At 37.9% G+C, this 72089-nt stretch overlaps 1 protein-coding gene across 1 annotated transcript; it reads left to right on the top strand.

Annotated features, from left to right (window-relative positions):
- Positions 1-39639: 39639 nt before the first annotated feature.
- LOC145819128 (uncharacterized) lies at positions 39640-51293 on the top strand. Its single transcript, XM_082913085.1, has 7 exons — positions 39640-39754; positions 39944-40249; positions 40553-40698; positions 41377-41487; positions 44497-44591; positions 45235-45986; positions 50974-51293. The coding sequence occupies exons 1-7, from the start codon at positions 39640-39642 to the stop codon at positions 51291-51293; spliced, it is 1845 nt and encodes a 614-aa protein (XP_082769211.1).
- Positions 51294-72089: the final 20796 nt, after the last annotated feature.

Raw genomic sequence — 72089 nt, 5'->3', positions numbered from 1 at the left:
CAGCAAACAATCCAGGAATAGTAGATGGCAAACACAGTGACTTAAATAACCAATGCAAATGCAAGGATCATATATATGTAGATAACAAATCACATCATGAATTTCAAGTCAAGTTCTCTAAATCCCCAGTGGAGTCGCCAGAAACTGTGGCTTGCTTTTTGTGCTCCTTTCGAATACAACTAGCCCCACAGTTCGAATTCTTGTGGTTCTGAATATGATTTCACAAGTGCAATGTGAAATAGATAAACACTAATGAGTCCAAATCTGGCAAATCCTTTGGAAAATTGATTTTGAATCAAAATGCCAAAAATAGACTACATTACCAAATATAGAGCCGACACTTAAATATTTTTTATTTTTGAAAAATTTAGGAAACCCGGGACTCGTGCCAAAGGCCACTTATCCGTTATCACCAAGAGTGTCTTCGCTCGGAAACTTAGGTACGAGAGGGGAAGGTCATGAATTGAGCACCCTACTCGCCCGATCAAAGATCAGCCTCTACTAATCATGATGTGATTCTTATTTACAATATATGTTCTTGTTCCAATTATTAGGTTGACTTTACTATGTGACGCACACAAGTATAGACTAATTTGCAAAAGTTGGAACACTTTGATTTTAAGCTTGTTTGAAAATGTTTTGAATGTGTTACTTGAAAAAGTGAACTCATATGTACTTTGATCAAACTATTCCAGTTTAAGCAATTAGCCTCCATCTACAGACATTCAAACAGTTTATCATTTAAGCAATTAGCCTCATGGTAGTCATGCTTGTCATGGCAACAATCACACGCATGCGATATGCCAAAGCGAAAAACACTCACCTAGTACTCAACTTAGGCAAGCCAACAAAACGTGCATGCTCTTAATGATGCAACATGACTAATGCAACACATGCAAGACTCAATTAATAGGTTCGGTTTATTTAACATGTCAAGTGAATCAATTTGATAGCATGCGTTTTTAAGCACGTATTCAAGAATGTGATAAATGACATGGTGGTTAGAATTATGGACCGAACCGTATGCATGCAATACAAATGGATGCTTGTTACATGAACATGCTAAAAGAAACATGATGATGTTCTACATTATCCATCATAAGCGGGTAAATAAAAGGGAGAAAGACGTGAGGTTGGAAGACATACACATTATTGCAATTTTGCCCTCGCGTTAGAGGGTCCGAATGAATAGCCTAGCTAATTACCAGGAATTAACTAACTATTTTAAAACCAAATGAGCTAAATTAACTATACTAGCTAATTATTTATAAATTGGAACTAACTAATTAATTACAACATAAAATTACTTTAGCTAAGTTATTACATGTTCAAAACTGATTAAAACAATTGAACTCAAGCGGGGGTAGTGAACCATGCATGCCGATGCGAACATCCTCCCAGAAACACCACTGTTTTGCTGCCAAGATTGTTCTGTCTGCAGGAAAAGCTCTATTTTGCCTCTACTTTTGCTCTGCCTTGCAAGAAAACAACACTACCTACTGAGACAAAAGTGGGTGGCCGGCCAGAAGTAGTGGGCGGCTGGCTACAAATAGTGGCCGGCCGGCCACTAATGTAAATATGGCCTTGCTGCAACAGAAAATTAACAGAGCAGAAACAGAGTGTTTCTAGGGGATGTTCATCCTCTCTGCCTCTCTCTATCATGAAATTGCTCAAAGGAGGGGTAGAATTAAGTCACAAATCATCAATAATTACAACGTTGTCGCATGATGATCCATGGCTTTATTGGACAAAACTCAATACGAGAAAATAAATGACCAACAAAACCTCATTCCTATCATGAGTTTGATTAAGGGTAGTAGTTGACATTGACTCTCAAACCATTCTCGTCACTAACAAGTATGAAACGACCTAAGACTTAATGGGTTCAACTAACGCCCGGTTGAACCCCAAACCATTTTATTATCTTGTTCCATTTTAACCCCAATTTTATTAGTCTCTTTTAATTACCTTTCCATTCATTAGTTAATTAAGTCAGATAATGAAGATTAAGTCCACTAATGGAGAGAGGTATCAAACAAAGAGTTGTTTTGGGCACGAAGAAGATGTCATGCCGTTGGTAATGAACCTCCAAGGAGATTAAACCATTAAGCACAACGACCTCTATCTCAAGCTTAAACAATCAATCGGTTGAAACAATTCTCAAGGCAATAAAAAGCCAAGAAATGAGAGAAGTGCAAAGGTGATTAAAGGTGATCACAATTATGGAAAGCACTAAATAAATACCATTAACTCGAATAAGTTGGTGTCTAATGCCTAAAACACCAAACCTATGAGGACTATTACACTACAAGCAAGTTATACAAAGCTCAAAAGTAATGAACAACTAAAAAATAGTCCTCAAACAGTCCTATAACATTCAAAAAAAGTACTGGAATTAAGACAAAAAAAGCTAAAACAACTAGCTAAAATAACATGGGATTAAGCTAGCACACAAGCACAAGAAGGGGAGGCTAATCCCTCCATTTTTTGGACTTCAAAACCTCATTTTTAGCCTCTAAAAACCTCTGAAAATCAGTGGTAAAAGCTCAAAAAAAGTTGATGGAAGGATGGGAAACACAAGGGAAAAAGCCTAGGAAATAAGGTTTAAAGAAGGGTGGAATGCCCCTCTACCTTTAATGGCCTTAAACCACAAGTTTTAGCCCACAAATATAGGTGAAAAAGTGTCCAAAAATAGTAAGAAAATATAGGAAAAAAGTAATGCAAAAGAGCTAGGATGTATACCTCTTGAAGAGGAATCATCCCTTTGTTCATAAACCACTAATTTCATAGTCTCAAGAGCTAGAATACAAGCTCTAACACCTCAGAAAAGAACCCTCAAGGTATGGTTTAGAGTGTCTAGGCAAAGGGTATACAAGTTGCAAGGGAGAGAGAGAGAAATATTTGCAAAACTTTGTTCTAAAAATTTTCTAATCCTAAATCATGAGAGAGGGTCATCAATATATAGAAATATATGAGAGACTCTCAGAAATATCCATACAAACACAGCTGGTATGGTGCCTGCAGCAGTGGAGATAGCTGGCCAAAAGTATCTAGTTTTTACACAAGTGGCCAGCCGACCACTAATAAGGGGCGGCCGGCAGGCCACTTGTGGGTCTGCAGGTCCCTAGATGGTCAGGCTTGAAAAACTGCTATTTTGGTCCAAAAACAAGGCTCAAGGTTTTGTAGGTTTTGAGGCTCAAAATTGAGGTTTCCTGCTGAAGAATCGAGCATTTGGCCAAGTGTATAAATTCATCATTGGGTGATCAAATCAGTGGTGCCCAGGTCTTAGGGCAGTCAAAGATGGGGTGTCTACAGTTTCTTTACTGGGCATATAGCTCATCCTTATCTAACATTTTCAATAATCTGTGACATGCCACCATCACAATGATGTGAAGTATGCCCTGTTGTTTTTGTTGGAGACCCAAGGCTCAAGGATGTTTGTTTGTGGAAGGTTAGGATTTATGCGTTAAAGATTGTGAATTCATTTTTGTCGTAACAAGGCAACGCCTTGAATTTTTGTAAGCCTTAAGCAATTTATTTTGTTTTGTCCTCTAGCTGGTTGAACTTTGATGTAAATGTAAATTGTAATTAATATGTGGAACCTATACTATAATTGAAAGCCTTAGTTCAATAAGAAAGAGAACTTTTTGGTGTATAATTATGCGTGGATGTGGTGTGGTTACTTTATAAAATTTTGGAGATGTTACAAATTGGTATCAAAGCTAACCAGGTTTGACGTATATCACAATAGGTTTAATAGGTTAGGAAGGGACACTTACGTGCTTTGCATACTTTGTGTGTTTATGTAGCTATGTGGGTATGGGGTCAAGCTTCTAAGATATGACTAGTATCCATTGTATTCATAGAAATCCTTTTGGCAAAGCACCTGATCAATGCATTTTCCACTTGGAGGTTCTTGAGCGCCATGGGACTAGTCAATATCCTAGAAGAGTGACTCGTATGTGCTTTATGTGACTGTGTTTTTGTGGTTTTCTTTATATGGAAGTAGATACATGTATAGGCATATGTCTGGGCTGTTTGTAGTGTATGAGATCTTGAGTGGAGCATTTAAGTATGGAAAGTGAGTCTTAAATTTAATTTTACCTCTATTCCTTATAGGATGTCTAAGCGTGGCAGACCTGGCCGGGAAGGCAGGAATATTGCAGCCTAACCGGAGATCCCTTCACAAGAAGAAGAAGTGGGTCAAAACAATATGGCCTCTCCACCAGCCCAAGACGCAATGGGGGCATTGGCCCGGGAGATAGCAGGGGCTCTTAGAGAGTCCATAGATATACTCAGAGCTGAGCAAGCAGCTCGAATCATCGAAGGAGAAACTAGAGCTTCCTTTCTGAAAAAAAAGTTTTTTCGTTCAAACCCCGCTGAGTTCAGTAGCGGGCCTATGAAAACAGATGAGTGGTTAGAGCAAATCGTCAAATCATTAAGATCTTGGATATTCGTGAGCATGAGTTACGGGTGGTATTAGTAACCTACCAATTGAAGGGAAAGGCTGGGCAATGGTGGAAATATGTCAAAAATCGTGTTGAGCACACTTGGGAGGCATTCACGCATGCCTTCTAGGAGAAGTTCCTCCCTTCAACTACTGGGGAATGGTTAAGGAGACAGTTTGAAGAGATATTACAGCTCGATACACTTGTTATTGAGTTTGAAGCCACATTCACAGGTGTAGACACCCCATTTTTGACCGTCCTCAAGACTTGGACTATGTTTGTGTTTCGTTTTGAGTTCCCGGAGGTCTCGGCTACACGCCTTGCCTCAGGATCTCTCAACTCAACTGTTCTGTGTTTGGTTTTGCACCAAACACTTGTGTTTTTGCTTCTGAGGGTAGAAAGTAGCATGTTAGCTACCCCTGACACCCACCGGCCTTGGTTTGAGGCCACCGGTCATGTTTTGAGGCTACTGGCCATTGGTGAATTATACCATTGGCCGGTCGGCACTCAGTATGGCCGGTGACCTCCTTTTCTGGCCGGGAGCACCTTTTTACCTTTTTCAGGCATGGTGCATGCCAGCTGTGCCAGCTGGAATGCACCAAACTTGCCCCGGGGCATACATGTGGCTGTTTTGCCCTTTTTGCACCCTTTTGGTCAAAGCTTCTTGAGGAAGCTTGACTCTTTGTCAAAGCTTCCTCAAGAAGCTTGCTAGCTGTCCTAGCTTCCTCAGGAAGCCATGCCCCATTTGCCCCCTTTTTTTGTTTAGCTTCTTTGAGAAGCTTTAAACCTTTGTTTTGTCTATATATAGAGCCCCCCTCCCCCATTGTTGGGGGTTGAACGAAAAAAACCAGAGCTTATACATATATTCTGATATACATCACTCTCTCTCTATATATTTCCCTCTCTCTCCTCTTTTGTGTGTGTTTTGTGGCCTAAAAGTGTGTTTTGACCTTAGTTTTGCACTAAGGCACACACCATTACACCACACTTCGACCTTGAGAGGCTTAGAGGGTTTGTTCTTGAGTTTTTGGACTGGTTTTGATCATAGGAAGGTGGCTGATCTTGCTGTTCCTCAAGGGTTCTTCAAGGGTAACATTCTTACTTTAGATTCCCCAATCTTGCACTAGAGTTTTGCCTACATTGCTTGCTGTTTTAGACTTTGTGTATAACTGAAAAAAGTCTTGTATTTTCATGCTTGAGATCTTTAATTAAGGTCATTTGGTTGTTTGGCGCCGACCTCCCCTTCTTAGGCCTCTTTTGGCCTCTTTTTGTGCTCTTTTGTTAGGCTTTGGTTACTCTTATGTATTGGCTTTCTCACCACTGAAATCCAATGGATTTTCAGTGGTGAAGAAGAGGTTTTGAGGTTTTGCATAGGGGAGGGACACCCCTCTCCCTTGCTCTCTCTTTTGTTTGCTTATTTGGCTCAATATGGTAGCATGCATGCCTAGTCTTGTTTGGCTTTATTTAAGAGCTTATTTGGTGCTCATTTAGCATGTATTGTCTCTACCGCATGTTGGTTTTTTTTGGCCTTTTGCATGTATAATACACTTGCTTTGAAATCCCATCATTTGGCTTAAAGTGTATCATGTTGTAGCATATCATTTGAGCATGTTTTTGGCTTGGTCCTAAGAAGGTTTTAGCATTATTTTTCCATGATTAAGGTCTGTTGGTTACTGATTTGGTAATGCTTGACATGTTTGATGTGGTTGCTATGCATTTTGGCTTGTGAGCCCAAAGTGTGTGAGTCATAAACATGCCCTAGTTGGCCTATTTCAATGAGTTGGAGTCATTTGCCATGTCATTTCAGTCCCTAAACCATGCTTGTATGCTTGCATTCATCACCTCTTTCATGCTTTGAAGATGCGCCCTTTTATGCCTTGAAATGAGCATTGTGCATGCCTAAGTGTTTAAGCCTTCGGGGCTGCCATATCAGAGGGTTTTAGGACTTATTTCAATGCATCCAAACTCTGTTTTTGGTTGTATAGCTCATGCCATGTTGGCTTGGGGTAGTGGCAGTAGAATACCCCTTGGTTATGCCTTAATCTTGGGCCTATTAGTGGGTATGCTTACATGAGTATTTGTTCATCATTTTAGGCATCTTTTGTCACTGTTTTGGGGTAGGCTGAGGTTTGCCCTTTCGCATTGCATTATTCATGTTGCATCTTTGAGCCAAATTTGTATACATGCATTGCATTGTTTGGTTTGGGGTGTCAAGCGAAACTTGAGGGCTGAGGAGTGTTTGCACTTCAAGTGACAAAATACGTCCCAACCCTCGGTCGCCAACTCCCTTGACCCCAACATGATAGGGTGTTGGCATTCATCTCCTCTTTGTTACATGCATTTTTACATTAAGTTGCAAACATGGCTTATTAGGCCATCATGCATAATTGATGGCCCGAGGGTCGAGGACCACGCTCCCTTGAGTCCATAACATGATTGGGAGAGTGGCCATGCACACATTTGGTTGAAATGCATTGCCATGCTATGTTTTGCCCTCTGCTACTGTCAAAAAACAGATTCTGCAGGAAGATTTGGCCGACCGGCCATACATAAGTGGCCGATGGATTAATTTATGGCCGATGACCATTCCCCATGGCCGGTGACTATTCCTCACGGCCGGTGGTGCTCCACAGCACTCAGAGAAGCAACCCTGGGACTTGTGCAGTCTTCAGAGAAGCAGAACAGTCAAAGCAGAGGCAGCTTGTGCATGGCAGTGACATCCGAGAGGAATTGAGCACGCATCGCATTGGACCCTCTTCCCGAGGTTGTTTATTGCTTAAATTAGATTAATTAATTTGCTTAATTAATTAGGTGGTCTGTAATATTTAATTAGCTTGTTAGTTAGTTAAATTGTATTATTCTTTCGGTCCCTCCGAGTGAGGGCTAACTTGTAATAAGTGTGGGTGCGTGTGTGCATGTCTTCCAACCCCCACTTCTTTCTCCCTTTTACTCATCTGCTTTTGATGGTTAGTATTAGGTCATATTTGTAGCATACCTTATGCTATGCATGCGTGCATCCATACATTTGTCCTACATGCACCGGGCTCGGTACATCATACTAACTGCATTGTATTTCAATTCCAAGTTGAATACGTGTTAGTTGTAGCATCATCATATGTCATCCATAGATTAGCCGAGCCTATTGTAGCTGCATATTGCATGTGTTGCATTAGCCATCTTAACATGAACTAGGATCATGCATACGATTACTAACTAGTTTCTGTTTTGGCATGGAGTACTCGGTGAGCATTTATGTTTTAGCATCCTTGCATGCGTGTGAGTGTTGCCATGACAGCATGCTTACCATGAGGCTACTTGCTTATGTGATATAACTGCTTGAATGCCTGTGGGTGGAGGTTGAATTACCTAAATTGGAATAATGTATTAAAACTATGAGTTTTAAGCCCACTAGATAGTGGCAAAACCATCTTTTCTAAAGCCCACTTGTGGGTGGCAAAACTTGCATTTTAGCCTACTTGCGAGTAGCAAACCATTTTCAAAACAAACATGCAATGTTTTGTTCCAATTTAGGCGATTTGGTCTATACTTGTTTGCTGTGCGCATAACATAGTAATTCCAAGCTAATAATCGGAATAGGAACTCATAATGCTTTCGAAACAAGATATCATGGTTAGTAGAGGCCGATCTTTGATCGGGCGAGAGGGGGTGCTCATAGCTGACCTTCCCCAATCGTACCCAAGTTCCCGAGCCGAGGCAACTTTGGTGATGACGGACACGCGGCCTTTGGCACCGAGTCAGGGTTTCCTAAATTTTCCAAAATAAAATATTTAGGTGGCGACTCTGTATCTGGCAAAGCAGTCCATGTTTGGCACTTCTTTTCTACAAATCTGTTTTCCAAAACGATTTGCCGGATTTGGACTCTTTGGTTCAGATTAAGAACCGTGACAATTTGAGAGTCCTGAACTGTAGCGAGCCCAAAACGAACAGAACGGGACTTGTCCTCCCAGGGCGTTCGGAGACGTCTACAGTTTCTGGCGACTTTACTGGGGGTTTTAGAGAGCTTGACTCGAACTCATGATATCTTGTTTTGATTTCATTTATGTGTCTCTTTGCATTGCATGTGCATTGGTGCTCCTAGGACACCGTGTTTGCCATCTGCCATTCCTGAACGGTTTGCCAGAGGCTTGACTTTGTCAAAGCATGCCATGAGGCTGACCGGTTGTGGGCTCTGACAGTATAGGAACACAAACCCCGGTTTTACCGAGGCACCCTTTTCAACCATTCGACCTAGTGCATATCGAAATCCATAGTGACTATTCCAAACTAGGACAGGTTGCTTACTCAATGTTAGGTTGTTTGAAAATCGCTGTGTGCGTAGTGAAACCCTAGCTCCTGACAAAATAGGACAGGGAAACCCTACCCCAACATAGGGGTGTTTTGGCTCTCACTTATCTGCTATGTGCTTTAGAGTTGGCCTCTACAGGATTGCATGTATCAGTTTGCAAGTTTGAGTATCAGGCCTGCGGGCATCAGTATCTGGGAATCAGTTTTTCCTGAGGGTATCAGTTTACAGGCGGACTTTTGGGCAAAATTTAGTAGAGAACACAGTTATTCGGCTGCTCATATCTGTTTTGGTGAAATCAGGCTGAGATGCTGCATGTTTTCTCTTTTGCTAGGGTAGTTTTGGAACCATAGCTTCAGAAGGCTCCGATATCCCCCGAGGTTCATCAGACCTGTGCTGATAGACTTTGTCAGGTTAGAGATTCAGTTCAAAGGAAATCAGTGTCCATTTGCCAGAGGCAAGGTAAAAGGGCCAATCAGGCACAGATCATCAGTGCAACAATCTTCGGATCAACAGTCATTTTCCATCTCATCTGTGCGCAGTTAGGTTGAGATATCTGTTTTTACAGAGATAGATACACCGGCAAATCAGTTAGATCAGGACAGTATGTCAGGGGGCAATATATCAGGGATGGAAGACATGGTGCGTCAGCTCCAGGAGAGCATGAAAGCCATGCAGGAGGACGCTGTTTGTCAAGCAGAATTTTCCAAACAACAGGCCGTTGTCATGGCCCAACAGGCAGAGCTAATTACCCAGCTACAGCAGCAAACCGGAGCGTCTGCTTCGCACCAAGCCCCTCCCCTACCAGGAGTTCCAGCACCCGAGGGGGTACCAAATGTCCAGGAAGATACGGACATTCCGACAAGACTGGCTCCGCCCCCAATCCTACCCCAATTATCCAAAACACCCACCAACCTGCCAGATTCTCCCTTTGAGTCCGAGGTGGATCCCACAGCATTGAAGGTGAGCAATCTTGAAAAGCTGTTCAAGAAATCTCAGGGCGTCAAGTCCATCCCGGACATTGAGGATGGGTATATCGACGTAGCCGTGACGCTGCCAGACAGATTTAAGATGCCGCATATTGACCGATTTGATGGATCCGGGGATCCAATGGTGCACCTGCAGCTGTTTTCAGACATACTAAGGCCGATGGGCCTCACCAGACTACAGAAGCTTTCTTTATTCGGCCGGACCCTGTCAGGTGTGGCCGCTATCTGGTATGCAAAATTAGAAGACGATGTCAAACGAAATTGGGATGAGATGGTCGAGGCCTTCGTTGCACAATACTCCTATAATACACAGATCGAGATTACAACCCGTGATCTTGAAACGACTAGGCAGGAGCCTAAGGAGAGCTTTTCCGACTTTGTGACCCGGTGGAGGGCCAAGGCCTCAATAATGACCATTAGGCCCACTGACAAGGATCAAATACGGATGGTTGTGCGTAACCTCCAACCCAAACTGATGCAAAAAATGATCGTTCTCCCCTCCCTACCTTTCCAGATTTGCATGAGATGGGGGTACAGATTGAGGATGCCTTGAAGCAGGGCTTGATTGATAATGACAAAGAGCAACCCAGGAGAACCTTCAACCGCAACAACAATACAGGCACAAGTAGTGCTGCAACCGCAAGATCTTCTGAAGTGGATATGGTCACCACCACCACATCAAAAAAAGCTACCCCATTCACTGGTGCGTCCGGAAGTAGCTCACAGAAAACCAAATATCCACCTCGAGTCAAGAGGGTTTTTACCCCACTTTATATGCCTTTGTCAAAGGCTCTAGAGGTCTTAATTCGGAAAGGACATCTAAAACCATTGGAACAACGGCCTTTACCTGATCCTCTCCCTCCAAAGCATGACCAGACTAAGTACTGTGCGTACCATCAACAAACTGGTCATGAGACCGACAGTTGCTTTCGTCTTCGCCATGATGTACAAGATCTGTTTGACAACAAGGTTATCGCCACACCAGCTCAACAAAGTCTACCGGCACTTGATCAGTGAACTTGTGGGGGATAACGTGACGTGATCAGGGGATGAACCACCTGCGGGCGGCGCTCAGTTTACTCCAGATGTGGCGTGCCGCACTGTTTTGAGCATTTGTGAAAGCTGGTTTTTGTAGCTTCTGACTTGGGTGTTAAGTCAGTTCTATGGTTTTGTTTTGAGTCTGTCTCTTTGTTTTGAGTCAGTCTTTTTGATTAAGGGTCTGTCTTGTTGCATTGAGTCGGTCCTGTTTTGTTGGAGTCTGGTGATTTCGGGGGTGTTACCTCGGACATCACTTGCTTGTTTTGTGTTTGTCTTTTCGTTTTCTTTTGAGTCTGTTTCTGCCGGGGGGCCAGTTGCGCCAATAGATTTTGAATGAAACAGCAGTGATTTTCACACTCTTGTGTTTGCTTCTGCTTTGCGTCAGTTGTGCCAGAAAGTTTGAATGAAGCGGCAGTACTTTTCACCTGCTCTTTTGTGCCTTGAAATTGTTACGTTGACCTACGCTTTTCAAAAAAAATTTTAACACTGCGGTGAAAACAAAGAGGAAGGAATTCCTCGGGTTTTGCAAAAATTTGATCAATTGAAAGAAAGAGAGGCGTGCTAAGCCCTTAATGAATGAGATCATGTTTGTTAATGTGAGTACTGAGAAGGACCCTGGCTTGATCCAGATTGGTTCTACACTGTCTTCAGCGCGAGTGATTTGTCGCTTTCTTAAAAAATTTCAAAAAAATATTTTGCGCAGTCCTGCGAAGACCTGTGTGGAATAGCTCTTGAGATTGTGCAGCTTAGGATCGCTCTCGGCCTCGAGACTCGACCCCTTGCTTTTGAACCTTGAACTTAGATTCAGAATGTTCAACAGTCAACCACCATGTAAGGCCTATGTGGCCGAATCAGAAGCAGCCCTCGAACTAGGGACAAGGAAGTTAGATCAAGAAGATCAGATGTCATCAAAAGCAGCTTGCAAAGCTAGATCAGAAGCACCCCTCGAACTAGGGGCAAAAGATGCCAGATTGTGCTCAAAGAGCCGAGGATGGATCATTCTACAAATCAATGAAGATCGGCAAGAATGCCAAACCCCAGGAGGGAGGAAAGAAGAAGACATTGTTAAAGGACAACCGAGTTCCTATCCACAGCACTAGGGGAAAATTCACCCTCCATTGGATGGACTTCTACATTGTCAGGGAACGACAGTCATTCTCCTGGATTCAGATGATTTCAGGATCTCAAAACCATTTGACATGGACAAAGCTACACTTTTACCCTTGAGAGGCTCGCTGGGCTGAAAATCCGGAAGGGCGACCCAGGCAAAAGTTAGAGCAAGAAAAAGAAGAAAAAGAACAAAGAAAAAGAAGAGAAAAGAAAAGAAAAAAAATGAAGAAAATGAAAAGAAAAGATTGAAAAGAAAAGAAAAGAACAAAAAGAATTGAAAAGAAGAAAAACAGAGCTCGCAAGGTTGAAAACCCGAAAGGGCGGCCTTGGCAAAAGTTAGAGCGCAAAAAGGAGAGGTTAATACCCGAGTGTACCTTAACCCCGAACTACGTAAGGCTTGATTCCCATCCTTGGGATACGTAGGCAACTTCATCCCGAAGTCCAGCCATAAAACACTTCAAATTCGATTGTGTCCATGTATTGGTTTTGATCATCTTTGCCTTCTCTGTGTCCGAGAGTTCGATTGTGATCGTCACTCTGAGGACTGATTACAATGCGCTGCGATGCTATCCAAACAAGGGGCAACTTTCCGTTGCCATACAGTGTGTCGTAGTGCTATTCAAACAAGGGGCAACTTTCCGTTGCCATGTAATGTCCTTCAGACAAGGGGCAATTTTCCATTGTTTATGGGTCCGAGGTCGTGCATCTCAAGAGTAGGTTCCGTGCTCGTTGAGCAGTGGCCGTTTGCAAAAATAGTTTTTGAGAATTTTTACTGAGGTGGACTAATTTTCTCAAAAAGTATTTCATTTTTCAAAACTAGACCATTTCTTGGACCCAAAAAAGGAAAATTTTCAGTATTCATAGCCTGACTTGCATGATTTTAAATCAGAAAATTGAACAAGCATGTTAATCTAACTCTCATGTTGGTCAAAATTGTTTTAACAGAAAGCCAAAAACAAAAAATGGTCAAAATGATGAACTAGGGGCACAGTTGAGTCAGGTGTTTCTGTCTTTTCCCTATTGTCAACACACTTGCTAGAAAGGGCACCATACTTGTCAGAAAGGGCACCCTATCTGCCAAGAAGGGCATAGCGGAAACTAATAGAAAAAGGCTGAAAGCTCTCATATCCTCCGAGTAGCGAGGTATCAAGCCAAGTGCGAAGCACGAACTGGAATGGAGCAATATATCCCACTCCCTCATCTGGACAAATCTAACCACGTCCAAACTCCCCGGCAGAGCATCGACAGCCGATGTCAGCCGCAGATTCGCTACACGCTTAGTTGCAGCACAACCCCTCTGTAGGAGGAACTCACTAGCTGCGCGTAGAAAAAGAAGAATCTAGCTGAGTGCTAGGGGCAAGAGCCCATAACTTTTTGTTTATCCATCAACCACCCTGGGGAGGGATGAAAAATGATAGATTAAATAATAGAGAGATGTGCGCTGAGAAGAAAAGCGAGAAAAGGGTTTTGAGAGAAAAACCGAGCTTGAGGGCCGAGTGATGTGAGAATCACAAATGAGAAAGGATGGGAAATAATACCCAGAGAAATAGGCTCCCTGTGCACGTCTGAGTGTTGTGTCTTTTTGTTTTATCTCGATTCTTGTCTTGAGTCGTTTTTGAGTGTCTTTTGTGTTTAAGTTGTTTACCTTTTGTTTTCCGTTGTTGAGTCATAGTGCGCTGTGTTCAGTCATAGGCTCAGTACCTCGATCAAGAAATCATCTCTCCATTTCAAAAATAAAACCGTTTTGCGCTCCGAGTGCCGTGCCGTTCTCCACATTTGTGCAAAATAGGATTTGTTCTTTCATAAAACCGCAGGGTTCAACCTAGGTCATGTTAGAACAGTAAAGCCAGGACCTATCTGAAGCTATATAGGTTCCAGACTACAAAGCAAAAGAAAAGAGGGAAAATGTCGGGTATCTGAGTTTGTTTCAACTTCAGTAAGTTCCGAGATTGTATTCTGGATGTACCTTTTCAGGTCTTGCCAATGCTCTGAAATATGAGTGTGCCTCTACCTTAAGCTCAAGATCAAGCCTGCTTCAAGTCAGAATGGCGACCAAAAGTGCTCTCCCTGAATACCATTCCCTGCTAGAGGCATCTTGGCTGTGTTCGCAATGAGTTCTTAGGAGACCAATTGCGACAGTGGAAACTAGAGTTCAAATGGCTGTTGCCTAGAACGCAAAGGTTTGGGATTTCCGAGACTAAAGTCTGGTTTAAATACCCAGGGGTGTGTCCCCGATTTGAAATCTATATAGAAGCCCCATAGGTTGAGATAGCGTGTATGCACCTCAATTCTAGATACCGAACCAACCTAGTCTGTCAACCCGTTGGAGAATAGGGAAAGTTGTGAATATGATCAGGAAGAAAGGCGGCATCCAAAGTGTTCTACGTGAAGAACCCTTGTCAGTATTTTAGAGCCTTTGTACTATAAGTTGAAGGTAAGCGTTCGAAGAGCACGAAGGGAGATCCCCGTCAGAGTAGAGCGGTTCATCGCCACTCACCCCATGAGTTGCTTTCTAAAGCGCCGCTATGCTTGTTTATTGCGTTCCTTAAACATCATGCATTGTATTGCATTGTACCTATCAAGTTTCTTTCTCATTCATGCACGATATTGTATGTATGGTTCATTCAAAGAAGTTCCGTTTAAGATCATTCATTTAGTGTATCAATCACACTTCACTCATTTTGTGTATCAATCACACTTCACTTCATTCAATTAGTGTATCAATCACACTTCATTTTAGTGTATCAATCACACTCTCTCCACTTAGTGTATCAATCACACTTCTTTCAATATGTGTATCTATCACATACATTCTCGTTTAGTGTATCAATCACACTTCATTCATTTAGTGTATCAATCACACTTCATTCATTTAGTATATCCATCATACTTTGTTCACTAAGTGCATCTATCACACTTCGTGTTCACCTTTTGTGTATCCATCACACTTGTTCACTAAGTGCATCTATCACGCTTCGTGTTCACATTTAGTATATCAATCATACTCTGTTCACATAGTGCATCTATCACACTTTGTGTTCATTTTCAATATATCTATCATACTTTATTCACTAAGTGCATCTATCACACTTCGTGTTCACATTTAGTATATCAATCATACTCTGTTCACATAGTGCATCTATCACACTTTGTGTTCATTTTCAGTATATCTATCATACTCTGTTCACTAAGTGCATCTATTACACATCATGTTCACCTTTTGTGTATCCATCACACTTGTTCACTAAGTGCATCTATCACACTTCGTGTTCACATTTAGTATATCAATCATACTCTGTTCACATAGTGCATCTATCACACTTTGTGTTCATTTTCAGTATATATATCATACTCTGTTCACTAAGTGCATCTATCACACTTCGTGTTCACCTTTTGTGTATCCATCACACTTGTTCACTAAGTGCATCTATCGCACTTCATGTTCACATTTAGTATATCAATCATACTCTGTTCACTAAGTGCATCTATCACACTTTGTGTTCATTTTCAGTATATCTATCATACTTTGTTCACTTAGTGCATCTATCACACTTTGTGTTCATCCTTTTGTGTATCCATCACACTTGTTCACTAAGTGCATCTATCACACCTTGTGTTCACCCTTATGTATCTATCACACGTGCTTACTCACTTTGTGTATCTATCACACGTTCGCTTTGTGTATCTATCACACATGCACATTGTATTCGCAGTGAGAATCGCAGTAATTCTTTTACACCCTTTCTACATGTAATGTAGTTAGATTTGTGTATGCTTGTTTAAAACTGTTGCATGTTATGCTTCGTCACAGCTTTCTTTGCATGATCATGAGTTATATTCGGCTTTGTGCATATCGTTTTGCATTTTGCCCCTGCCTGCGGGCACGTCTTTGTTATCTTGTTTGTTTGTCTAAGTCTTCGGCCTTGTCAAAAATAGGTCATCTCCGGGCTTTGACATTCACTTCCGTCATCTTATGACTTCCGAGTTCTGTCAAAGAGGGGCAACTGTAGACACCCCATTTTTGACCGTCCTCAAGACTTGGACGTCACCGCTCGAACACTCGGTGATTACTCATGTTTGTGTTTCGTTTTGAGTTCCCGAAGGTCTCGGCTACGCGCCTTGCCTCAGGATCTCTCAACTCAACTGTTCTGTGTTTGGTTTTGCACCAAACACTTGTGTTTTTGCTTCTGAGGGTAAAAAGTAGCTTGTTAGCTACCCCTGACACCCAGCAGCCTTGGTTTGAGGCCACCGGCCATGTTTTGAGGCTACCGGCCATTGGTGAATTATACCATTGGCCGGTCGGCACTCAGTATGGCCGGTGACCTCCTTTTCTGGCCGGTAGCACCTTTTTACCTTTTTCAGGCATGGTGCATGCCAGCTGTGCCAGCTGGAATGCACCAAACCTGCCCCGGGGCATACATGTGGTTGTTTTGCCCTTTTTGCACCCTTTTGGTCAAAGCTTCTTGAGGAAGCTTGACCCTTTGTCAAAGCTTCCTCAAGAAGCTTGCTAGCTGTCCTAGCTTCCTCAGGAAGCCATGCCCCCTTTGCCCCCTTTTTTTGTTTAGCTTCTTTGAGAAGCTTCAAACCTTTGTTTTGTCTATATATAGAGCCCCCCTCCTCCATTGTTGGGGGTTGAATGAAAAAAACCAAAGCTTATACATATATTCTGATATACATCACTCTCTCTATATATATTTCCCTCTCTCTCCTCTTTTGTGTGTGTTTTGTGGCCTAAAAGTGTGTTTTGACCTTAGTTTTGCACTATGACACACACCATTACACCACACTTCGACCTTGAGAGGCTTAGAGGGTTTGTTCTTGAGTTTTTGGACTGGTTTTGATCATAGGAAGGTGGCTGATCTTGCTGTTCCTCAAGGGTTCTTCAAGGGTAACATTCTTACTTTAGATTCCCCAATCTCGCACTAGATTTTTGCCTACCTTGCTTGTTGTTTCAAACTTTGTGTATAACTGAAAAAAGTCTTGTATTTTCATGCTTGAGATCTTTCATTAAGGTCATTTTGTTGTTTGGGGCCGACCTACCCTTCTTAGGCCTCTTTTGGCCTTTTTTTGTGCTCTTTTGTTAGGCTTTGGTTACTCTTATGTATTGGCTTTCTCACCACTGAAATCCGGTGGATCTTGTTTGGCTTTATTTCAGAGCTTATTTGATGCTCATTTAACATGTATTGTCTCTGCCTCATGTTGGTTTTTTTTGGCCTTTTGCATGTATAATACACTTGCTTTGAAATCCCATCATTTGGCTTAAAGTGTATCATGTTGTAGCATATCATTTGAGCATGTTTTTCGCTTCGTCCTAAGAAGGTTTTAGCATTATTTTTCCATGCTTAAGGTCTGTTGGTTACTGATTTGGTCATGCTTGACATGTTTGATGTGGTTGCTATGCATTTTGGCTTGCGAGCCCAAAGTGTGTGAGTCATAAACATGCCCTAGTTGGCCTATTTCAATGAGTTGAAGTCATTTGCCATGTCATTTCAGTCCCCAAACCATGCTTGTATGCTTGCATTCATCACATCTTTCATGCTTTGAAGATGTGCCCTTTTATGCCTTGAAATGAGCATTGTGCATGCCTAAGTGTTTAAGCCTTCGAGGCTACCATATCAGAGGGTGTTAGGACTTATTTCAATGTATCCAAACTCTGTTTTTGGTTGTATGGCTCATGCCATGTTGGCTTGGGGTAGTGGTAGTAGAATACCCCTTGGTTATGCCTTAATCTTGGGCCTATTGGTGTGTATGCTTACCTGAGTATTTGTTCATCATTTTAGGCATCTTTTGTCGCTGTTTTGGGGTGGGCTAAGGTTTTCCCCTTCGCATTGCATTATTCATGTTGCATCTTTGAGCCAAATTTGTATACATGCATTGCATTGTTTGGTTTGGGGTGTCGAGCGAAACTTGAGGGCTGAGGAGTGTTTGCACTTCAAGTGACAAAACACGTCTCAACCCTCGGTCGCCAAACCCCTTGACCCCAACATGATAGGGTGTTGGCATTCATCTCCTCTTTGTTACATGCATTTTTGCATTAAGTTGCAAACATGGCTTATTAGGCCATCATGCATAATTGATGGCCCGAGGGTCGAGGACCACGCTCCCTTGAGTCCATAATATGATTGGGAGAGTGGCCATGCACACATTTGGTTGAAATGCATTACCATGCTATGTTTTGCCCTCTGCTGCTGTCAAAAAACAGATTCTGCAGGAAGATTTGGCCGACCGGCCATCTGCAGTGCCGACCGGCCATCCATAAGTGGCCGATGGATTAATTTATGGCCGATGACCATTCCCCATGGCCGGTGACTATTCCTCACGGCCGGTGGTGCTCCACAGCACTCAGAGAAGCAACCCTAGGACTTGTGCAGTCTTCAGAGAAGCAAAACAGTCAAAGCAGAGGCAGCTTGTGCATGGCAGTGACATCCAAGCGGAATCGAGCACGCATCACATTGGACCCTCTTCCCGAGGCTGTTTATTGCTTAAATTAGATTAATTAATTTGCTTAATTAATTAGGTGGTCTGTAATATTTAATTAGCTTGTTAGTTAGTTAAATTGTATTATTCTTTCGGTCCCTCCGAGTGAGGGCTAACTTGTAATAAGTGTGGGTACGTGTGTGCTTGTCTTCCAACCCCCACTTCTTTCTCCCTTTTACTTATCTGCTTTTGATGGTTAGTATTAGGTCATATTTGATTTAGCATACCTTATGCTATGCATGCGTGCATCCATACATTTGTCCTACATGCACCGAGCTCAATACATCATACTAACTGTATTGTATTTCAATTCCAAGTTGAATAGGTGTTAGTTGTAGCATCATCATATGTCATCCATAGATTAGCCGAGCCTATTGGAGCTGCATCATGTATGTGTTGCATTAGCCATCTTAACATACTAACTAGTTTTTGTTTTGGCTTGGAGTACTCGGTGAGCATTTATGTTTTAGCATCCTTGCATGCGTGTGAGTGTTGCCATGACAGCATGCTTACCATGAGGCTACTTGCTTATGTGATATAACTACTTGAATGCCTGTGGGTGGAGGTTGAATTACCTAAATTGAAATAATGTATTAAAACTGTGAGTTTTAAGCCCACTAGATAGTGGCAAAACCATCTTTTCTAAAGCCCACTTGAGGGTGGTAAAACTTGCATTTTAGCCTACTTGCGAGTAGCAAACCATTTTCAAAACAAACATGCAATGTTTTGTTCCAATTTAGGCGATTTGGTCTATTCTTGTTTGCTGTGCGCATAACATAGTAATTCTAAGCTAATAATCGGAATAGGAACTCATAATGCTTTCAAAACAAGATATCACGGTTAGTAGAGGCCGATCTTTGATCGGGCGAGAGGGGGTGCTCATAGCTGACCTTCCCCAATCGTACCCAAGTTCCCGAGCCGAGGCAACTTTGGTGATGACGGACACGTGGCCTTTGGCACCGAGTCAGGGTTTCCTAAGTTTCCCAAAATAAAATATTTAGGTGGCGACTTTGTATCTGGCAAAGCAGTCCATGTTTGGCACTTCTTTTCTACAAATCTGTTTTCCAAAACGATTTGCCAGATTTGGACTCTTTGGTTTAGATTAAGAACCGTAACAATTTGAGAGTCCTGAACTGTAGCGAGCCCAAAACGAACAGAACGGGACTCGTCCTCCCGGGGCGTTCGGGGACGTCTACAACAGGTTTATCGCATTTTCCAACCGAGCTGGTAGCAACTGAAGAACGTCGATGCTTAAAGTTTGAAAAGAGGTTGAGACCAAAAATTTTAATGATGGTAGTAGGTAATATCATCAGAGATTATGACCGGTTCATGGAAGCCGCAACATATGTAAAAATTATGGTAGAGGTAGAGGAGGTAAGGCAGAAGTTGAAGAGGAGGGGATATTCAGAATCCCGGGGTGATTCAGGATCCTCTAAGAAGTCTAGTGGTTGATCATCATCATTTCAGTCACCACCACAGTAGACCAAGTCTTTTGATTTTCTAATGGGTGAAAATTTAGGGAACACGAGTCGAACCCGTGGTGCGTGTTACAAAATGTGGCTAGTTGGGTCACAAACCTTCAGAGTGTGGACAAAAGTGTGGGCCATAGTCTCAGTCTGCTCGTTCTTAGGGCCTGCCTCAGAATAGATGTCATGACCCAAACCCGCCCCTAAAAGTTTAGGTGATAACTGGCCAGTAATCACTTGATTACCTATGGCTTCCTACAGATTACAAATGTATTAAATTACGGGGCCTAAGTGGAAGCAATTAACATAAGTATAATGTCCATTGAGCAATGCCTAAATGATAAAGTTATATCATACCTATATACATATTATGTTTCACAACCATAACTTATGTACAATAAAACCTTCATTATTTAATTACAAGTTCACAAAACCATCTTAACAAAAACAAACAAAAGGCATAACAAAGACTTAGCACCAACAGACAAACAAAATGCCATCAAGAGGCTTGACAAGACAGGTTCACAAAAGCAGATCTTGGGGCTGACCCTAAGGTTGATCTCCTTGCTGTTCACCTACATACATATAAAATAAAGAGTTAGCAAAGCTCAGTGAATAACAGTAAAGTAAATAGATATAAATCAATGGCTTTGTATTTAAAGAAAGCATGTTAACGTAATGCAACACTTTCAAGTTGTAACGCTAATGTCATTATCCATTTCATATTTACAAAATAGCCTCGGGCCCACATATAACAAAACGGCCTCAAGCCCAACATATAACAAAATGGCCTTTGGCCCAACATATAATAGAACAGCCTCGGGCCCACATATAACATATTTCAACTCAAATTCATGAAACTTTTTCATACTGAATTCAATACAATTGTCAAAACATATGCAATCATAAAATACTGAATAATTAGAATATATCTTACAATACTATTACTCACAGTGATTTTGGTTATACGATGATCCTTCTTGTAAGAAACCTACACAACATGGCACGCATACAAATTTGGTAAACAATTCGTTCAATTCTTATCCTTTTTCCTTTATTTGATCACTTTATTTCTCGTTAGGTTTCTATTTATCTTTAAATACTCCGAAGCATCTAAACATGGTCATAAACACGTTCAGAAGGTCGAGGAGGTTAACAGAAATTGATGGATTTCTCCCCTGTTTTTCGCACGTGTAGAAGCCCTCACCACACGTGCGAAAGGTTCCGCACGTGCATCCCGCACGTGCAATAAAAGCAGTAGCGAAGCTCTGGTTTGTTCTGTTTTCCGTACATGTGGAGTTCACAACCGCATGTGCTGTTCTAGGTTCATCTGTGTAGTCCGAAAAATTGATCCAACTTCAAACTTCCAAACTCATTTTCAAGCCTCAATTCATGTAAAAGCACTTCAAAAACATAATATATAAACTTAATTAAAGTGTATCTCAAACTCAATTGGATTAAAACTTGCTTAAGTTCCATAATCATATCCCTAGCTTCCATGAATTCATGAATTTCTTCATTCCCTTTCAAATCCAACTAGATAGTCATTTTGCATGTAACTCTTTGAGTTCAAATCATATAAAATCTAAGGATTAAGGCTCAACCTCTCACAATCAAACCCAAGTCAAAAAAATACAAAGAAATGGGCTCTTAAATTAAGCAAATCCAAATAATCCATTCAATTTCATGAATACAGTTCACTTAAGCTTATGAGTCAAAACCCTAACTCATTTGAGTGTGTAATCTCCATTTTAAGTCTTGATTTTAAACAATTGAAGAGTTATTCCAAGAGTTTTAGTTGAATTATACATACCTTGAGCTAGATTCTTGAATTCTCTACAAATTCCTCAAGTTCTCAAGCTTCTAGGTTGAATCCCTCTTCTTTCCCTTCTTTTCTTCCTTAGGTTTTCTCCAACAAGGTGTGTTGAGTATATGTTTTGACTTCCCAGCTTAATTAAAGCCTACTTCATCATATGTATATACATGGCTCCTCAAACTTGTTACTTAGCTTAATTAAATCAAGTTTAAAATTAACTAACTAAGTGTTTAATTTAATTATATCAAATTAGTTCGTTCAGAATCAAATTTTTACCAAACTGCACATGAGGCTCTAAAAATTATACTGATCATAAATATTTAATCAATTTTAGTTTCTGGCGCTCTAAGGCCTTCAATTTTCAATTCAAAGTTGTAATTTCAACAGCTCTTTCAACAGGTGTGAATTCAAAATCATATAACTCTCACAATTAAACATGTAATTTCACACCAAACATATAATCACATGTATAATTAAAGAATTAAAGCATGTTACAAAGTAAGGTTATCATAGTCTTCTTCACTTTAGGAAGTTTGGTCCTCCAAACTTGTGTTACCTTAAGTCGAAAACAAATTCGGATATCACTCTCTCATTTCCTCTTCTCTTTCCTACGTGGCTTCTTTTCCGTAATGTTCTTTCTACTCAACCTTCACCATTGGGATTGTCTTGTTTCTCAACTACTTTACTTGCCGATCAAGAATTTGAATTGGCTTTTCTTCATACACCATATCATCATCCAAGGCAATTTGATGATGGTCCATAACATGAAATGGATCCTGAAGGTAGCCTCACAACATCGACACATGAAATACATTATGTATTTGTTCCATACCAGGTGGTAAAGTAACACAATAGGCAATAGGACCCAATCTTTCCAAAATCTGAAATAGACCTAGGTATCGAGGTGCCAATTTTCCTTTTCTCCCAAATCTTGTTTGCCCTTTCATCGGAGTGACTTTGATAAAAACATGATCACCTACCTCATATTCTAGATCCCTTATTCTTTGGTCTGTGTAGCTCTTTTGTCGGCTTTGGGCGGTTTTCAATCTTTACTAAATGATCTTGATCTTCTCAGTGGTAATTTGGACAATTTCAGGCCCAAACAAGGCTCTATCACCAACTTCGGTCTAGCGAACTGGAGATCGACATTTTCTTCATACAAAGCTTCACATGGTGCAATTCCTATACTTGAGTGAAAACTATTGTTATACACAAATTTCACCAAAGGTAAGTAAGTTTCCCAACTTCCTTGAAAGTCCAAAACACACATTCGAAGCATGTCTTCCAACATTTGTATTGTTTTTTCTGATTGGCCATCAGTTTGTGGGTGAAACACTGTACTGAACATCAATTTTGTTCCCATCACATCCTGTAAACTTTTCCAAAATCTTGACACAAATTTAGGATCTCTATCGGATACAATCGAAACTAGAACACCATGTAATCGGATAATCTCACTTATATACACAGAGCAAGTTTATCCACATTATACAGAGATTTCAAGGCAAAAAGTGAGCAGATTTAGTTAGTTTATCCACAATAACCCATATAGAATTCATACCTTGAGGTGTTCGGGCTAATCCAACAACAAAATCCATGGTTAGGTCCTCCCACTTCCATTTCGGAAATGGGAGAGGCTAAAGTAAGCCCGCCGGTCATTAGTACTCTGCTTTTACTTGCTGACATTGTAGACATTTAGAAACAAACTCTGCAATCTCTCTCTTCATGTTAGGCCACCAGAAGGCTTGCTTAAGATCTTGGTACATTTTGTGTTTCTGGGATGCATTGCAAATTTAGACTTATGCGCTTTCTCCATAACTCTTCTTTTAATTTCTAGAACATGTGGAACACACAATCTTTCTTTAAACTTCAACACTTGATTTTCAAAAGTGAATCCCGATTTTGGCTTTGTGTCTAGTTCATCGCATATCTTCTTAAGAAACTCATCCTCTATTTGCCTTTGTTTAATTTCTTCAATGATAGCCGACTGTGCTGAAATTGTGGCTAACACTCTGCCTTGTTTACGTAATTCAATTTCTATCTCCATTCTTTCTAATTCACATAGCAACTCTTTTTGCCCCGTAAGCAAACATGCTAGATTTCCCATTGACTTTCTACTAAGAGAGTCTGCTGCAGTGTTGACTTTGCCGAGATGGTAGTGAATTTGCAAGTCATAATCTTTGATAAGTTCTAACCACCGTCTTTGTCACATATTTAGCTCCTTTTGAGTAAAGAAATACTTTAAACTTTTGTGGTTGGTGTAGACTTCACATGTTGCACCATACAGATAATGTTGCTATATCTTCAACACAAAAACCACTACAACTAATTCCAAGTCATGTATTGGGTAATTCCTTTCATGAGGCTTCACTTGGCGAGAAGCATAAGCAATCACCCGTCCATTCTGCATAAGTACACACCCCAATCCTTTATAAGAAGCGTCACTATAAATAACAAACCCTTCTGTACCTGACAGTAGGTGTGATACCCCTGTTCTGTAATATGTTAATTGGTCCTTAATATGAGTATGATTATGTGTTTAATATGATTTTGTTTGTCATTATGTGAAAATATGTGGTTTTGAATTTCTATCTGTTCACCGTAGGAATATCTGTTTGATCATCTGCTTTGGAAAATTTAAATTGAAGGCCTTATCGGCCACTGAACCCGAAATTGATTACGCCATTGTGATTAGCATGATTTTTAGAGCCTACGGTGAAATTTAATTAGAAATTGATTTGGATCAAATTAATTAGATTAAATTAATGTATTAAGTGCCCAATTGTTTTATAATAAAATAATGTGTTGAGTGGGGCCCTTAATACACTCTCCTTTACTTCTTTTGAACTCAAAAATCTGAGTTATACAATTGTGAGAAAGAGAGAGGGCCAGCCATAGAGAGAGAGAGAGAGAGGGAGAGAGAATTGTGTAATTTTTTACTCAAGCTTGGGGATTTGAAGATTTAACTCAAGAATTGACTAGAGCTTGGGTGTTTGAAGCTACTAGGTGAGTGAATTTGTGAATATTAGTTGTAATTTTGTGAATTCAAGTTTGATTGATGGTCTAGAACTTGGATTAGTTTGATTATAAGGAAATTGAGTTGATTTTGTTGTATTTAAAGGTCAATATGAGCATGCATGTGCATGATTGCTATAGTTTTGCATATTCATGCAAGAGCCATGTTGAACAAGAGGAATTGGGCATCAAATCTCACATGCATGCATGGTTTTTATAAGTTCCATGATCATAAGCCTTATTTGTACCATTTGAACTCGAATTTTGAGCCAAAACTTACATGCATGTTTGATTATTGAAGATATGAAGCTCATATGGGGTTTGAAAGCATAAGCCATGATTATACAAGAATGTTGATTGATTTTGGAGAATTGAACCATGATTTTGAGTAATTAGCTTCATATTGTTTGTGTACCCTTGAAATATAATGTGTTTATATGTTTTTGGGACTGAAATCATGAGTTGAGACCTTTGAACATCAAAATTGAACTCCAAGAACAGTTCTGGAATTTCCAGAAAGTTTGATGTCCGCTCGAGCGGGGAAACCGCCGCTCAAGCGTGAAGTTCGTGCTCCCAGCATATTTTTTCAGATATGGTTCCTGCTCGAGCGGGGAAGTTGACGCTCGAACGGGGAGCTATGTAGACAGACCTTCCGCTCGAGCGCCCGAGTTCACGCTCGAGCGTGAATTTGATGCAACCAGCACTTTTGCAGACCAATTGGGTCCGCTCGAGCGGGGAAGTCCACGCTCGAGCAGGGACCCTGTTTCTGAAATTTTGTATGATCGTTCTGTATTTCGTTTTCCGTTCTCTTTCACTTGCAAGCACTCTTAGGCATGCATTGAGCATTGTAATTGGGTTAAAGAGATAAGAATGAAGCCTAAAGAAGAATATGTGAATTTAGAATGGATCGAATTATTTGTGACCCTTTTTGTGTTCATGCAATGTGTTGGGTCAAGCTCCAGGGCAAATCCACAAACCGATCACTGTGAGTAATACCTTAACAAGATATTTGAAATATACTGTTGTCCAATTGTTTACTTCTATGTAAGTTTAGTAAGTTCATTAATTTGAATGGTAGACGACGATTGATATGATTGATTGGGCCGAAGGCCGATTGACATGAATGATTGGGCTGAAGGCCAATTGATATGAATGATTGGGCCAAAGGCCGATTGATATGAATGATTGGGCCAAAGGCCGATGGACATGAATGATTGGGCCGAAGGTCGATTGACATAAATGATTGGGCCGAAGGCCGATTGATCCAAGTGATTGGGCCAAAGGTCGTCTGTTGTAACTGTTTCAAAGATTGCTTATGTATCTACCTTATTTGATATTATTCACCGGACTTTCACTCACGCTCATTCATGTACATGTAGGTGAGCCAAGGGACGTCCAGAACCAGCCTCGGTGAAATTGTGAGAAACAATCAGAGTTTTGAGGAGTCAACCCAAACGTCTCACGCACGAGACTGCCTTCGCTTTTGTCCTTTGTTCATAGTTTTTGTTATGTTGGCGAAAGCATTGGACTACTTTTGTATATAAGTCTTGGGTTCGACTGACTTAAACTTGTATGATCCTGATGCACAATGTTCTGTGTTGGTATATATTTTGATGTGAGTTATTAACACATAAATGTTTGGAATGTGATGGTGTGCATATAAGCACAACTCTATGGACAAAGTTTTAAATTTGCTTCCGTTTGGCTCCTTCACTTTGATGAGTTTTGTTTTAGTGGTTTGAGGCCATAGGTAATCTCGTGATTACTGGCCGGTTATGGCCTTAACCCATAGGGGCGGGTTCGGGTCGTGACAGTAGGGCAAGGGCTGGTGCTGTGGTTAGCCTTGTTTTCAATTCGTGGAAAGCCGACTCCTTTTGTTTTGTCCACTCAAATGGAACACCCTTTTAAGTCAATTGGGTAAGTGGCACTGTAATCTTGGAAAATTCTTTAACAAATCTTCTGTAGTAACCTGCTAGACCCAAGAAACTATGCACTTCTGTAACATTAGTAGGAGTGGGCCAGTTCACAATAGCTTCTATCTTTTGTGGGTCAACAGAAACACCCTCTTTATTAATTACATGCCCCAAAAACACTACTTCATGCAACCAGAACTCATATTTCTTCAATTTAGCATGCAATTTCTTGTCTAAGTTTTAAAGAATTATTCTCAAATGTTTCTCATGTTCTTCCTTACTTTTCAAATAAATGAGTATATCATCAATGAACACCACTACAAATTCATCCAAGTATGGTTTAAAAATGCGGTTCATTAAATCCATGAAGGCTGCCGGTGCGTTAGTAACTCCGAATGGCATAACTAAAAATTCGTAATGCCCATACTTGGTTCAAAAAGTAGTCTTTTCAACATCTTCAACCTTAACTCTCAATTGTTGTTACCCGGATCTCAAATCTATTTGGAAAATACTTGCGCTCCCTGCAACTGATCAAATAAATCATCAATCCTAGGTAAAAGGTATTTGTTCTTTACAGTTACCTTATTAAGCTCCCGATAGTCAATACACAACTGGAGTGTCCCATCCTTCTTCTTTACAAAAGAACCGATGCGCCCCAAGGCGAGGTACTCGGTCGGATGAACCCTTTATCAAGCAATTCATTCATTTTGAACGTTGACATTCTATAAGGAGCTTTTGAAATCGGCTGAGTTTCAGGCACAACATCAATTACAAACTCAATTTCATAGTCCACCAAATCCCCTAACAAATCTTCTAGAAAAACATTTGGAAATTCACTAACAATTGGCATATTATCAACACACACATTTGTTGCCTATACATTCAGAATACTGCACAAATAACCCTGACAACCTTTATGAAGTAACCTACGTGCTTTCATAGCTGATATCAAATAGGGTGGAGAAACTACCCCATGTCCCACAAAAGTAAATTCATGTTGTCCCGGAGGTCGGAAGACAACTTGTTTAGACACAAAATCAATAGTTGCATGATATTTACTTAACCAATCCATTTCCCAAATTACATCAAAATGATCCATATCAAGAGGCATCAAATTAAGCATATAATTGAACATCCCCAATTAGAATTGCATATGTAGAATAAATAGAAGCACACAACACAGAATCCCCAGATGGTGAGGACACACACAACATATAATCTAAGGGTCCCAAGGGTCTATTCAAGTTGCTAGCAAAGGTTTTTGAAACAAATGAGTGGGTGGAACCCGAATCAAGTAACACATGAACAAGTTGGCCATTAATAAAGAGTGTACCTAAAACTACCGTCTTTGTATACTGAACATCACCAGAAACAAGGGCAAAGACTCTCTCCTATATGACATTATCTCTAGTAGTAACGGGTTTTGCAGCAGTCTTTGTTGCTGGAGTCGAAGCGACTGAACTCGTAGCTGGCCTATTCACATTTTGGAGATAATTCTTCACTCTATGGCATGTTTTCCTGCATTTAAAACAAGCCCCAGTTGTTCAATAGCAAACCTCACGGTGTTTCTTTTCATATTTTGAGCAATTTGGTGTTGACTCACGAGTAGATCTAAAAGTACTTGAGGTCCCCAGATTCATTTTCTTGTTTTGAGAAGATGCCGACCCTTACTGTACATTAGAGCCTTGTCTTTTTCCTTTCCATTCTGAGAATCGGTACTTCCAGTCATCAAGGCTTTATCCAACACATCAACGTATTTGGGTAGCTTCAATACATTACCTCTCTCATATTTAATCCCGGAGTCCTCCCTCGAATTTTCTTGCTTTCTTGTAGTTTGTGTCCACCATGTGTGGTGCGAAACAGGCTAGCTCAGTAAATTGCGCTTCATACTCAACAACTATTTGTTTCCCTATCTCAGTCTTTCAAATTCTACTACTTTTCTATCTTGGACACACTGCGGGAAATATTTTTCATAGAAGACCTCCAGAAATTGTGTCCAATTAATTCCTCTATGTTCATCCCGAATACGAATCCACCATCGGCGCGTTTCATATTCTAAAGTAAAAGTAGCAAGTAGCCCTTTTTGTGCCTTAGTACAAGGAAAAACCTCAAACAAATTTTCTATTCCCAACACCCAAGCTTTGAGCTTGAGTGAGTCCACACCACCATGAAACAAAGGCGGCTTCATTTTCTTAGACTCCTTTGTGAGTGCAATTGTTCGGTCGTCAGCTTGGTTGTCTTGTACTACTGGGGGATTAGGCACAGGTGGCGGTTGTTGTTGTTGCTATTATTGTCTCATAGCCTCTGCTATTTCCATTATCATTATTTCCATTCTATTAAGCCAAGTGGAGGTAGACTCCTCCAATTCATCCGCCTTCATTCACACAAAAATCTATATGACAATGTATTACAACACTCACAGAAAATATACACAAATGCATATTGACAAAGTTTCATCCTTATTTCATACTTCATGTCATATCATATTCATGTCATATAAATGCATTATGAATGCAACTTAAATCTTTTCTAGACTCCTTATTGCTCAAATGAACCTGTGTATGAGGTAATAACTAGTGCTCTGATATAACTCTATCATGACCTAAACCCGCCCCTAAAGTTTTGGTCATAACCGGCCAATAATCACTGAATTACCTACGGCCTCCTATGGATTACAAATATTTTTAATCATGGGGACTAAGCGGAAGCAATTAACATAAGTATAATGTCCATTGAGCAATGCCTAAATGATCAAGTTATATCATACCTATATACATATTATGTTTCACAACCACAACTTATGTACAATAAACCTTCATCATTTAATTACAAGTTCCCAAAACCATCTTAACAAAATAAACAAAAGGCTTAACAAAGACTTAGCACCAACAGAAGGGGGGGAAAGAAAAAAAAAACCCGCCATCAAGAGGCTTGACAAGACAGGTATACAAAAGCAGATCCTGGGGCTGACCCTAAGGTTGATCTCCCTACTGTTCACCTACATACATAGAAAATAAAGAGTGAGCGAAGCTCACTACAACAAAATTGATTTTTTATGGCACCACATCAACGACATACAACAAATGCAAGCCATAGTTTTTCACTTTTATGACTTGCTTTTTTTGCATGTCGTAAATAATTTTCCAACCACAGTGTGTCTATTGTGTAGGCCGTGAATGGCAATAACAATGATTTTTTTACAACTTGCAATGTTTAAGCCGTAAATAATAAAACTTTCTATGACATGCATATGGCATGCCGTTAATACATCAACTATACACAATACACATACGCCAGCCGTGAAAAGTATTACACTTTTCACAGTGCACACAATGCCTGCCGTTAAAAGTATTACACTTTTTAGGACACACACAACGCCTACCGTTAAAAGTATTGCACTTTTTACAACATATAATGTATGTTGTGAATTGTATGATATAAAAAATAAAAATAAAAAGGCGCCAAAATGAAATTTCTGGCTCCAATTCACCAAAAAAAAAAAATTAGAAAAAGAACATATACATCAACTGTTTGGCTTCTAATAGATTCCAATCATCAGAGGGACTAGTACGAAGGGTTTCAATCTCTCTTCGGCGACGACTGACTTAACAACAGCATCCATCGCCGTTTCACTCATCGTCTTTTTGCTCACTTCCATTAGCAAAATGACTCATCTCTTTGCAGCTTCGATTAGCAAAACAACGTTAACGACTGTACTTAACAGCGTCAGGCACAGGGAGAGAGATAAGGGACGGTATGCACTCATACTCTTCTCTTCTCTTCTCTCTCTCTCTCTCTCTCTCTCTCTCTCTGTGATTTGCCCTAAACACATATCATTTTGGGAAAATCAACCCACAAATCTACACAAGTTCGAAGTAGAGATTAGGGCATTGATTATTTTCTAGGTTTTAGTTTTTTCTCTTCAGTTCCAAGGAGATTTGAATCGCAGGGGTACGAATTTTGTCTACTGATATTATTGATTTTTGTTCTTTCTTGTTTGTGTTTTTTCGAATCCGATGTTTGATTTCTTCATCTATTTTGATCTAAAACCCATTTTTAATCATTTTACGGATCTATATGTAGCAATATCAAAATTCAAGTATCTATCTATCTTTATATACTGAGTATATATATATATAATTGTTTTATATATATTGTATGTGCTTTTCCTTTTTGATATGTTGATCTCTTAGTTTTGCATTTAATATTTTACTAGTTACATAGTTTGTAATGTGAATTCAAATCCTAATTTTTTGAAACAGAATTGAATCGAATCGAGAACGCAGTAAGATTTGGCACAAACCATAAAAAATAATGTTAAACAATTATATATATATATATATATATATATAAAAGAAAAGAAAACGGGCTTTATCTAACATTCTCTCTTAGAAGTTGTATTCTAGCATTTTTACGAATTAAAAAGGGGTCAAAATCCATCAGATCTAATAGTTTCAAGAATCACTTAAATTGTAAACATTAATCAAATTGTGAATCATGCTAGATTCACCCATAGAAAAACAAAGACAGAAAAAATGAAGAAGAAATATTGAGATACAGTATTCCAATCTTTCAGATATTTTACTACTAGGTATAAGAGATATGCTATCCATTTTCTTTTTACCAGCTTTCTTCCTTTGTTCCTTGATGATGTATGTGGCTTCATTACCAAACAAATTACTAGTTATTCCATTTCAATATTAACTTTATTTTGCAGACTATTATAAATGTAATTTTCTCTGAAGTGTTTTTGTGTTTGCCCAAGGTTACTCCAATTTAGGTAGGTAGCTATTAGCATGCTCTTATTTCCTGATTTATTTGGCGGTGCAACATCAGTTCAATAAATAGGAATTATTATTATTGAAATTGTTAAGATAATCTATCCTGTATATGACCCAACAAGTTTTTGTAGGCAAAAAATTGTCATTTTACTCTAAAAACATGAGACGGGGGTTTTCTCCTGATGACATTTTTGTACTGTATTGAGAATACATTGTGTTTTTGGAATTAATATTTCTATCTTTATCTTGAATTAGAATCTGGATAGCTTACCACAGGCCTGGTAAGTTCCTTGAAGCAAAATGGTAGAAAAGAGGTTTCTTAAGTGGCCAATCATCACCTCACCACATACCATGGAAATTATGCAACTCAAAATGTTGAATTTTGAAGTTATTGTATAGCATATTAGCATGGCGAATGTTGCTACTCAGGGCCCTGTATCTTCCAATGCTCTTCATTTTGGGAAACACCCATTAGTTTCATATCATTTTAATTTTTATGTGAAAACAATGTTTAAAGATTCATAAAACTATTTCAAACTATCTTTAAAGAATAGATGTTTTCAAAACTCCTCGCTTGTTTGTTTCAATAGAAATTCCTTGAGGGAAAGTGAGAAACGAAATATATTTGAAGAGATCCATCATTAATTTTATAATGTTGGCATACTACACTACTGAGTATCATGTGGAACTTGCTGTGAATGGTTCTAATATTTTTTTTTTCTTGCATTATGATTGTATTAAGAGTTTTCTTGATCACCTTATCTTGGGTCTTGTCTTGTGTGAAACCAAAGGTGCCTGAAAGAGTCAATTTCATCTTTTTCATTTGGGTGAGGATTTTTCATGCAATTTTTCATTTGTGTTCTTGATTTTCTTTTTGTAGGCATCTCCAATACAGTTGGTTGGAAGGAAAGTTCATATAGAGGAGAGGAGAGCAAACATTTGTAGTGCTTCTTGAGGAGGCAGTATGTCTCTTAAAACTATAATGTTGAATTGGTCTAAATTACTTTGTTATGAACTATTCATTTATTGTTCCTTACATGGAATTTGATGCATTATAGGAAACACTTATCAAGGGGCTAAATTTCTATATTACTTTGTGCAACACTCTTTGACAATGCCTGCAATCGATTCTTAGTGTGACCTTCTGGCATTTTCTTTTTTAATAAGCCACATAGAGAATGTTTTCCTTGATTAGAGGACATCATATCCATCATTCTTGACAATGTCACCTCCTAACCAAATTTTACACTTTGACCACATCAGATTCTCAAGGGGGAGCTATGTTGTTTAAGATGACTTGTGAACTCTTTTTAACTATTTTTGAAAGTTCACTGGGAGAAGGATGTGGAATAACTATATTTTTCCTAGTTTTAAACTTGAAAAATACATCATTTGTAGCATAGAGATAATTGATAATTGTAGTGGGAATTGTGCAATTTTCATTGAGGTCCTTTAAGTTTTAGGATATGGCATGCATTTAAGCTTTGACTATTGTAGATTGCTTTGGTTGCAAATCTAGCACAAATCTAGCAGGTTTTTTTTTTTTTTTTTGGGCTTTTCTTTAACTACGGTAGGTTTTGGCTGGTACATTGTAGGGAAGTGAGTTGAGTGATGTGAGTTATAAAAGAAAGCCGCTAGTGTTATAAAGGGTCTTTTTTGAGGGTTGAGCATGTGAGGCTACAAAGTTCTTTCTAACTATTTGTCCATGCAGGTTCCAAGATGGTTCTTTTTTAGGGAATGTGTGTCAAGTGTGAGTGAGGCAAAAGTTAGGTGAGTTGGTGTGTTCCCTTCTATTTGAGGGTTGAGTGGTGTGAGCTTTCAAATATATTATATTTTGTTTGCAGGTACACAGCTGGTCCTTGTTTAGGGATGTTGTTGTTGAGGGTTGAGTGAAGTGAGTTATAAATTGTTAGTTAGTTCTTGTGTTGTTGTTCTTGGTTGTTATCATTTTGTTGTAGAGTGGTTCCTGAGTGACTGTAGGTTGAGTGATTGAGCTATAAATAAGGAAATTACCTTGTTTCTCAATGTTTGTTGAATACTCCCCTGTGGTGTTGATTGCTTGGCCTTTCACGATCTCTTTGTGGAGGTAGTTGGCAAGTTTCCATTTTTTGGGGAGTTTTTCTAGCTATTGTAGCTGGGTATTCTTATTTTTATCTCTTGTTGCTCCTCTATTTGGCTCTTGTACTACTGCTACTGTTAGTGTTATGCTAGGGGGTTGCTCCTAGGCTGTCTAAGTAGTGTGCTTCTGCTTTGAGCTACTGTGGGGCTTGTGTTGCTTAGGCAGTGTGTTTGTTGCTCTAAGGCTGGTTTTTGTTGTTGGTGTCCTATTGTTGGCTCCCTTTGTCTGCAGTTGCAGTGTGCTGCTGTGTAGCCTGTGTTGTTTTTTTTTTTAAGTGTGTTGCTACTGGTCTTTCTTAGGTTCCGCTAGAGCTAGTCTCAAGGGGCTGCTGTTGGTTGTGTGCAGTTGTTGTTTAGGTTGTCATGCTGCTTTGTGGCTATGGTTTTTTTTTTTTTTTTCCTGGTTGGGTTCTACTTTCTCATGTGGCCTGTACATGGTGTCCTTGTTTGTAAATGGGTTACTTTCCTATTTTAGTTTGTTAGTCATGTGGCTTTCTATGGTTCTTCTTCAGTTTTTTTTTTATTATTATTTTTTTATTTTTTATTGTTGTTGCTGTCTTTTCTTGTTTTTTTTGTTTTTTTTTTTTTTTTGCTTTTGTTGGGTGCTATGTTTGTATATCTTTTAGGTCCTGGGCCATGCCCCTTGTATTTGTGTATTCTTTTGTCTCTTATATTATGACTTATTCACCCCAAAATATATATATATATATATATATATATATATATATATCCATCTTTGTCAAAATATTACATGTTTTACTATGTTATAGCCTAGTGGTTTACATATCTATGGATTTTTCTTCTCATTTTACTTTATGACTAAGTTTGATTTATGCAGGTTACAGAAGCAAGAACTAGCGTCATTTGCCAAGTCAACTAAAGATGTCTTCCGTGCTGTAGAACAATCTGTGCAGAGAGATTTTAATACTTCTTCTGTTCAGCTTGCTATAGAAAATGCTGCTGACCAGTCGTCAAAGCCTTCTTGTGAAAGAGCTAAAATAGTCATTTCAATCCAGGAGAAGGAAGGAATCAAGCTATTTTGAGTTTACAATGTATACTCTTTTTTTTTTATTTATTTGAATAAAGTTTGTTGAACTTTTTCACAGAATAATTATCTAGTTGTCATCTAGTATGTTACTAAGTTGCCTATCAGACACCAAAACTGATATTCAGTTGTTTGTTACGTACTTGATATTTCCATAATTTAATGTTATTTGATTACAATCTATATTCTAGATTATTTGAAACTCTAAAATACCATCTTAGTGTATTTTGCTAATCATTTTGAGCATTGATGCATGTTACTAATTTTAGTAGTTTTTGTGGATGCAATTTGTTAGCAAGTGGAAAGTTCAAGATGGACAAATAATGGGTACATTTTCCAAGGTTTATTTCTAAACACAATCGTAAATATGCTTTCAAATGTTAAGTTACTAATTTTGTTTGGATGGAATTAATAATAATTTAAAGTTTTTAGAGTATCGAATGAGTATGTGGACGGAGCGAGAAAATTTGACAACATGGCTAAGGCAAATTCAAGGAATCCCGATATGATCATATGCCCTTGTGGAAGTTGTCGGAACCTGTCACAACAACATTGTGATACTGTTTTCGAGCATTTGGTCATGGTAGGGATGGATCCTAAATATACGTCATGGGTTCTTCATCGGGAACGACTAAGTGAATCTGTAAAAGATTAAGACAATGTTGAAATTCCGGAGACATAAAGGCAATTTAGAGATGTTTATGCACATGATGATATTTCACAACCTACAAATGAAAGTAGAGAGAGGAAGTTCACACAAGAACTACATAGTCTAATTAGCTTTTTCTAATTCTCTGTCTTTTTTCTAATTTTATGAAAAGAACTATACAGTCCATAGACTTCTAATTGGCATATGAAATGAAGAGGGAAAAAGAGAATAGAAATGGAAGAGAAATAAGAAAAAGGGGAAAATACGAAAATAAAAAGAAAAATAAAAGTAAATAAATGAATATGAAGAATAGAAAATTTGATTTTTGAGAAAACCGCATTTGTAGAGAAAGGAAAAATGAATTTTGTCTTGAAGAAAATAAAGCAGATAGTGGCCTGTCTAATATGTATATATATGAAGTACAAATTTACATGTATGTATATGTGTGTGTGTGTGTGTGTGTGTGTGTGATAGAGTTGAAATGGATTTTGAAAGCATCATGGTTGCTACCAACCACAATTGGTACACCGTTATCTTTAATAAATTCTACCACTTTTGCAATTCAGTCCAAAACATAAGGTATTTATGTGTACATTTCTAAATCATGAGGGGTTGATGTGTTTTCGAGTTAAATTTGAAGAAGGTAAAGTGTAATTAACCCTTAAATTTATTATCATAATGGGTCTCATGTACATTTATTAAAATCAGAATTGCTTGTCACATGTGCTTCCCATCTTAGATAGAAGGATATTTCACAAAGTTTGTAAAAAATAAAAAAATTGATTAATACTTGTAGGAGCCAAGCAAAGGGGCAAATGGACACTCACATGGAGAAACCCAGGTAAACTTGCACATTTCTCATGCTTGTGCTTTTGTTTGCTTGCTTTTCTACTCAAGCTTGTCATTTTGCATATGGATTACATTAAGATTCTAAATTTGAGTAAACAAATGCTTCTTGCCATTGTATTATAATTTTTTTAGGGTGAGGAAAACGGTAGAGGTGAACATAGGGTGCACGGAGGTGGTGAATGTAGGATGCACTCACAACAAAATATTTGGATAAATTTTGTATGGCATTATTAATTTACTCATTTGTATTTTTCTTATGTTTCTGCTTTTGTTTGCTTGCTTGCCTTTCTACCCTAGAGCTTTTGTCAAATTTTCATATACATCCCACATCGTCTACTAAATTTGAGTAAACAAATATAACTTGATATTGTATTACAATTTTTTTAGGGTGACGAAAACAGTGAAGGCGATGAAGATATTTGGGTAAATTTTATGTGGCATTAATAATAACCTTAATTTTGTCTTCCATTCATTAGCTTATCTTATGTATTGCTTTCATGATAGTTGCATGATGCAAATGAAACTGGAAATGGTGGATCCTTGGACAATGCCAAACACAAATTGTTGAATTGGAATGGAACAAAAGTGGTGGTTGCGGAAGGCACAATTGCATCAACAGATTCTAAAGCATTGGTACATCACGTGACTCTTGGCCCTGGGTGTTGGAAAGTATGGGTTAACCATGTCATAGTCAATGCACCATTGTTTCGCCCTAATCGTGAGATGTTTGTGCTTGAGGATGCTATTGGAAGCATTGTTGCTTGGCCAAACCATTTCATTAGCTTTGACTTTGAGTAGAAATCCTAACATCTATGGTTAGTGGACTTTGATGAATAGATTTCTATAATCTTTGAATAGCTTTGGGTAATTTTTACAAACTTATATATGTACAGTTTTGGATGGTTTATAACTTTTTGGATAATTTAGAACTTAAGGATAGTCCTTTTGGATGGTTTTAAACTTGCGGTTAGTTTTTGAATGTTTGGAATGTATATATTGACAATTTTTGAATGTTCATAATTTATGGATATAGTTTATTTTTTATGGTTAAAACAATATTTTGGTAGTTGATTGATATTTTATGAAGCTTGTTTGTAATATTAGATTGTACAAAACAGGTCAAAATAGAACTTGTTGAATTAAAAATATATATAAAAAAAAACTACACATTCTACGATAAGAAAATTTTGGGCCATTATATGAAATATTCCACATCATTCCACGAACGCCGTGGTATGTTCTACTTATCTATGGCAGGCTGAGCAAGTCATTGTATTACATATTTTATGGTGCACAATCAGCGTTGTTATTTGTCCCACCAAATAACAGCATGCAAAAGTAGTCGTAGAAAAAGTAACGACACACAAAATCTGTTGTTAAATAATTTTTAACTGCGTACTATAGCATGTCGTTGAAAGTGAACGACTTTCCATGACTGTTCATAATATGATGTGACGCTGCACATCGTAGAAGGGTTTTACGGCATGCATTTGGCACCGTAAAAACCGTTTTTTATTGTAGTGGCTCAGTGAATAACAGTAAAGTAAATAGATATAAATGAATGACTTTGTATTTAAAGAAAGCACGTTAATGTAATGCAACACTTTTCAAGTTGTAACGCTCATGTCATTATCCATTTCATATTTACGGAATGACCTCAGGCCCACATATAACAGAATGGCCTTAGATCCACATATAACAGAACAGCCTCAGGCCCACATATAACATATTACAACTCAAATTCGTGAAACTTTTTCATGCCGAATTCAATACAATTGTCAAAACATATGCAATCATAAATTAATGAATAATTAGAATATATCTTACAATACTATTACTCACAGTGATTTTGGCTATGCGATAATCCTTCTTGTAAGCAACCTACACAACATGGCACACATACAAATTTGGTAAACAATTCGTTCGTTTCTTTTCCTTTTTCCTTTATTTAATCACATTATGTCTCGTTAGGTTTCCATTTATCTTTAAATACTCCGGAGGGTCTAAACATGGTCATAAACATGTTCAAAAGGTCGAGGAGGTTAGCAGAAATTGATGGATTTCTCCCCTGTTTTCCACACGTGCAGAAGCCCCTCACCACACATGCAAAAGGTGCCGCACGTTCAATAAGAGCAGTAGCGAAGCTCTGGTTTCTTTCGTTTTCCGCACGTGCGGAGCTCACAACCGCACGTTCTAGGTTCATCTGTGCAATCCAAAAAATTGATCCAACTCCAAGCTTCCAAACTCATTTCAAGCCTTAATTCCTGTAAAATCACTTCAAAAGCATAATATATAAACTTAATTAAAGTGTATCTTAAACTCAATTGGATTAAAACTTGCTTAAATTCCAAAATATATCCCTAGCTTCCATGAATTCATGAATTTCTTCATTTCCTTTCAAATCCAACTAGATAGTCCTTTTGCATGTAACTCTTTGAGTTCAAATCATATGAAATCTAAGGATTAAGGCTCAACGTCTCACAATCAAACCCAAGTCAAACAAATACAAAGAAATGGGCTCTTAAATTAAGCAAATCTAAAGAATCCATGTTCAATTTCATGAATATAGTTCACTTAAGCTTATGATTCAAAACCCTAACTCATTTAAGTGTGTAATCTCCATTTTAAGTCTTGATTTTAAAAAATTGAAGAGTTATTCCAAGAGTTTTAGTTGAATTATACATACCTTGAGCTAGATTCTTGAATTCTTTACAAATTCCTCAAGTTCTCAAGCTTCTAGGTTGAATCCCTCTTCTTTCTCTCCTTTTCTTCCTTAGGTTTTCTCCAACAAGGTGTGTTAAGTATATGTTTTGACTTCCCAGCTTAATTAAAGCCTACTTCATCATATATATACATGGCTCCTAAAACTTGTTACTTAGCTTAATTAAATCAAGTTTAAAATTTAATTAAATCTAATCAATGCATTCTGAATCAAATTTTTACCAAATTTCCCATGAGGCTCTAAAAATTATGTTGATCACAAATATTTAATCAATTTTATTTTATGGTACCTCTAAGGCCTTCAATTTTCAGTTCAAAGTTGTAATTTCAACAGGTCTTTCCTACAACAACAAGTATGAATTCAAAATCATGCAATTCTCACAATTAAACATGCAATTTCACACCAAACATATAATCACATGTATAATTAAATAATTAAAGCATATTACGAAGTAGGGTTATCACAATAGAGGTCAAGCTCCATCATGTTATCAACGGTCGACTAGGGCGTTAAAGAAGTTTTGTCCACTAAGTAGGCTTAGCAAGTGTGTCGGGATCTTGACAATCAGGAGGTTTTCAGATGGGTCAGGGGCAGAGATAGTCTCATCAACCATCCTAGTCAGGTCAGGCATTCAAGGCAGTACACAGGGCCATATCTACACAATGTGTATAGCAAACTTATGTTCAGAGAGGCGATCTAGGATAACAGAGGTCATAGGGAAAGGTGTATACCATCACCGTATCAGAGCATTCTTCTGGACCATCTGTTGTGAGAGATACATATCTCATCTTCAATACTTAGGCTAGTGTGTTGATAGATACTGGGATATCACATTCATTGATAACAACCACATTTGCTTCCTTGTTGAGGTTAGAAAGCGAACAACTAAAGTCTCCACTTATGGTAGAGTCACCTGTTGGGAGTAAAGTTGTCTTGAATCGAGGATGTTGTGGGTGTATAATTGAAGTCGCTGGTGGACAACTTCCTTTTAATTTTGTATTGTTGGATATGTCAGGTTTTGATGTTATTCTCCGTATAGACTGGTTGTCTTCTTAACAAGCTATTATTGACTGTTATCATAGGAAAGTTACGGTGTGCACATTGGGTGGTGACTGTTTTTCATTTCTGGGGCATAGAACCGATAGATTCTGAACATCATTGCACCACCCACGTGAACAAGGCGAATTTAGTTCTCTTCTGGCAGCCCTTTTAGATGATGGAAGTGATAGGGTTCGGGATGGGTTTCCTAGAGTAGTTTGTCAGTACTCAGATGTTTTTTTCAAAGATCTCACTAAATTACCTCATTACTGGAAGGTCAGGTTTTCCATAGATTTGGTGCCGGGCACAGCACCTATCTCCATATTACCATATAGATTTGCACTAGCTGAATTGGTTGTTCTGGAGGAACAGTTACAAGAGTTTCTAAATAAGGGCTTCATATACCCTAGTATCTCACATTGGGGAGCTTCGGCTCTATTTGCTAAGAAGAAAGATGGGTCATTGAGATTGTGTATAAATTATCGCAAACTAAATCAAGTTATGGTTAAGAATAAATATCCCTTACCTAGAATAGATAATCTTTTTAACCAACTCAAGGGTTCATGTTGCTTTTTGAAGATAGGCCTAAGGTTGGGTTATCATCAAATACGAGTTAAGGATGAGGATATCCCCAAGACGACCTTTCGTACTAGATACGACCATCATGACTTCCTGGTTATGCCATTTGGCTTGACCAATGCACCAGCTACATTCATGGACTTGATGAATAGAATTTTTTGGAAATTCCTCAATAAATTTGTGGTTGTCTTTGTAGACGGCATTATTCTCTACTCGCCTTTTGAGAACATCGTTTTGTGTGCGAAGTATGAAAAGTGTGAGTTATGGCTTCCAGAAGTGAAGTTTTTGGGCCATGTGGTCTCCGTAGATGGGGTTATGGTGGATTCCTTAAAGATTGAAGTTGTACAAAATTAGGATCAACCTAAAAATGCTTCTGATATTTGTAGTTTCTTGGGTTTAGCTAGTTACTACCACCAATTTGTAAGAAATTTCTCTTCTATAGCATCACCCTTGACTAGATTGACTTATAAGGGAGTGAAATTCATTTGGAGTAAAGCTTATGAGAAATCCTTTCAGGAACTAAGGATTAGGTTGACTACCGCTCCTATTCTTATTAAATCAAAATGTGGCCTGGGGTATACGGTGTATTGTGATCCCTCTAAAGAAGGGTTGGGTTGTGTTTTGATGGAGGAGGACAGGGTGGTAGCATACGGTTCTCGCCAATTAAAAACCTATAAGAGAAATTACTTGATGCATGACCTAGAGCTTGCTGCTATTGTTTTTGCTTTGAAACTTTGGAGACATTATCTGTATGGGGAGAAATTTGAAGTATTCTCCGATCATAAGAGTCTTAAATACTTATTTTCCCATAAAGATTTGAACTTGCGTCAATGAAAATGGATGGAGTTTTTGGAGGATCACAATTTTGAAATACACTATCATCCCGGGAAGGCCAACGTCGTGGCTAATGCTTTGAGTAGAAAATCTGTAAGTACTATAGCCAATTTAGCAGTGAGGGAATGGAAGATGATGGGGGATATTAGTGAATTTGACTTACAACTTTGTGAGTCTTCTGAGCAGGCTACTTTGTTCACCGTTGTCGCACAACCTACACTTGTTACACGAGTTGTAGAAGCACAACTGGGTGACACAGAAGTGGAGACTATTCGAGAGAGAATTTCCACGAGAAAAGTCTGAATGTTTATGCTAACTCTAGTGTTCGTTAGTTTGACCGGTTATTTGTACCTGAACCTATGAGAGATGAGGTTCTTTAAGAATTTCACCACTCACACCTTACGGTACATCCGGGAGGCACCAAAATGTATCACGACCTCATTCTTCAATTTTGGTGGAGAAGTATGAAAAAGAATGTACCCTCATTTGTGACCAAGTGCCTAACTTGCCAACAAGTCAAAGTCGAACATCAAAAACCTGTGGGATTACTACAACCTATTCTAGTTACCGAGTGGAAATGGGAACTTGTCAACATGGACTTTGTTATGGGCCTCCCAAGAACGCAAAGGGGTAATGATGTGATATGGGTGATTGTAGATCGACTTACCAAGTCAGCCCATTTTCTCCCCATGAGTGTGGGAGATTCTATTGAGTTTTTAGCCGAACTTTATATTCACGAAATTATTTGACTCCATGGAGTTTCGACGAGCACAGTGTCTGATAGAGACTCCCGTTTCACTACCAAGTTATGGTAGAGTCTTGAAAGTGCTTTGGGCACTCAAATGAATTTTAGCACCGCCTACCATCCTCAAGCTGATGGACAATCCAAGTGCACTATACAAATTCTAGAAGACATAAAAAGAGAGCGTGTGTGGACTTCAAAGAGGTTTTGGGAAAAACACTTAACTTTAGTTGAGTTTGCTTACAACAATAGTTACCAAGATAGTATTGAGATGGCACCTTTCGAAACTCTTTATGGGCATCATTATAGATCACCGGTTTATTGGGCGGATGTAGCGATTCTGGTTTAGGCCCGACCCATTTGATGTTCTGGATCTGGATTTCGTTGTTTTATATGGCTGTTCATGTCTTGTTCATCTTGTACTTCATTGGGTTTGGTTATTGGAGTCTCTTGGTTGTGTTTGGAACAGGTTGGTGGCTTGTTTTTTTCAAAACTGTTGTGCCCAGATTTTTGTCTCTACGCTCAAGCAATGCTTCTTCCGCTCAAGCGGTCTTTAAGAACTCTTAGTACTTCTGCAGGTTTGCAAAACTACTGGAAGGGTGCATTCTTCGCTCGAGCAGTGTTTCCTACGCTCGAGCGGTTTTGCGCTCGAGCGATACTTCTGAGCTCGAACAGTGGTCTTCTGTCTTCAAAACTTCTTGGAGTTTGTATTCCACGCGCGAGTGGTCACTTCCAGCGCTTGAGCAGTCACACTTTTTGTGTCTGGACGCTCGAGTGACACTTCTTGCACTCGAGCAATCTGCACGCATATAAAGTCCGTAGTGCGCTGAAAAATCCACTTTTATGTATTCCCTCTCTCTCCTCTCTTCCTCTTTTCACCATGTTAGGGTTTGTTCGACCTTAAAGCTTGGGTTTCATCTAGTTATACCCATTTTCTACCCCTAGTCCCATATATCCAAAAGTAGAGGGTTGCGAGGGCTTCAATTTAATCTGAGCAGATCATGTTTTCATTGCCGTGGGTTTTCTCGGCTTTCTCCTCATCGCTTCAAAAGGTAGGGATTTCTTTGTTCGTCTTCAATACCTCGTCCATAGATAGACATGTGGTAGATTTTATTGCATAAAAATCAAATCCACTATGGATTTCTTTGAAAATCATAAAAGAGGATCTAAGGTTTGATCATTGGGATACAAATAGATTAAATTGGTTGTTGTCTAACTTGTTGGGGAATGGCTTAATTTGTTTATGTTAAGAGGAAGAGAAAGCCCTAATTTGATATATTAACCAAACGAATTAAAAAGGAAAAAAAGTTGAATAAAGATTGTGTTTTGATAGTTTGAGTTGTGTTTTTGTGTTGTTAGTATAAAGGATGAATTAATTATAGTATTGGAATTTATTTGGATTAATCATGTTAGGTTGAGTTGGATTATGGCTTGGAATCCATGGATGTGGTTTTATCGAAAATGTGAAAGTTGGTCTTTTTGAAAGAAAAGGATATGGGCAATGTAACTTGGAAAAACAAAAGGGTTGATTTTGAGAAGAGAATGAAACCATGATGTATTGTAAAATTTATAATTTCAACTTGAGGTTGGATTTTGAAACCATTGTATATTGTTGTCATTATTATTGTTGTTGGACTTAAAATCAAGTGAGTATCAAATTATTGTATTATGTGTGTTTAAATACTCATATTTAGAGGTTTTGTCCTTGGTCATCGATGGAGGATAACATTGTGATGTTGAATAGATTATGTGTATGTAGTACACTCGGAATTATCGATGTTTGTTGAATAGATCATGTGTATGTAGTACACTCGGATGATCTATATTTGTTAAATTATATGAGGGTTGGAAATGTGCATGCGCTAATAATAAGAGGTACCATTACCTTCCAGGTAGCGCCTAGAGAATTGGTTGCACTGAGAATGTAGGGTACCAGTACTTTCTAGCTATCACCTGGAAAACTTGGTAGAGGTACCATTACCTTCTAGCTGGTATCTGGTAAATTGGCGTGAGTATTGGAAAGATGTATCATTGGCTTACCGTGCTTAAGGTAGGTAGAACATGGTTAGGTTTCTCATTATCATTTCGGTTATATTCATGTGTATCATGCGTATTGATGGTTAATTTGTAGAAGAGAAGGGTTGTGTACTATGGTTATGTGAGGACTATTTTATGTGTTGTCTTCATGTTCCTTTGGGATACTTTTGTTTGGGAGTTGTAAATAAATAATTTGGTGTAAGTTCAAAAACTGGGAAAAGTAATTGGATTTCATGAGTTTGTTTTCAAATACTTATTATCGTTTGGAAAACGTAAAAAATAAATAAATAAACAAAGACGTAATAAGGAGAAAGGAAAGTGAACGGTTTTGTGGTTGTTCGGTAAATTGAATGATTTCGAGAAAAGTACCTATGCAAATATATCTTCATGTATAAACCAGAACCTATGTATATGTTTTAAGTTAAAGCATTCATGATCATAGCTAGCTGTATGTTGTTATTGTTTAGGATCATGTTGGGATCCCTAATGGACTTTATGTTCATCCCACGTTGCTAATCATTTTTCAGGTGAACATCGAGAAGTGGTGCAAGATCGAGGATCTTCTTTACCTATTGGCCATGGGGCCTCTTACCTGTTGGCTAAATGTCGTGGTTGTAAAAGGGTTAAACCCTTTTTTTTTTATGTAATGATGTAAGCCTGTGGGCAATTTAATTTAGATTATGTAACATGTTGCATTTATTTTGTATACGAATGAGAAAACCTTCATTTCCTTATCTATATTAAGACGTTGGAACTTCTGTTTGCTATATCTGAAATTGGCTATAATAATGATTTGGTAACGTTATTCGAGTGATAAAAAGTGGGGCGTTACAACTTGGTATCAGAGCGAGTCGGGTTTGAATACTTTAGGCTCTTGGGGAATGTTTTTTACCACATCAGGTTTACTATGCGGAGTAAGGACATTGCATATAGTTAGGATAAGTGTTAGGATTTGTATGTTGCATTTCTGTGAGCATGGGATTAAGTTTCTTGGATAGTACTTGTAGCCGGTGAACTTGCTTTGAGGTCTTATCGGAAACATGCCTGATCAACATGGTTTCTAATGGGAATTCCTTAAGAGTTCTGGGATGAGTAGTTATCCTTGTGGACTTGATTTGATTATGTGATTAGGTGTTCAACTGTTCATATGAAGTAGAATTGTGTGTTTGGAGGTAAATGTGTCTTGTAACCTAGAGGTGGTGAGCGTGTGCCTTAGAAAAGGTTGTTATGTTATGCACTAAGTTAGTCTTGTTTTGATTTTATAGGATGTCTACACGAGAGAATAGAGGACGAGTTGGGAGTAGTAGTGCCGATAGGGGCACAGCGGTTCCTTTAGCACTTGTCGTTGCAACATCGGCTGTCGGCAAACAAGTTGAACGCGAGATTGTGAGAGTGGTGCAAGATGCTCTAGCTCATAATGAAGGTGGCAACAGATGCACCCTCAAGCTTACTAAGGAGTTCCTTCTCTCCAATCCACTAGAGTTTTTGGGGGAGGCTAAACCGTTGGAGACAGAGGATTGGTTAGAGCAAGTTACCAAGACTCTTGATATGCTTAGAGTCGAGGGTGAGGAGTTGAGGATTTCTTTGGTAGGTTTTCATTTGAGGGGTGACGCAGGGTATTTGTGTAAGTTTGCTAAGAACATCGTAGGTAACACGTGGGTTGCTTTTACCGAGGCCTTTTTAGCCAAGTACTTCCCTCATTCTGCTTGGGAAAGGTTGAGAGATCAGTTTGTTGAGTTGCGCCAGGATGCTACTCCTTTGGCACAGTTTGAGATACGGTTTACTAGTTTGTCAAGGCTTGCTCCAGAGTTGGTGGCAATAGAGGGGCGCCGTTATTTCGAGTTTGAGAGGCAGTTGTGTAATGATATTTGGGAGAAGGTAACTGGATCTCTGTGGAAGAATTACTATGCTCTAGTTGAGGCGGTGGCCCTTGTAAAGGCTGTGGTCACAAGTGTTGGTCAACTTAGGGAGGAGGCCACTTCAGCGACTCCTACGGCTCATAAGAGATCTAGGTTCAGTAAGAGGTGGAGGCGAGCACATGCTTAATCGCTGGCTCTGTCCTTGTCTTCGTCAGGGGGGAAGCCTAGTGAGGTTCAGGCTTCAAGTCAGTTGCAGAGTAGGGAGTCTACTGTTTGTTTTGATTGTGGTCATATGGGCCATGTTAGACGTTTCTGCCCTTTGCTTGTGAATTCTTCAGTTGTTTCAGAACTTAGTCGGACTCAGTCTCTTCAGTCCAGTCAGGGACGGCACCGATACCAGACCCATGAAGGCCAAACTTTGAGAGCTTCGCGAGGGTCGACCTTTTAGTCATCACAGTAGTATTACCCTTGAGATGGGCTTTTGTATTAGAGACCGTTGGTTTAATATTTGAACTTTTGTTGTCGACTGATGTGTTGTTGAGTACTGAGGCATCATGGTACTATGTTGTATTTACATATTGTTGTGTTGTTTGTTATTCCTCATGTATTGGAGGCTTATGATGGATTTTGGACTTTTATATTTGTAATGAGAAGTTGTTCATGGGATCGGTAACTGTAACGGTGTTGTATGTATGTTGTTGTCTTATGACATTGTTATGCGATGGCCTTTGAGCCTTGTTTTGTTTGGAAGTTAATTATTGAGAAGGAAAATCTATGGATGGTTGTGGTTAGGGGTGTGATGCAGTGAAAACAGGTTATAAGGTTAGGGTGAGTCAAGTATAAGGGGATACGAGGCTTTAGGGTTTGTGAGATTGGTTGGTTATGTGAGAATGTTTCAAGGGAGTGTGAGATTTGTATGTTGGGGTAGTAAGAATGATACTTGAGGATGATGTTTAGTATTTTTGGTTTTGTTGGTTAATGAGTTCGTGGTGGTCCTATTGATTGTAATAAAGTAGTGTGTGTATTGAGGTATTATTAGATATGTGATGGAGTATATGAATGTAAGGAGAATTTAGTGGTTAGCAGTTAGAAGCATTCCTTAGGAGGAAGAATGGTTGTGTTCTCGTGTAGTGAGTGTGGCATTGATGAAAATTCTTTTGTGTTAGAAGTTATGTAAGTGTCGTTGACCATATCGGTCTAATGTTTGAGATGTAATGATGTGTTTACCCTATGGACATAGGGGAATTTCGTGCGAGATTCCATTGGAAGTAAGGGTGTTGGGGGGGCATGTTGGTGTTTAGCATTGAGTGTCCAGATTTATCGAGTTGGTTAATCAGTTAGTTGGTGTTGGAATATGATTGACAAATAGTCACACTGGGTCTAGTTTGAAGTTTGGTAAAGAGGGTTCTAACTCTATGAGTGCCTTAGAGGTTTGGCGAGAGTGGAGTCTCGTGTTAGCAGTTGTAGAAACTTGTGTGGAGCTTGCTTGATTGGTGAAACTCCTCGGGTTGGAGTAGTGTGTGTGGGGTTATTGTTTGACATGTGTATTTCTCCTCGTGTGGGTGATGACTTATGATGATGTTTATGATAAAAGAGAATTTCAAGTTAGTGAACTTTCTTGTGTTTTGTTGCGTTGATAACGTGATTGTTATTTCTATTACGGATTGTTCTGTGAATTTGACATATGTGTTTGTTGTGGCATTATGGTAAGAGTAATGGATGTCATGAGATGACGGTTGTTGAGCTTGAATTGGAAAATGAATTTTTCCTAGAGTTACAGCCTCGGATGGTGTTGTTTAATGGAAATGTTGTGGACCTAATCTAATTGTAATGAGGAATTTCACTGTGATGTCCTGTGCAACTATAACGTGTGAATGATTATGTATCTCGATTTATATCTTTGTTTTAAGAGAATGTTCATAAAACTTTTGAGTTTTTCTTGAACGGTGGAAAATGTATTTTGGTTATGATCAAAATGAGTTTTGGACACTTGTGAAAATGTTCTACATCCAGGAAAATGATTTTTTTAAGAATCGAGAAAATGATGAAATTTTTTTTATATATAAAGTCCTGTTGTCATTTATTTTGCCTGGAATAGTGAATGTTGTGTAGTGACTTAGCTCGAATTGCTAATTTTGGGTTTGGGTGTTTGGTTTTGAGAAGTGTTTGGCGTTGTTAAAGCTTGATATCTCGGGGTGTTATCTTTTGACCGAGTTTTGTCATAAGTTCCTTCTTATGTGTGTGTTGACCAAAAATTTTCTTATGAGGATTTTCTTTCGTATTCGAGTGTTGAACGTTCAGGGGTGGTGTGCGTGTTGTGGTGGTTATCATGCGGTGTGTATGTTGTGCTTCTGGTTATGATTGAGTTGCCTTTGTTTTGGCCTTATATTTAATTTCGGGGACGAAATTCCTTAAAGGGAGGAGGTTGAAGTGATTCTGGTTTAGGCCCGACCCATTTGATGTTCTGGATTCTAGTTTCGTTGTTTTATATGGTTGTTCATGTCTTGTTCATCTTGTACTTCATTGGGTTTGGTTATTGGAGTGTCATGGTTGTGTTTGGAACAGGTTGGTGGCTTGCTTTTTTCAAGACTGTTGTGCCCTGATTTTTGTCTCCATGCTCGAGCGAAGCTTCTTCCGCTCGAGCGGTCTTTGAGAATTCTCAATACTTTTGCAGGTCTGCAAAACTATTGGGAGGGTGCATTCTTCGCTCGAGCAGTGTTGCGAGCGATACTTCTTGAGCTCAAGGGGTGGTCTTCTGTCTGCAAAACTTCTGGGAGTTTGTATTCCACGCTCAAGCGGTCACTTCCTACTCTCGAGTGGTCACACTTTTGGTGTCTGGACATTCGAGCGATACTTCTTGCGCTCGAGCGGTCTGCGCGTATATGAAGTCCATAATGCGCTAAAAAAACCACTTTTCTATTTTCCTTCTCACTCATCTCTTCCTCTTTTCGCCATTTTAGGGTTTCTTCGACCTTAAAGCTTGGGTTTCATCTAGTTATACCCATTTTCTACCCCTACTTCCATAGATCAAAGCGTAGAGGGTTGCAAGGGCTTCGATTTAATCTTAGAGGATTGTGTTTTTGTTGTCGTGGGTTTTTTCGGCTATCTCCTCATCGCTTCAAGAGGTAGGGATTTCTTTGTTCCTCTTCAATACCTCGTCTATAGATAGACATGTGGTAGATTTTATTGCATAAAAATCATATCCAATATGGATTTCTTTGAAAATCATAAAAGGGGATCTAGGGTTTGATCATTGGGATACAAATAGATTAAATTAGTTGTTGTCTGACTAGTTGGAGAGTGGCTTAATGTGTTTATGTTAAGAGGAAGAGAAAGCCCTAATTTGATATATTGACCTAACGAATTAAAAAGGGGATAAAGTTGAATAAAGATTGTGTTTTGATAGTTTGAGTTGTGTTTTTGTGTTGCTAGTATAAAGGATGAATTAATTATAGTATTGGAATTTATTTGGATTAATCATGTTAAGTTGAGTTGGATTATGGCTTGGAATCCATGGATGTGATTTTATCGAAAATGTAGAAATTGGTCTTTTTGAAAGAAAAGGATTTTGGCAATGTAACTTGGAAAAACAAAAGGGTTGATTTTGAAAAGAGAATGAAACCATGATGTATTGTAAAATTTAGAATTTTAACTTGAGGTTGGATTTTGAAACCGTTGTATACTGTTGTCATTATTATTTTTGTTGGACTTAAAGTCAAGTGAGTATCAGATTATCATATTACGTGTGTTTAAATACTCATGCTTAGAGGTTTTGTCCTTGGTCATCGGTGGAGGATGACATTGTGATGTTGAATAGATTATGTGTATGTAGTACATTCAGATTATCTGTATTTGTTGAATTATATGAGGGTTGGAAATGTGCATGTGCTGAGAATAAGAGGTATTATTACCTTCCAGCCAGCGCCTGAAGAATTGGCTATGTTGGGAATGTGGGGTGCCAGTACCTGCTAGCTAGCGCTTCGAGAACTTGGCAGAGGTACTATTACCTTCCAGCTGGTGTCTGGTAAATTGGCGTAAGTATTGAAAAGGTGTATCATTGGCTTAACGTGCTTAAGGCAGGTAGAGCGTGGTTGGGTTTCTCATTATCATTTCGGTTATATTCATGTGTATCATGCATATTGATGGTTAATTTGTGGAAGAGATCGGTTGTCTATTGTGATTATGTAAAGAGTATTTTATGTGTTGTCTTCATGTTCCTTTGGGATACTTTTGTTTGGGAGTTATAAATAAATAATTAGGTGTAAGTTTAGTAACTGGGAAAAGTAATTGGATTTCATGAGTTCGTTTTCAAATACTTAATATCGTTTGGCAAACGTAAAAAAATAATAATAAATAAAGACATAGTAAGGAGAAAGGAAAGTAAACGGTTTTGTGGTTGTTGGGTAAATTGAATGATTTCGAGAAAAGTACCTATACAAGTATATCTTCATGTATAAACCCGCACCTATGTATATGCTTTGATTTAAAGCATTTATGATTATAACTATCTGTATGTCGTTATTGTTTAGGATCATGTTGGGATTCCTATTGGACTTTATGTTCATCCCACATTACTAATCATTTTTCAAGTGAACATCGATAAGTGGTGCAAGATCGAGGATCTTTTACCTGTTGGCCACGGGGCCTCTTGCCTGTTGGTTGAATGTCGTGGTTGTAAAAGGGTTAAACCCTTCTCTTTTATGTAATGATGTAAGCTTGTAGGCAATTTAATTTAGATTATGTCACATGTTGCATTTATTTTGTATATGAATAAGAGAACCTTCATTTCCTTATCTATATTAAGATGTTGGAACTTCTGTCTACTATCTCTAAAATTGGTCATAATAATGATTTGGTAATGTTATCCGAGTAATAAAAATTGGGGCGTTACAGCGGAAGTTGGAGACTCACCTATGCTTGGGTCCAAGTTAGTTCACGAGACTACCGAGAAAGTAACTCTTATTCGAAAAAGATTGATCACTGCTCAAAACCGTTAGAAAAGTTATGCCGATCGGAGGCGAAGGTCGTTATCTTTTAAAGTAGGAGACCATGAATTTCTAAAGATCTCGCCTAGAAAGGGGTCGATGAGGTTTGGTAGGAGCAGAAAATTATCTGTCTGATTTATTGGTCCTTTTGATATCATAGAGCAGATAGCAGAAGTTGTGTATCGCCTTGCTTTGCCACCTCAACTCTCCGGAGTGCATAATGTGTTCCACGTGTCAATGTTTTGCAAATACGAGCCCGATCCTTCCCACGTGTTAGACTGGACGGATATTGAGGTTGATGAGGATGTATCTTCCGAGGAAAGACCAATTCAAATTCTAGATACCCGGGAGCAAGTATTGAGGGATAAGACCATTCCATTAGTCAAAGTGTTGTGGCATCATCACATTGTTAAGGAAGCGACTTGGGAGCATGAAGCAGAAGTCCGTGAGAAATACCCGAATTTATTTCCAAATGTGTGATGTGTCCAATTTATTGTTTTCCTCTTATATGTGATAAAGTGGGTGTAAACCATATTTTCTTGTCCTTTTCTTCTTTTGCTTGTAGAAATGATTTACTATCTATTTGGGGATTGTTAAGAACTCATGAGTAGAACGAAATTCCAATCTATATGGGGATTGCTATCATCTTATTGATGATGTGTTGAGGATTGACATGATTTCGGGAGTGAAATTTCCTAAGAGGGAGAGATTGTGACAATTTGTTCCAAGTGACCACTCGAGTGGTTGAAATACAACTCGAGTTTCGAGCGTAAATAATGTGCTTCCAGTAGTTTTGTAGGCCGAGGTACCGCTCGAGCAAACAAGTGGTCAGTTAAGCGACAACGACGGGTTCCCAGTATCTCGTTTTACAGACAGAGATACTGAGAGGCCTCGTTCACTGCTCGAGCGGTGAAAATATCGCTCGACCAGTTTGCGCGAATTCAGCAGCTTAAAAAGTTACTTTTTTGACCATTTCTTCACTTTTCTTTTTCTATCTTCTTTCGTCTCCCTCTTAGTCTGAAAACCCTAAGTGTCTCTCTCTAAATATCTTTCATTTCACTAATATCCAAGCCTAAACCTCTTGAAAGAAGTGGAGTATACATAAAGATCTTACTTTCTACCGATTAGATTTCAATTTTACAAAGGATTCTCTTTGAAGTCTAGCTTTCTTGCTCTTTGCTTGAGGTAGGGTTACCTTTAACTTAGTATCTCTTTATTTTGAAGATGATTATGTGGTATTGTTGTAACCATAAGACCTGATTTGATGATTGTGTAAAAATTAAGCTCTATATCTAACAAAAAGGATTTTTTTTCCAACTTTGATTAAAAATTTCAAATAAATTTATATGAAATATGAGTATTGATGTTGAGAACTACATTATATTTGAAGAGAGGGTAAAAGCCCAAAGTTATTGAAAACCCTAGTCTTGATTTTGGTGGAAATGTTTCTTGGATGGAATTGACTTTCAAATCTTGGAATTGTGTGGATAATTAGAGTTTAGATTACATGATTAATGTAAGTTGAGTAGAGATTGTGAATTGTGCATTGGAAATTGAAAACTCATGTATCTTATTTTCATTGTTTATCTCATGTTGTATCGGATACTTGATTATTTGGAAGGTAGTTTAATGGGGGAGGTAAATAGAGTATGAGTTCGGGTAGAGAATCGGTTTTGAGAACATTGTGTTGTGTTGGCACCCGCGTGTAGCTTGCTTTTCATGCTCCTCGGAGGGGTTTAGTCTCCTCTGATACGATAGCCCTACAGTTTAGATTCCCATGGTTCTGAATCTGGTTTCATGAGTGCAATGTGAAACAGACAAACACAAATGAGTCCAACTCTGACAAATCTTTAGAAAATTCATTTATCATCAGAGATGCCAAAAATAGACTGCATTGCCAGATTTCAGAGTCGCCACCTAAATATTTTTGAAAAATTTAGGAAACCCGTGACTCATGCTAAAGGCCACTTGTCCGTCATAACCAAAGTGTCTCGGCTCGGGAACTTAGGTATAAGAGGGGAAGGTCATAAATTGAGCACCCCACTCACCCGATCAACGACCGGCCTCTACTAATCATGATGTGAATCTTATATATAGTATATGCTCATGTTTTGATTATCTTGTTACCTTTACTATGTGAAGCACACAAGTATAGACTATTTCACTCATTTTGGAATGCTTTGATTTCATATTTGTTTGAAACATGTTTTGAATATGTGTCACTTGAAAAAGCGAACTCATATGTATATTGATTAAACCATCCCAATTTAAGCAAAACAACCTTCATCCACCGGCATTGAAGAGATATATCAAATAAGCACTTTAGCCTCATGGTAAATATGCACGATATGGCAACACTAGCATACATGCAACATGCTAAAGCGAAAATACTCACCTAGTACTCAACCGAGGCAAGCCAAAAGAAATAACACACCATTAGAAAAATGCATGCTCTACTATGCAAAGTGACTAATGCAAGACAAACAAGATGCAACTACAAGGTTCAGTTTTTAACATGTCATGTGAATCAACTTAAAACATGCGGTAGTACACGTATTCAAGTAAGTAAGAAATGACAACATTGTTAGAATGATGAACCGAACCCAATGCATGCCAAAAATAGATATTAAGCATGGCAATGATATGAGAATGTAAAACATGATGCTACCATCATAAGCATATAAATAAAAGGGAGAAAAAATGGGGGGTTGGAAGACATACACAAAAATTACAAGTGTTACAAATTGGCCCTCGCACAAGAGGGTCCAAATGAATGTCCTAATCAAACTAAATATTACAACACCAAATAAACGAATTAATGCTACTTAACTAACTATTACAAGTTTTGAATGAAGCTACTAATTAAGTACAACACATTACGTACAATATATTACTATTTAAGCATTAATTTAACGAGCCACGGGAGGTGAAGAGTTGCGCATGGATGAGAACGTCCACCCGAAAACCTCTCTGTTTTGCTACCAGAAGTTGTTCTCTTTGCAGTCAGAAAATTAATCTATTTTTGCCCCAGGTCTGCTATGTTCTGTCATGAAAATGACACTACCTTCATAAAATAGGGTGGACGACCAGCCTTGGAAAGTGGTGGGCCAGCTAGAAGGGTGGCCAGCCGGCCACTATTTTGAGTACTGCCCTACTGCAACAAAATGGAAACAGAGCAAAAACAGAGTATTTTCAAAGGATGTTTGTCCTCTTTGCCTCTCTCTATTATGGAACTGATCAAGGGAGGAGTAGACTTGTCATGCCCCATATTTTATTACTTGAAGCTTATTATGTTTACAAGGAATACATCAGTAAGAATTCTCTCATTCGGATAAAAATGAATGCAACATGAAAGTACTATTAAATAAATTGCCCGTAGGCTTACATCATTTAAATCAACAGGAAGGGTTTAACCCTTTTACATCGATGGCATTTCGCCTACACATAAAAGGCCCCGTGGCCAACAGGTAAAGAAGATCCATAACCTTGAAACACTCCTCGATGTTCACCTGAAAAAGGATTAACAATGTGGGATGAACATAAAGTTCAGTAGGGATCTCAACATGATCCTAAACAATAGTGGCTTACAGATAGCTATAATCATGAATGCTTAGTGTCATATTGTATAAATAATGTGACATTTTATAACCAAAGTATACATACTTAACTACTTTTCTCGAAAATGTCTAGTTCATTCAACAACACCGAGGTTCTCTTTTACTACCCATTTCCCAATTAAACAATCATTACACGATAACCGTATTTTCCATTAGTGAACAAAATAACACATAATATCCATTTTATTTCTCTTTGTTTTTCCTTCTTTTGTAAGCGCGTTCATCAAATCCGATTTCTTCACATTGTTCATACCCAAAATACAACCCCAGACTGACTCCACACATTCATCACATTCTCAATCTTAGACTCAAAACTTTAAAAAAAATACCTTCAATAAAATAACTCAAGGTGGGAAATTCCCGTAACACCCTCTAACATGTCCACACATACATGAACACATCTACTCAACATATGAGACAACTCAACCTTACTGAATCACAATCACCATAACACATAACTCTCAATATACCGAAGTAATAGTATCAAATCAATTCCACTCTACCTGCCTCAAGCACGGTAAGCCAATAATACATTTTCTCACAGTGAAATGCCAATTTACCAGACACCAGCTGGAAGAGAATGGTACCTCTGCCAATTCTCCAGGCACTAGCTGGAAGGGAATGGTACCTCTCATTATCAGCGCAGCCAATTTTCCAGGCACTAGCTGGAAGGGAATGGTACCTCTCATTATCAACGCAACCAATTCTTCAGGCACTAGCTGGAAAGGAATGGTACCTCGGATTCCCAGCGCATTACACATTTTCCAACCATCACATTATACACCATTCACAGACCATTCGAGTGTACTACAGACACAACCATTTCAACATTCACAATGTCATCCTCCACCGATGACCAAGGACAAAACCTCTAAGCAAAATGTATTAAATGCACGAAATACAATCATTCAATTCTTAAGACGCATTAGGTCCAACAACATTTATGATGTTCCAAGATTTTCAACTTTTACCATAGTTCTTTCTTAATTGTAAAAGAGTCAATTTCCAAACTTAATTTCCAAAATTTCCAATTCACCAAAACACCAATTATATATATATATATATATATATATACATGCATTTAAAATAAATGAGACTCCTTTCTTCCATTTCATCCAAAAACTCAACCCACGGACAACGGGGTCATAACCCGCTCAATTTCAACTCAACAAGGGTACTACCCAAAATTCCTAATCTCATGGTTAAATCTCTTTTTTAACAATTAACAAATTATCACTTCGTTATATTCAACTACAATCAACCCAACACAATGTAAATGTTAAAAATCATAAGACCTGATTTAATCACAAATAAATTAACAAGTCATTAATCAAATTCTTTAATTCACAACATGATTATCTCACCATTTCAACCACTTTCACCTACCAAGCATTACTACAAAAACAATTAGGGCTTCCATTCTCTCTACCCATAACATGTTAAACCATTCCCCCCCCCCTCCCAAATTACCTCAACAACAAGCTAGTTCCCGAATCTCAACCTTACACATCAACACTTAGATCCCCCTATATGATTTTCCAAAAAGATCCATAACAACATGGTTTTTATGCAATAGAATATACCACATGTCTATCTATAAGAGAGATATTGAAAAAGATCAAAGAAACCCCTACCTCAAGAGAGAAGAGGAGAAAACAACCCAAAAATCATTGGCAATGAAACCATGAACTACTTAGATCAATACGAAGCTCTAACAAGCTCTACACTTAATCTCAAAGGAGCAAGGCAAGGAGATGCTCCTAAGTGAGTAAATCTAAAGATCTTTGAACAAATGTGATTTTGGAGAGGGAGAGAGTGACTCACGACTTGGAGAGGGAAAAAGAGAAGAACAAGTAAAGAAAAGGTTAAGTGATGGACCTATTTATAGTGCTAAGTCAAAGTAAAATGAAGTCCCAAAGTCAACCCAAATGATCAAGTCAAAATCCCCAAAAAGTAGGGCCAAAAACCCCACTAAAATCTGGAAAAAAGTCTGTAGGGGTCAACCCTTGCAACACAGGGGTCGACCCTATGAAGAAACTTATGTTTGACAGCATGTAAGGGGGTCGACCCTTAGACAGAAGGGGGTCGACCCTATTTTCCAGCAACTAACACATAGACATAAGAGGGTCGACTCTCTCCAGACTAGTGTCTACCCTATTTTCCAGCAACATTTCTAGAAACTTCACCAATAGGTAAGGGTCGACCCTTAGGAAGGCTGGTGTCGACCCTCGAATAGAATTTCTAAGTTCCCAAACAACTTTTCAACGTAAACAAGCGTGAACAAACAATCCCAACAAGTTTAAATTAATTTCTACTTCTCCAAAACCAAGATACAACAACACCAAAAATTTCCAAAACAAAATAAAAGATTCAAATACACTTCCCAAAAGTTTTAAAAGGGTACAAGTGCTATAAGACTCGATTTATAAACCATCAATTGTCACAAAGTTGTTGCGTAATGATCTATGAATCAGTAGGACAAAGGTTCATTAAATGGTAACGAAAGACCAACAAAACCTCTCCCCTATCATGGAGTTATCTCAAGGGAAATGGTAGACATTACTTCTTGAATCATTAACATCACTAAAGAGTATGTAATGATTCGAGACGCAATAGGTTCAATATAACGTCCGATTGAACCCGAATTGATTTTATTGCTTTTTTTACTTCTTCAATCCACTTTTAACCCTTTTACATTACCTTGCCATTTTTTATTCATTTTTGTCCGAAAATGAGGGTTATGTCCACTAAGTGCAAAAGCGATAAAGGGGATCAAGCATCGACTTAACCCAAGAAATGAGCTTTTCAAGCCCTTTTCTTTGGGGGAAATTACAAAGGAGGAATCAAACTCATTTACAAGTGATAATGGATTCCAAGTCAAGCCCAAAATGAGCGATAATGACTAGTCAAACTTAAAAGAGCGATAATGACATAGCCAAACCCAAAATGAGCGATAAGGACTCTAAATCCAAACTTAATAACAAGCTATAATAATCCTTTCTTTTATGATTTCCAAGGATCTAAGCTAGAAAGCTAGTCCCTTAGAAGTAAATGCACTGGTGACAAAGAGGAATGACAAACAAGAAGTTGTGCTTAGCATAAGAGAGATGTAATGCCTTGGTAATGAACCTCCGAAGAGATTAAAACATTAAGCATGGAAGGTCTCTTTCTTATACTTGAACAACAACCTTTTGCTAAACACAACTCTTTAATCAAAATGAACAAAGAATGGAGGGAGATTGCAGAGATGATTATGCAAAGGTGATTATTAAAGTAAGACTCTTTACATAAAAATTTAAAAAAAAAAAAAGTAATGAAAAGCTATCAACTCAAATGAATTGGTGTCTATGGCCTAAACTCCAAATCTATGAGGACTTACAACAACACAAGCATAGTATTCAAAGCATAAACTAAATAAACACATCAAAACAGTCCCAAAACTCACAAAACAGTGCTAAAAAATTAGTTTGAAAAGCGAGAAAAATTAAATAAGAATAGAAGAGAATAAAGCTAGTAAGCAAGCCTAAGGAAGGGTGGTTAGCTCCTCCACTTTTTGGACCTTAAAATCACATGATTTAGCCTCTGAAAACTTTGAAAATTAGTAGCTAAAAGTTGAGAAACAAGTAGGGAAAAACAAGGATTCAAGCTATGAAATAAGGTTCAAAAAAGGGTAATTAACCCCTCCACCTTTGGCAGCTTTTTAATCACAAGTTTCAGCACTTGAAAATAGTCCAAAAATAGTGTATAAAAGAGGAGAAAAGAGTAGTGCAAGTAAGGGAGAAGATGGCAAAAATTATACCTCTTCAAGAGAGGATGTTCTTTGGTTCACAAACCACAAGGTGTTCATTCTCAACAGCTAAAATTTTAGCTCAATAATCTCAGTAAGGAACATCAAATTTTTGGTTTAGGAAGTGTATGTATAGTGTATGTATATTGCAAGATAGAGAGGGGGAATGTTTGGCAAGTTTTTGACTCTTGGCAAATTTTTCTAACCTAAAACCATGAGGGAAGGTCCTCTATTTATAGAAAAACAGGTTCCGCTATCAGAAATATCTGTATTGAGGTAGCTGGTGCAGTGTATGCACATGAGGGGACAACTAGTAGTAAAATATCTGTCTGCCGAGAAACATGGCCGGCCGGCCAGCTATGGAGGGGGACGGCCGGCCACTGAAAATTAGCCTGTCACCTGTTGGGCAGCAGGCCTTTGAGTGGTCAGGCTGGAAAAAAATAGGTTTTCATCCAAAGGAGTTGCAAGGTTCTAGGCTCTAAAACTCAAAATCGAAGCTTCTTGCTGAAGAAATTGAGCATTTGTACAGCATTGTATTTCATCATCGAGTCATCAACCTGAGGCGCCCAAGTCTTAAGGGTGGTAAAAAATGGGGTGGTAAAAAATGGGGTATCTACACTGTGCAGGGAGTCAAGGTGCCCAATTGCCCTATCTTGACCTTATCACTGGACGAATGTGGGAAAATGTTTTTGGGTATCCATTGGTCCTACTGTATAACAATCAACAAAAGTGGAAAAACAGATGATTTTAGGTGTCCACCACCTGCCGTATTAATAGCTGGCAAATGTGGGGATAGTTTCAATTATGAAGTTATACGTATATGTGGTATGGGACTCCTACGAGGGATTCATGGCATATTTACCACCCTAGTGTTGAAAACGGTTTTTCAATAGAACAAAAATGTACTTCTCTTCTTCCTCATTTATTTTAAACATAAACTTTAAATGTTGTTTAGGTTGTAATAGTACCATGTAAATATTCAAATGATTAGATACTCTGTTAAATGTTTCTCTACTTGGCATATAGCTCATCCCTATCTAACATTTTCAGGAACCAGTGGTGTGCCACCATCACAATGATGTGAAGTATGCTCTTTTGTTTTTGTTGGAACATCGAGACTCAAGGATGTTTGTTTGTGGAAGTTTAGGATTTATGCGTTAAGGATTGTGAGTCCATTTTTATTGTAACAAGGCAACGCCTTGAATTTTTTGTAAGCCATTAAGGCAATTTATTTTGTTTTGTCCTCTAACTGGTTGAACTTTGATGTAAATGTGAATTGTAATTAATATGTGGAACTTGGACTGTAATTGAAAGCCTTAGTTCAATGAGAAAAAGGACCTTTTGGTGTATAATTATGCATGGATGTGGTGTGGTTACTTTATAAAATTTTGGGGGTGTTACAAAATGGGTCGGATCTAAATCGAAGTCGTTATACCAAAAATCTTTCCCATATTCATCCAATAATATGCACAAGACAGGGGAATTAGGCACCTTGACTCCCCATGCAAGTACCAACATAGATTACACGACTCAAACCAAGGCCCGACTCACAACCCAGACTCATATGCTATTTACCATCTTCCAACACTTTCCAATCGTCAACAATTTCAAACTACAAAGTATATTTAATGAATGCATATGATGCATGAGTTTACAGATCTCAATTTCCCTAAAGTGGTTTCAATTCACAACAATCCAACAATTTAAACATTCCCAATTAAAGTGATTCTCCAAGTCATACCCACCATTGGCCCTATTTGGTAGAGTTGTGGGAAAGTACTTATAGCTTATACCTTAACAGCTTATAGCTTATAACTATGAACATAAGCTGATTTCTAACTTATAAATTAAGCTTCTCCTGCCCCATGCAAAGAATAAGCTGATTTCTGACTTACAAAAAACTATCAGCTGCCAAACATATCAAAATAGCTTAAATTAAGCTAAAAGTTGAAATAAGCTGAAACAAAGTTGTACCAAACAGGGCTATTATCTCAAGGTTTTGTGTTAAGAGGTTCCCAACATTTCGTATTCCAACATAAAAATCAAGTCATTAGATCCAATTTCAAGATTAAGAGGCCAATTGAACCAAATTCCCTTTGTTGAACAAATTTGAAAATTAGGATTTTAAAAAAATTGGGACTTTTCCTTTTTAAGGCATTTAAAGACCAATTCTCATGATCTATAACACAATCATCAACATATATATAAACCCTTCAAAGAAAACCATAACCTCTTTTGATCAAACCCATTAGATAACATACAAAAACTTCATGCATCTTGATATCTATATATATATATATCTAATGACAATACCACATATGTCTCTCAAATCAAAGGTACAACAAGTTAAAAGTATCCCTATCTCAAGATTGAAGGCAATAGATGAAAACCCAACTTCAAACCCAACTTCAACCTTCAAGAAAATAAAAAATAATCGGTAGAACTCTTGCTCTAGGCTTCCCTTTCAACTTTCTTGAAGGATCCAAGGTATCTAGTAAAACTAGGAGAAATCAAGTGTTTTTAGGGTTAAGGTTTGGAAATGGGTGATAGAGAGAAAATGTATGGAAAAAAAGTGAGAGAAAAAGTGTTTAGATCAACTTTTAAATGTGTTGTCCCAAATAAACCGCTCAAGCAAACTTTCCACCGCTCGAGCGAAGTGTTCAAATCAAAGAGATCGTTCGAGCAAACTTTACACCGCTCGAGCAGTAAACGCAAAGTCTCAGAAGTTTTGCAGAGCTACGGTGACAATACTATACGCCTCATTTCTATGCTCAAGCGACCACTTAACCACTCGAGCTATCTCACCTGCAAACAAGCAAGATACTGGAAGCCTAGCATCTCGGCTCAAGCAACCAATTGACCGCTCGAGCGGTCACCCAGAACAGATTGTTACACTGATTCCCAGCCCATTTCTTCATCGAGGCAGGAAACATCTGCGAGGGCTAGGGTGGGAGATATGGGTGCAAAGTGAAGCAAAGGAAATTTGTCATCCCTAAACCTTGTGTTCTCTTTGAATTTATTATAATTTTTCCATCAAGTTTTCAATTTCTCCTCCAAACTATTGTATTCAAATAATAAATTGAATTTATTAACTTTCATTTGAGAGAGGTAAAATTTTTCAAATCTCCTTTCAAACATTTTAATTCAAATAATTAAAAAAAAAAATCATATTTTATAAATGGAGAGAACACATTCTTTTCAAGTCTCAAATGAAATTCCCCAGAGACAGTTAGAGAATGAGTTTTTAGTCAAAATTTTATTATAATAATTTTTTTTAAAAAGGTGGTAGAATCATGGCCATAGTAGAATTGGAATCATAGTGTGATTTTATAAAATTTTGTGATTAAAATTGTAACCACTCTAAGATTTAATAAAATTTAATATTCTAATGATTTCAGATCGTTTAGTCAAATTGAAAACATAAAATTGTAAAATCTTACAAACCTAATCCAGATTATAGTAACCATGTGTGGTAATGTTATCTTTTGTGCTTCCAAGAATTGGTGAATTCATTTGATCTTTCCTGCTAAAAAAAATAAAAATAAAATAAAAAAATTAAAGGGCTATTTGACTAAAAAACACTTTTTTTTTTGGCTATACATTTTTTTAAATATATCCAAGAAACTAATTTTGTAAACATTTTTTTTTTTTTGTAGGCTCATTTTTAGCCAATAAGCTATTAACATTTGGTTTTTTTTTTTTTTTTTTGGGTAGGTTTATAGCCAATAACTTAACTTTTAGGCTTCATTTGGCTATAACTTAAAAATCATCTTAGAGTATCTCCATCAAACTAATTAAAATTTTGTTATATTTTAATAAAAAAGTTACATTTCTATTTTGGCTATACATTTTTTTAAATATACACTCCAAGAAACTCTATGCTATTCCATTGTACTATTTAAATATTATTTTATTCGTTCAAATTTTAAATTGTTTCTTATGAACTCAACCCAACTAACTCTAAAATATTAGAACTATATCTTTTTAATGCTGACTAGCCAAAACTACTAATTACATTTGTTAAACCTAAACCACCAAAATTAAAATAATTAACTTGATAGTTGATTTGATGATGAAGTTAAAATTTAAAGATTTATTCACTAGTTTAGCCACACACACAAAAATTAGTTTGATTGAGATTATTAGCTAAAATAATTTATTTTGCTAAAAAATCTTTTGGCTTATTTGGTAAACTCATTTCACATCAAAATACTTTAATTACTCTAAAAAGTCATTTGAAAAGTTTAAAAAATTAAAAATATACCGAATAAATTATGTTTTTTAGATTTAACTTTTTTACATGCTTATTTTTACTTGATCGAATCATCTTCATTAAAATAATATAGGGGAAAAAAACTACATGTTAGGTAGAATGAGTACATAATTCACCATTAAAATTCATGCACAAAGTGACAGGAAAAAAAAATGAACTACAAGTTAGGTGGAATGAGTATATACTTTACCATTAAAGTACTCATGCACAAAGTGACGGGAAAAAAAAAAAAAAGAACTACAAGTTTGGTAGAATGAGTATATAATTCACCATTAAAGTATTCATGTTCAAGAGTAAGGGCTACCATTTGCTCAAGTTAAATAGTTATTACTCATACTTCTTGATGAACCGTGCACTTAATATAAATTAGTTTTAAAACATATGATCAATGAAGCTTGACAACTTGACACTAACCATCATCTAGCTCAAGGTCAAAGCCAATTTCTTTTTTTCTTTTTCTTTTTCTTTTTTTTTTTTTTTTTTTTTTGAGGGGGGGGAGAGACTTAATATAAATTAGTTTTTAAACATGTGATTAATGAGGCTTGACTCAAGATCAAAGCCTCTTTTTTTTTTCTCTCCCTTTTTTTTTTCTTTCTTTTTTTTTAAAGGATGGTTGAGCCCAAGCCAATTAAATCAAGCCTCATTTTTAAAGAAGTCGTAAACTCTCTTTGCTCAAAAAGCTCAACAAAAAATCTCATTCTACAAAAATAAATAAATAATTATATCCCCGTCCAAACGTCTATAAAAATATCTTGCTCAACAAAAATATCTTTATGCCCAAAGTCCCAAATTGTAAAGATTGAAATAACCTTTTTTTGTCCAAAGACTCAACAAAAATAAATAAATAAAAATCCTCTTTATGCCAAGAACCTTTCACATTTTGGAGGAAATCGAGTACTAAGGTTGTTCAAGGGTCGAGTTGAATCGGTTTTGTTGTCAACCCATCACCAGACCTGACCTATTCAAGTTACAAAAATCTTCACCCATTTTCACCGATACTTTGTTCAAAACTGTTCACACCAAGTCAATGGTTTGGCGGGCGGGTGGTTCGAAACTAAATTTCATCATCAAAAGGCAAACACATTATTCAAATCAGAATTTCAATTAAAAAATAAAAAGGATAATTGTTGAGAAAAGAGAGGGAAGGATGAGGTTCAGAGAGATCATAATAAGAAAGGACAAGGGAGACGAGAATGAGACGTCCTCCATCAGCCACCACACAATCTCCATCACTACCAACCACGACCAAAATGCATCTCCAGTGCCATCAGCAACTATCACAATGTCATCTCTACCACACACCATCGTTTCCTGTATTAACATAGGGTGTCAAGACGGAGAGGAAGGAAAAACATCACTCAACCAATGCATAATTGAAAGAGTGGTTAATGTTGGTAATTTTCCACAATAATAGAAAAATAATTAGATAAAGTAAAATATATAAGATAAACAATCTGGATTTTAATTTTTAAAAGAAATACATGACTAGAAAATAAATCACAACACTAGAATATATTACAAGATGGATTGACATGGACATACAAAAAACAATATACAAGAAATAGATTGAATCTAAAAGCTTGAAGAACAAAAACTAAGGGATACAAACCAAGGCTCGTGTATCACACGGTGTCCTTAAAATATATTCGTCTTCTCACCGGTAGAGTGTTGGAGGTCTACTGTCATCTGTCTCCTAACATACAACGGTTAAATGTCTACTACAATAGGACTCACTGGAGTAGCTCCGGTGAACTTGAACATTAGCAATACTCTCTCTAATAAGAACCAAAAGAAAATGACTAGCAAAAAAGAAGATGGAAAAACCTTGAAAATTTTGATATAAGAGTCATCTCCATATTTTCATCTCTAAAAACTCATCTTCCATTTTCCATCTCAAAAATTTCTTTTTCAAAAGTTGAAGGGGAAATGCCTTAATTTATACTTGTAGGGGAGTCTCAATCCTTTAAGGCCAACATCAATAGGTCATCAAATTGATATCAAATGCCATCAACTCTAGCCATTAGGGCTAGAGCTACAAAGGTTGAAAACCTCCATGTGCATTATATATACAAATAAATATGTATATAATGTTGTTTGAATAATCTAAACAAATAGGTTCCAAAATGGATATAGGTATTGAGCTAGAACCTGATCCACAAGCAATCCCAAATCCACGCACATGCACAAGCCTAGACCTAGCCCATACTAAGACTAAGTCCAGCATATGCACATGCACATGCACAAGCCTAGGCCTGTCTAGGCTAAGACTAAGTCCAAGTCCAAGTCCAAGCCCAAGCCTAAGCTTTAACCTCCACTAGGCCTAGTCCAGACCAAGACTAAATCCAAGTCCAAGCCCAACTTTTTATTGATGCCCACTTTATGAGACAATTTCTCATTCAAAACTCAATGGTTTTGGCTCATTCTTTTTGTATTGTAATCTTCACATTTAAGGGAATACAAACCCACTCAGACCTATCTCAACTGGAGATTGGGTCCCACTTCAATTTAGCATTAAAATAGCTGAGAAACTATTATTTTTCAACAATCCCCCACATGAATAAAATTGGTCGAATAAAGAAAGAACGTGAGACAACAAAGACTTGACGAAAGAGTACCACAAAAAATCCCTACATCGGAAAATGTAGCTTTTGGCTTTGAACCTTTCCTAGTGAAAGCTTATCAGATTTGCTAGATGTTTAGTGAATGCAATGTCTTGAATTGTTCTGTCGTTTTGTGTAAACTAAGATGACAGACTTCACACAAGAATTCTCCTACCATAGTTCAGTTCTTACTGTCAAGTTCTTTTTGGCCCTGGACACTCGCTTGGTTCATTGAGTGATATCAAGAATTCGGCCTTGACAATTCTTATAGAAGTAGCCCCACTTCTCACTCACACAGGTGACCTTCTTAAGGTATCTTGCTATACCATGCTTGACTTTTCATCGCATACATGTCATTAAAAACATCAGCTTAACCTTTTACCCAATAGGGTATCACCGTATATAGGAATGGGCAGGATGATTTACCTCCTTAGTGACTCATCTGTTACGCATTTAGGTTGTCCCTTTGCGCTTAGATCTTGGGATCTCTAGTCAACTAAGTTAAGTTTTCTGTTCTAGAAACATTCTCGCTAAAGGCCTAAGCCACATTCCCCTTAACAACTTCTTACTAACTCTTAGTTTAACCCTTAGGTTAACGGATCCAAAATATTGTCCTTATACTTTACATAGTCTATAGCGACAACACAAGAGAGTATTTGTCGTATGGAATTATATCTTTGACGAATATGTCTAGACTTTTCATTATACGTATTATACTGTGCCCTATCAATAACTAAGTATACACATTGCTAGCACAGATTTCGTCCACTGTGGAATATCTTTAATGAAATAGCGGAGCCATTTAGCTTCTTCAGTAGTTTTGTCTAAAGCATTGAATTCCGATTCCATCGTTGATCTCGTGATACACAACCACTTGGAAGATTTTCACGACAAAAATACACCTTTAAAAGTGAAAAAAAACAAAATCCACTAATGGACAAGATATCCAAGAGGCGCGCCCTCTAGTACAACTGGATATCAAGTGTAATGTTACCCCTAACCCCGGGTGTACATTGGCATTGGGATTACTCGTATATCTATTTAGCCTGCTAACTGAGTAGGCTATATCTGGCCTTGTACATCTCATCAGATACTTAGACTTCTTATGATCTAAGAATATTCCATTATTCTTGGTCAACCAGAGACTTAAGTCTACCATAGTCCTTGACACATCTATATTTGACTTATACTACTCAAGACTCTAATCAAAATAATGAGATTGAGAAAATATAATACCATCAGATGTTCTAGAAATCTTAATTCCCAGATATACATCTGCAAGGTCCATCCTTTATGTTAAACTTTTGTCAGTACCCGTTGATTTAAAAAACCACTTGACAATATTGCGTTGTCAAAATTCTCATGCCATTGTTTTGGAACTTGTTTCAAATCATATAATGATTTCTTAAGCATACAAACTTTCCTCATCCTGGAACCGAAAAACCTTCGAGTTGTTCCATGTAGATTTATTCATCTACATCTTCATTTAAGAAAGTTATCTTAACATCCATTTGATATATCTCCAAATTTCACAAAACAGTTATCACAATCACTATAACTGATAAATCCTTATCAAAGTAATCCAGGCATTCTCTTTGCCGATATCCTTTAATAATAAGCCTGTCCCATCGACTTTCATTCACTCGCATCCCAAGGCTTACTACCTATCCCCAGGTAGGATCCTATAAGATAGAGTTAATTCAATAATTGCTTTCTAGAGAAATCACGGCTTCAAATAAGCTTTAAGCCCCATTAGCTACCATATAGGTTTAAGAAGATGAGACAGAAGGACTTTAAAGTCCTAGCCTTTTAACATCTTCTAGACTCATCTCTTTTCTAATCTTGATTAGCATCATTCGTTTGTTTAACAGAACTCAACCCCTCATTTAGGGTCTAGTACAAAAATACGTTTTCCAAACAAAATAGTTCTCTTGATTCTGTGATGGTATTCTTATGTAAAATTGAATCTCAGATTCTTCCACAAGAAACCGATATGCACTAGTGCATAACCGATGAACACAAAGTCAACGGATTTTAGGCCTATCCTAACCTACTTGGATTTAGGTATTACCATCTTTTGCACGACACCTCCACATTCATAGAATTTATATGAAGGCTTTCGGTCTTTCCAAAAATTCATATTGGGTCTTTATACAATTCCTTTTCTCACAATGATTTTGAGACTCTCAAAATCATATCATAGAAAAAATATTCCCAGATCGTCATCAACCGAATTGAGTCTTTCTTGAATTCAAGGCACCAAACAAGTTTGGTCTTACAAGTTACTTTGAAGTCAATAGCCTTACTATTACGTATCACAAATCTTAGTGATCAATAGTTTATTACTCAGAACTCCATAACATGGACAGTAGTCTTATCAATAGAAACCACTTATTTCTTAGCATAAGGTTAGTAGACTTTTCACTACTAGGAATCACAATGTCTTAACATGTGATTTGTAATCTCTTCACTAATAGGAATCACAATGTCTTAACATATGATCAGTAGCCTCTTTCACTACTAGGAATCATCATGTCTTGACATATGATCAATAAACTCTTTCAATCCTAAGAATCATCATGTCTTAACATTTGATCACTAATCTGTTTCACTACTAGGAACCACGATCTCGTAATAGTGTAGCCAGTGGTCTAACACCTCCTAGGAACCACCAATTTCCTATCTCTGTGATTAGTGATCTTGCACTCATTGGGAGGCACCAAATATGAATAAATTTGGAATTTGTAAAACTCTAAATATATCTTCACCTACCCTAATGGGTTGTCTCATCTTTGCTCTTAAGCAAAGTCACATAGCAATCATACGTGCTATAATTGACACAAGGATAAGATACTTATTACCTCTAATTAACAACTAGAAAAGTTCCCAAGACATACTGAAGGGGTCACAAACGGTCCCACTTAAAAACTACTCACCTTAGACAGTGTAGCTACCTTTTTGACATAACTTAACATTGTTAATTCAAAGATAATATCATGAATTTTTTGATTTCCTCTAATCATTCTTGATCTCGTTTGATCTTCCTTTAAGAATCTCGCAAGGCTTAACGTTATTAAGTGGAACAACATCTTCTATTCTCATGTCTTGAACTTCAAACTAGTAAATTTCTTCCACCACTCATAAAAGTTAATCGGTATTCCAAGAACAAGCCCATTATTTCTGAATAAAAATCAAAAATATTGTAGTCAATGCTAAAATCTAGTTTCTCTTCCCAAAACCAAAACACTTTGGAAATAATCAAATTATACCCAATGACTTTCTCAAAACTTGGTTTTCTAACACTTTGGGAACAAAAAGATTACCCCCAAATCAAATTTTGGTTTCTAACACTTTGGAAATAAAAGATTAAACCCAAAGACTTTAATAAAACCCTAAGGTTCGCAACCCATTAAAAATCAATTCCGTTTCAGTTGCCATTTTTTAATACAAATAAAAAATGCTTTTTAACCAAAGTTAAAATTTGGTTTCTATTATCGAAAACCAAAACTCTTTGGAAATAATAAAATTAATCCCAAAGTCTTTTCCAACAAACCCAAAGATTTATAATTTCTTTTTTCTTCTCCCTTTCACTATGGCGAAATTATTACAATCTACAAATTAAAACTATTACAATTGGAAATGCAACTGTTGCAATAGTAAATTGTCAAAATCTGCAAAATCAAGGTTCATGGTTGCGTCTGAAATAGTCTTTTTAGCCAATAACACACTACTTCACATTTCCAAGGGTCTAACCGTAATTTCATAAACTTCTAGGGACTAAATTACAAATACCATAAACTTCAGGGATCAAACTACAATCACTAGGTGTCGAACCTAGTTTTCACTTTTAATAGTTATTTGAGAAAAATCAAAATTTTTAATAGTGATGTAACAATCTGTTTGGGTGACCGCTTGAGTGGTCCATCAGTTGCTCTATCAGATATGTAAGGCCTCCAGTATCTTGCTAGTTTGCAGGTAGGCCAGCTCGAGCAGTAAAGTGGTCGCTCGAGCGTAGAAATTAGTCTCCCAGTATTTTCACTGTAGCTCTAAAAAACTTCTGAAGCCCTGCATTGACCGCTCGAGCGGTGAATAGTTAGCTCGAGTGATCTCTTTGATTTGAACACTTCACTCGAGCGATGGAAAGTTCACTCGAGTGGTCTATTCGGGATAGCACACTTAAAAGTCTATCTAAACACTTTTTCTATCACTTTTTCCATGTCTTTTCTCTTTCTCTCATCCATTTCCAAAACCCTAGCCCTAAACACTTGATTTCCCTTGATTTCTATCAAGATTCACCTTTGATCTTCAAAGAGGATTGAAGAACAAGCCTAGATCAAAAGTCATACCGATTATTTTCTCATTTCTTGAAGCTTGGAGTTGGGTATTCACCGTTTGCCTTCAATCTTGAAGTAGGGGTACTTTTAACTTCTTATATCCTTGATTTGAGATATATATGTGGTATTTTCATTATATCTATACGGATATTTAGAATTATGAGGATTGGTCTGTTACCTAGTGAGTTCAATTAGAAATGGGGTAATTTCCTACAAATTTCTTAAAGGGTTTGTGTTTTGTGTTGATGATTAAGTTATGGGTGACAAGAATTGACCATCAAATGTTTTAAAAAGGGAAAATCCCCAATTTTGCTTAAAACCCTAGTTTCCAAATTTGCTCAATGAAAAGGGATTTGGTTCAATTGGACCTATAATCATGAAATTGGACGTATGGACTTGATTATTATGTAGAAACATGTGATGTTGGGAAATTTTCTCCCAAAATCTTGAAATTACCTCAAATTGAAAATGTTGAAATTATTAGATTGTTGTGAATTGAAATTATCTTAGAGAAATTAGAATTTGTAAACTCATGCATCATATGCATTCATTAATTATGCCGATGGCTTGAAATTGTAAATGATTGGAACATATTGGAAGGGGGGTAAATAGCTTATGCAATGCCCTGACTTTTATTACCCGAATTCATTACCAAATCCTTACATTATTACCGTTTTAAAAGATTGCATCCATTCAGGAACAAGTACAAAATAAATAGTAACATTCTCTCACGACAATGATGATGATATATAAATAAGACATGGTACAATACCCTTAGGCTTACATTGAATAACAATGAATAAAAACAAAAGAGATTTACCCTTATACAATACATAGCATTTGGCCAACAAATAAAGGGCCCCGTGGCCAACAAATAATAGACTCTTCAAGTCATGAACAATCCTCCAGCCTTATACCTGAAAAGTTTGTCAATACATAGGATGAGCACTAAGCCCAGCAGAGATCCCAGAGATCCCAAAGATCCTAACTAATCACAACATATAGATAAAACTGATCATGCATGCACCCTGATATCCCACATAAGTAGTGTGACAGTTAATATCTAAAAGTATACACATATAAATATGCTTTTCCCAATTCGTTCCTCTTGACACAACATGGTATAAAACATTTCTTCTCTTTTACATTCTCATTATTACTTCCAAAAGAAAACATTTTAAAACCCCATTATTTCTTTGATAAAGCTTTCCACATTAACATAAAGGAATCTCACTTAGACATCTGTTCTGAAAATATAACCCCATGTGCAAGTCATAACCCAACCCTACACCTCAATACACCATACGCAACTACGCAACTACACATCAATACATCCATTCTCTTCCCTGACGATAGGCCTAGGGACTAAAAGATAAACCCAACTTGAAAACCAATACACATATACATTCTAAAGAAACAACTAAAGTAATACATACTAACAATTTCATCTCCCTTGGCCTACAGCACGGATGGCAAATTCCACAACACAGATAACACATAACACTTTATCGGCCTCACCCAGAAGAGGGTGCCCCTCAGGTCATACTTTACCGGTCACAAATCGAAAGGGTACGAAGAACCTATCACAAGGCGCCATGCTTTGCTGGCTAAGATATGGCGGGAAACAAACCCCATTGCACACTTTACCGGGCACAAACCGGAAGGGATGAGGAAACCTCTGTCAAGGCACCACGCTTTGCCGGCTCAACCGGCAGGAAACGTACCTGTAGACACCCCATTTTTTACCGTCCTCAAGACTCAGTTGTGCTTGCAGGTACATCCAGCCACAAGTTCGATTGCTCATCGGGTATTCGACTTTCGCGGCGGAACGTCACAGGTTTGAGCTTTCCAGACCCTGTATCCTTTCTGTCCCATTCTTGGACCATGACTTGGTCCTTTCAGAATGTGCTTCTTGGTGCATTGTCGGCCACCTTTTGGACCTACAGGCCCCTACTTTGTTGCTAGCGGCCATTGATTGAGCCTGTCGGCCATCAATGAGCCACTACTGGCCATCCCTGATGGCCGGCATACCCCCTGTCTCAGCAGGTTTCACTCCAGATCTTTTGAGCCAACTGGAATCCTTTTATCTGCCCTCCATACACATGTATGAAGGGATGAAGCTCTTACCAAGCTTCTTGAAGAAGCTTTGCATTGCTTTTCTTCTCTATAGCAGAGGTTCAGCATTTTTGAGAAAAAATATCTCCCTATCTCTCTATATTGTTGTTCATTTGTGCCTTGAAGTCCATTTTCCTTGCACTTTTATACTACGACACTTAGAGATACACCACCATCTTTGGGTTAAGGTTCTTGGGAGGACTTCTTGAGCTCTGAAAGTGAAGTTTTACCCCCTGAAGTTGCTGGTTTCAAAGTTGATCTTCAATGGTGAGTTTCTTCCCTTTTTTTGCACTTTTTTGTACCTCATTTTGGTCATCCTTGCATATTGTTTTAGGCCTTACTTTCAACTAAAAAAGTCTTTTATTTAAGTGCTTTTGAAGTTTGTTTAAGGTATTTTTGCTGTTGAGGGTCTTCAACCCACTTCTTGGCTTTGTTTAGCCTTGTTTTGAGCCATGCCTTAAGGCCTCTGAGCTAGCCTTGGTTTGGCCTTCTAACCACTGAAATCCAGTGGATTTTCAGTGGTAGGCATGTGGTTTTGAGGCCTCAAATC

The sequence above is a fragment of the Camellia sinensis genome, chromosome 2 (genome assembly GCF_055761805.1).
Source record: "Camellia sinensis isolate YWXY chromosome 2, ASM5576180v1, whole genome shotgun sequence".
In the NCBI taxonomy this organism is placed as follows: Eukaryota; Viridiplantae; Streptophyta; class Magnoliopsida; order Ericales; family Theaceae; genus Camellia; species Camellia sinensis.
The sequence above is the reverse complement of the archived record's forward strand: the minus strand, read 5'-3'. Positions and strand labels throughout refer to the sequence as shown.

Bases quoted from the DNA above. Each gene is read 5' to 3' on its own strand.
- LOC145819128 (XM_082913085.1), top strand. From the start codon at position 39,640: ATGGTAGAGTCACCTGTTGGGAGTAAAGTTGTCTTGAATCGAGGATGT. The intron at 39,755-39,943 runs GTTTTGATGTTA...CTCTTCTGGCAG, and splicing joins TGTATTGTTGGATATGTCAG to CCCTTTTAGATGATGGAAGT. The intron at 44,592-45,234 runs GTTAAACCCTTT...TTGATTTTATAG, and splicing joins AATGTCGTGGTTGTAAAAGG to GATGTCTACACGAGAGAATA.